General features: G+C 44.4%; 2 protein-coding genes and 1 long non-coding RNA gene across 3 annotated transcripts in view; 1 reads left to right on the top strand and 2 right to left on the bottom strand.

Moving 5' to 3' along the window:
• LOC120702234 overlaps window positions 1-1616 on the bottom strand; it is a 1941-nt gene extending 325 nt beyond the window's left edge. Inside the window, exons 1-5 of the mRNA XM_039985959.1 lie at window positions 1428-1616; window positions 850-1026; window positions 708-761; window positions 460-588; window positions 1-41 (exon numbers count right to left, since the gene is read on the bottom strand). The exon at window positions 1-41 is cut by the window's left edge and continues 325 nt beyond it. Of these exons, the coding sequence (XP_039841893.1) occupies window positions 1-41; window positions 460-588; window positions 708-761; window positions 850-1026; window positions 1428-1616 (590 nt within the window). The remainder of the gene's footprint in view (window positions 42-459; window positions 589-707; window positions 762-849; window positions 1027-1427) is intronic.
• A 20551-nt stretch (window positions 1617-22167) lies between these two features.
• LOC120704046 lies at window positions 22168-24090 on the top strand. Its single transcript, XR_005687369.1, has 2 exons — window positions 22168-23449; window positions 23885-24090. It is a non-coding gene; the product is annotated as an uncharacterized LOC120704046 (long non-coding RNA).
• Window positions 24091-30674: 6584 nt separating this feature from the next.
• LOC120702233 lies at window positions 30675-39775 on the bottom strand. The gene is made up of 7 exons (XM_039985958.1): window positions 39621-39775; window positions 38975-39036; window positions 32538-32674; window positions 31960-32136; window positions 31818-31871; window positions 31570-31698; window positions 30675-31151 (listed from the first exon to the last, which is right to left on the bottom strand). Exons 1-7 carry the CDS (start codon window positions 39773-39775, stop codon window positions 30786-30788), a joined length of 1080 nt encoding a protein of 359 aa, XP_039841892.1. The 3' UTR covers window positions 30675-30785.
• Window positions 39776-59923: the final 20148 nt, after the last annotated feature.

Below are 59923 nucleotides of genomic sequence, written 5' to 3'. Positions count from 1 at the left end.
TCATGACCAAAGTATAACCACCAATCTCCATCATCCTTTTTCTGCAAAATAAGTCGAAGCATTCCGATTCTTATATGAGACGAACTCCACAAGAAAATACTACGTCTCTGGTTCAAGTTCAATATCATACAGGGGTTGTTTGATTGTTTCCGACGTGATTGAAGCTCTATGCTGTCCCTCAATCATTATTACTAGCTAGTTATTAAGCCAGTCTACTAGTAGTAGTTAATCTTCTCATAAATAATTTTTAACTTTCTCACGAAATTATTGTTTCACCAGTTGTAAAGCAACATAAAAAATGATATTTTGAAATTTAAATGGATTTACAAGTACGGTGGGGGTTTATTATATAAATACTCCCTCCATTTTTAATATATGTTTAAAAACGGAGGGAGTAGTATTTGCATGATGAGATTTAGTATCTTGCTGACATAGTAGGCATTCACTTCTAATTTGTACCTTGAATATCTTGATTGATATCTTACTTTGCCCCTCCAAACTATCTCCTGGGGTAATTGGTGCATAGTTAACTGGCACGAATCCATCACATTTTAAGTCAATACACCCGGTTGATCTGTATCCATCGGCCTGGTTATGATAAAGTGGAAAAAAAAATCAAGTCCCCATATATTTTAGCCTTGAGAGGCTAAAGATCAGAAAACGCAAATACAAAATAAATTATCTTGTTGCCATGAGTGAGTACATACTGTCCATGTTATGATAAAATGAGTTTTGCTGTCACCGTAGAATGATGGCCGAATCTACATGAAGCAAAAATGTGCTTCACTACTCCATAAAAACTTCAAGTGTACATTGTATAACAGCATCTAAAGGATTTTGTTGACTTACTGCCCATCCAGCATGCACAGCATTAGTATATTCCGGATGGCCCTTTTGGAAATTCCAAACCTTAACAGTAGCCAATATATTTTGCCCCTTCTTGATGGCCGGGAACTCATGAACACTTAAAGTTGCCTTGGTACCGTATACTACGGAATCATAGCCAGTTGATTGGTAAATTGCATGCTGCCAAGAGAGAGCAAAACAATCAGTAGCAAGATTTTAAAAAGGTTGCCATGGTACCATATACTAAGGATGGGCTTGAACAAATGTAAACATGCACGGATAGATCGCTCTTTGGATATATGGAGCTCACTACTGCTGGACAAGAGATAGAAGAGATTATGGGCTTACAATGTACTAATTTAAAATGTTTATAACAAAATCTGAGGTCAATATATAATTTTTGTAAAAAAATCAATTAAATTAAGATAAATCAAATTCATTTCCCTTGTCATCCATATAGATCTGGTTTTGCTGGGAAAGATTGTCTGGGAAGATCAATTCATCGAGCCGTAAGGAACACATCCCTATACACATTAGTTGATTAAGATAAATCGAAGTCATTTCACCATGTGTCTACTTACATGGAATATATATGCTGAACTGTCGGATGCTTCTTCTTTGATCGGCACCGAGCTCCCATTAGATGATACCTCTTCTTTGAATAGCATGTCCATGCAAAGGTGCGGGTTCTTGCCGCGCAATGATGTTGTAGCAACTCCTTTCAAACAGAAGACAGAGAGTAGCATAACAAACTGGACGAATCTCCACATTTTTCCCACAAGAAGTGTAAATACTTCAAACAATACCTCGCCCTCCTTCACTAGAGATATGATGGGAGAAATTCGTTCCAGCACTTTATATAGATGAAATATTGGTGCTGGAATATTTTAATTAATATTATTGTAAATTTGGATACGATGCATCAATCACAGGTAGCAATTGATAATTCTGATGAACCAATATAATCCAAAGCAATTAATATTATTGTAAATTTGGATACGATGCATCAATCACAGGCAGCAATTGATAATTCTAATCAACGAATCCAAAGCAATTAATATTATTGTAAATTTGGATACGATGCATCATCAATCACAGGTAGCAATTGATAATTCTGATCAACCAATCCAAAGCAATTAATATTAGTGTAAATTTGGATACGATGCATCAATCACCAGTAGCAATTGATAATTCTCTAATAGATACATATGCATGGCTAAATGATTGCATTCTCCTGAATTAATGCATATAAGTAATTATTCCTATAAATTTGAATACGGTATATTATTCTTTTAATGAAACACGTGCTAAGGTACTTTCTAAAAAAATGATATATTATATTGTGGATATATACTGTGCACTAAATGAAATAAACTAGTATTGTTCTAAGAGATAGATATAGGGAAATTGGTGTTTCTACCCTAACTCTGAAAAGTTAACTGTGATTTTACCCCCACTTTCAGCAACTTTGTGATTTTACTCCTGTTTTACGAAAATAAAGACTCTGTTTGCCCCTTCTTTCAACTCTGTTATTAGTTGGATCTCGAATAAATGAATTAAAAAAAGAGAGAGAAAATCCCTTGGTAATAGGGTGGAAAGACATTGGTACCCCTTATCCGGTTCACCTCCTCCGTAGCCTCTCCCGAGCCCCCAACTTCCTCCCTCTTTCCCAGTCTCCGGTTTCCCCTTCTTTCTAGCTCTCATGGCGGCGCCTGGCAGGGGTGGCAGCGGGGTAGGTAACGTTCGACGTGTCCAAGTGGCGTTGGTAGCTCTAGGCGGTTCCAGAGGAGGGCGCTAGGGCCGGCACGGGCAGATCCAAGCCAAGGGCGCGCAGGCGGATCTACGCTAGGGGCGCACGAGCCTAGCCAGTGATGGCACGGGCGCAGGCGTGCTGCCCGGCTAGCGCGGCCGCCCAGCGCGCGACCCGGCCTAGGGCTTGCGGTCGCCTGGGAAATAGGAAGAGGAAGGGGAAGTGCAAGTGCGGCAGGGACAGAAGGTGCTGGATCATGAAGGGAAAGGGGAAGGGCGAGTGCAAGAGCCAGTGAAACGGGAACATGGATGCTAGATCAGGAAGGAGAAGGGCAACGGGGAGGGTGTAAGGAACATGGCTCGATTAGGCCATTGTTTGTGATTTTGATGATTGTGTGACAACATAATCAATGGGACTAACAAGTTTATGAGATCATATTTGTAGGATTTCTAGGTCCCATGGGTGTAATCCAATGTGTCCAAATGACCGCTGCGACGATTTGAATGAGTTCTGCATACAATAGAGGCACCGGTTAAATCGCTACCCTTGCAGCGGTTAAACCGACGGCGGTGTGTCGGTGCATTGGACCATGCAGGTGAAAGCCAAGTGTTGGCATGCTTTGGATCTCTGGTCAACATGATCAATTTCAGGGAAGTGTGTGACCTAGTCCAATCTATTTGCTTTGGCAAAATGGGGAATCAGTATCAAGCTTAATGTGACACCCTAGGTGTCTGCACAGTAGAACTGCATTTATTTTATGCATCATGTGCTTAATTTGTTTGAACAAGGGTCTTATTTTAAAAATATAAGGCTAATTGTGTAAATATGATTTGATGCAAGGACCTTTCTATAATTTAATTTGAATAAGATGGGTGAATATTGCTTTTGTGGAGAGTTTCTTTGTAAAATTCAGTGTGATCATTACATGGCAGGAAATTTTACTTTTTAGTCTAAAATTAAGGTGAATTTGCTTTGGAAAAGACAAAAGTCCATTAAATTCAAAATCCTTTCTATGTTTTCAAAATAACTCTTTAACCTTTGGTCAAATCAATTTTTGCACAACACCAAAGTTGTAGATCTTGAAAAATTGAACAACTTTCATGTTGGGCACTTTTTCATTTGAGCCCTAGTTTAGGAATTATTTTTGTTTTACAGTAGGACCCCTAAACTTTTTTTAAATTGCAAACAAGTCCAGCTGTCATCTTCCTCCTCTCTCCCTCTCTGCTTCCTCTGCCGCCGGCGCAGAGCGACGCCGCCGCCGCTCAGGGAGGCCGGGAGGCCACCTCCTGCTGCCCACCGCCACACGCGGCACCCCCGCACCCCGTGGCCCCACTCCCACCCGCGCTGGAGCCCTCCTCCCCTCGCCACGCTGCCCCAGTCCTGCTCCGCGGCCGCCACCTCGCCGTAGCCGTGGCAAGATCGCGGAAGAGCCCCGGCTCCCCTTCTCTCACGCGCTTCAGCACCAGGGGCACTCCCTCATCCCAATCCCCTCACTCTCTCGGTAGTTTCCCGCCCCAAACCCCTAGAACGCCGCCACCGCCCACCCGAACGCCGCACGAGCTCGAGCTCACCGTCGCCCCGCTCCTCCACGGCCGCTCCGCCTGCGCAGACCCCACCCCTAGCTCCACCTCGCTCTCGTGCAGCTCCCAGACCAGGCCATCCCACCCCTTCGCCGCCGGAAAGCCGCCGTCGTGGCGCAGAGCCGGCGGCGGCCATCCTCCTCCGTGGACCCGCCTCCTTCGGCCATCTCCCGTCGAGCCAAGCACACATACAGGTGCGGTTTAGCCCCCTCCTGCTTTTCCCCACCCTAGCCCTCGCCGCCGGTGACCCATCTCGCCAGAATCGGCGGTCAAACCCCTCCCTCTGCTCTGACTCCGGCCAAGGGCCTATCTGTTAGGATTCAAAAACTTCCATGGGTTAAACTGAGAAATGTACGTGAACTCTAGAATTCAAATCAGTGAACTTTGAAAATGCTTAGAAATTCGTAGAAAAATCAGAAAAATACAAATCCGGATGTTTTGGAATCCTTGTTACAAAACCTACAAGTTTTGTTACTTACACATCTTCAGTTCTAGTCTGCATGTTAATCCAAGAAAAAAGAATAGAATAAATAGGCTTTAATTGTTCTAGGAGTTGTACTCAGTAATTTCATGTGGTTTTTGGCTAGAATGTGTATTGAAGTGTTACTAGTACCTGGTAAAAATTTGAACCCTTTTTGTCATCATTAACTAGGTCAAAGTTTCAAGATTCGTAAATCTACTAGTTTTTTTCATGTATTTATGCTGGTAGAAATATTAAAGTTCTGAGTGTTAAAATTCTTTCGTGAATGCATGACACCAAAACCTTGCAGTTACACAAATTTGAGAAATTTTAGATCTATTTAGCTATATTTGTTATTTCATGCTTGCTAAGTAGGCTTTAATTATAATAAATAGATTCCTTGTTTAGAAAAATATGAGAATATTTGTGGAAATATTTTTTGGTCATATATTCATGTCTGTAATATTTAGAATCCAGAAACGCTATATAACTTTCTGGGTTAATTAGTTTTACCATATGTGGTCTAAATTTGTCAAAATTATTATTTCTGTTTTATGACTAGATAAATTCTGAAACATTTATAGGACATTCATAATCATATGAATCCTGTTCTGAGAAATTTTGAGCTTCATAAGTGTTGTAGTTTGTTCTATAGAATTTAATCTTGTTCTAGGTGCTGTCTAAATAAATATTTTATTCTGAATAATTGGCTGAATGAAATGGTATGAAATTTACAGGATAGATTGTTCTTTGTACTTCCTGTTTGAAGTAATTTTTCTAAATTTAAATGCTAGTTTTGTACTGAGTTACTTAATTCTTAGCAAACCATGATTTAAATGCTATGTGAACTAACTAAAACTTACTTTGTGAAGATAATTAAGTTGTCTTGTGAGGTTAATCATGTTGTTTTGTGTAGTAAGACATGTTAAATAACTACTCTATAAACGATTGCCTATATGCTAAGTTATGCTTGCAAATTTGTAGACTGCACTTTTATCGCGAAGTGTGTATGATTGTAATATCGTTTCTTGCACCACGTATAGATACGACTGTTCTAGCTGACGGGACATACGAGCTGATCCCGGAGTCCGAAGGAGGTGATCAAGAAGCACAGGTGAACGCCGCTACACTAACTGAAGACCCGGACCAAAGTCCGGAAGAGCCCAAGGCTAATCTAGCTAGTGACTACCGCGAAGGCAAGCCCCGGACATAAACCCAGTATTTCAAATTATGCACTTTATATACTACTTACTTGTGCATTTACAGTTCTTAGGATTTGAATGGAAACCCTAGATGCATGATCCTAGGAACCTATGTACTGAACACTAGATTCGAGTTCGAGTAATTGCAATGCTTATAGGACCGATAAAAGTCGAGTGATTGCCTGTCACTCGCGAGCTTATAGGAGTTGATTGTTTACTTTCTGCAATCATTATAAGGACGTCGGATGGGGTCATGTTCGATATCATGACCTTGGGTGAGACCCCGTCTGTGTTGATGAATTCTGCTAAGGTCGCGGTGTGTGGTAGCGGTGATTAAGTGTTTGACCGTACTAGCCACATGCCGTAAATATGGTACGCGGTAAGCCTAGTAGCTGATCGGACCGGTGAGTGGATATACCTTTCACTCTCTCTTAGAGATAGGTTTCTATTTATGTTTATGTTGCGCAACACCACGGGTGCAGGGAGGAAGTTGGTGCTCTGTAGTCGGGGAGATTGACCCTATCCACAAGCCGGAATGAAAGGTCAACGGTTGTTTAGGAATGACCCGACGGTGTTCCAAATGTGTGTGTTAGGTTTACCTTGCAAGGTTGGAAATCCGATTCGAATCGTCCGTCTCTCGCGGATATTGAGACTACTTGATCTCTTTGCCACACATAGAAATAAGAGTAATGTTATTATGATGAATCTTGATGTTTGACTAAAGTTCTACCATGGTTGATTAGAATTAGTTGCTTACATAGAATGGTTAATCAACTAGAATATTGAAAGCTAAAATGTGAAATTAAGGACCTACTATTTATTGCTTTTCAGCAAAAGGAAAACCAGAGCCTTACAGAACCCTGCATAGTCTAGCTAAGTGGACTAAGTATATCCATTGACGGTTAAATCTTGCTGAGTATTAGTATACTCAGCCTTGTTGTTGAATCATGTTTCAGGTATGAGTTTTGAGGACCAGACCGCTAGTCTGACTTGGCCCTGCTCTTTTCCCCCTGGCTGGTCCGTAGAGTGGGATCTGTCTCCGGCTGGCAATGACCCCGACGAGTGATACCTTGCTTGGGCTAGCTTGGTGTCCTTTTGCAACGTGTTGTAGCCGTCGTGTTTTCTTGTATAATGTTTTACTGAGTTTGGACATGTAATAATACTTTGAACTTGTTGTAATAACTACTATGCCTGTGTTGTAAGATATATGGTTGTAATATCTCTAGACTCGCCTTCGTGCGGGGTATGCTTGTTCGATTTGAGATCCGGTGGTTGTATCGGGACGTTACCCGACAAACCAAGAATTGTTCCGTTTGAAGTGCGTTTGAGTCGGAGTTGCCTTTATGGTGATGGCCAGCGCACTTGAGCCGGAATAATTCAGGTAGTTCTGCCACACTTAAGCAGCTAGTTTTCAATCATGGCACTTGAGCCGGAATCATTGTTAGGTTTCAAGGTACCGTCAATGACTTGTTACTGTGTTCCACGGCCAGACACTGATCCTGCCATCCCAGACGATCAAGTCTATCTAGCTAGTTCCGTCCCAGAGAATGTGAAAAACAGATTAAGTAGAAAATGAAACTATGGTCTCATCTTTACATAATCTTGATTCGCCGGAAATGTTGGTTCATCTGGATATATGATGCGCCTGTTCATCAGGCTAACTGGCCGGCGAAGCAATTTGAGTAATTGCACCATTTTGAGTTCCAAGGCCGACTCCTATCTTTATACTATCGGTTACAAAGTCTATACACTAAGCATTATCTTTAACATGAGTAACCATATAGTTTCCTGTGATGACCTTAATTACAATAGGAGCATTCTCATCATCATACAGGAAGTGCTAGAGATTGTCATAGTCATGGGCGACAGGATCGGAGCAAAATTAACTCAGTGTCAGCTGCAAAATGTCCATCCATCAACTATGCTTGCTCAGACAAATAGTTGATCATGCTTATAGGAAGTTGATCATGCCGATGCCGGACGAGAAAGAGCCGCCGCAGGCTGCGCGCGCGGTACGTTCACCGAAGCCGATGAGGGCCCAGGCGCCCAGCTGCCGACCCCGGCGCGTCAGCAGGTAGCGGAGTAAGCAACGCAACGCAAACTTGACACGCGAGGCTGGGAGGAAGGCGAGACTGATCGGGCGGTCTGTTGGGGATTGGGCCTTCGGGAAATCTCCCAAAGGTTAATTCCGGCCTCCAAAACATCTCCTAATCTGCCTGTAGGGCCCCGATGCCGGGTGATAAGTGCGCCCAAAGGATGATTGGCGCCTTCTAGGAACCTGCGAAGCGTCGAGGAGATCACCTTCGCGGGACCGAAGGTGACAAATCATCACTCAGGAGCACAAGCCTGAAGACCAGAACCTGCGAAGCGTAGAGGAGATCACCTTCGGGTGACCGAAGGTGACAAATCATCACTCAGGAGCACAAGCTCGAAGACCAGAGCCTGCGAAGCAGCAAGGTGGTCACCTTTGGGGGACCGAAGGCGACAACTCATCACTCAAGAGCACAAGCTTGAAGACCAGAGCCTGCGAAGGATCTCAACACCCGAAGGTTGTTAAATGCAGAGTGCAACCCGGACGAAGGTCTTTAGAACCTTCGTCGGGAGGAGGCGTGCATGTAGAACATGAATGCGTGAGAAGGTCAGATTTGTACACCTCTCACCCTGTAAATTTACCCAGAAACCGTCTGTAAATGAGCTGTACATAAGTTGGAGGGGGCAATTTGGGAATATTTGACCGAGGCCTAGGGGTATAAATAGCCCCCTCTCTCCACAGTGTAGGGGGTTGAATTTTCTGGTTATTACTGTAGAATTAAGTGTCTACTTTAATTGCCATTTTCATACTGTTCATGCTCCCTGTTTGGGCATCTAAGAAACAAAGATCCCAACAGCGGCGCCCACCGTTCCAGCTCGAAAAACAATCTTCGATGGCCCCAGCAAAGAGGAAAACCCCAGCCGGCACCACTAGCAACTCCACTCAGCCTGGCCCTGTCCTCGACGGCTCTCCACCGCAGCACAAAGAAGCCAACACATGAATTAAGACATCACCACCGAAGCTGGTCTTCATGGAGATCCGATTGAAGACAGGGAAGACACCGAAGCTCATCAAACCCAATCCGCGGAGCTCACAGAAGCAGCACTCCAGCTCAAGGCCCTTGAAATGAGAAAAAGAAACATCCAAGCTCAGCTCGCCACCAAAAAGAGGGCACTGGACCAGGCAAATAAGCTAGCCGAGGCCAGGCGCAAACTAGTAGAAATGGAGACAGAAGTTGAGAATCTGCAGAGGATATACCAAGAAATGCCCGAAGGTTCTGCCCAACAAGAAAACTGCGTCATCCACCAGACAACCTTCGCTCACAATGAAGACCGAAGGCCACCACCGGTCAACCTTCCACTTGACCCGACCTCGCCACTCTCAGTCGCTCTGCAGCAAACTTTATGGCCGCTCGGCTACAAGCCCACACAGCTCCCCAAGTATAATGCTACAACTAATCCAACCCAGTTCCTCATGGCCTACAAAGCAACCATTGCTTCGGCCGGAAGTGACGACTCAACCATGGCCAAGTCCTTCGTCATGGCTTGTGAAGGTTCTGTGGCCAACTGATACTCATACCTTCCCCAATAATCAATCAATAACTGGTACCAGCTGAAAGGAAGGCTCCTCCAGGACTTCTAGGGTTTCAGAAGGCTAAATACTAACACTGTGAAAGACTTCAAGTCCCACAGCATGACCGCGAGTCTCTCTATGACTATTTCCGGAGGTTCGTTCAGAAGAAGGCTCAAATCCCAAACTTCTCAGAGAAAGATGCAATTGAGAAATGCATCGAAGGTCTCCTGCCTAGCCAGCTTGCTTCTCATCTCACAAGAGAGCCCCCGAGGACCCTGGAGGAGCTCTATACAGAAGCAGAGAAGTACGCGAAGTCATATGCCGGCCACCGCAGAAGGGTAGAGCAAAGAAGAATTATGCGTCAGACAGAAAAATACAATCAACAAACATGGCAGCAAGAGTAGCAGCAAGATGATGAGAAACAGTTAACCTTTGATCCCTTCATGATACCATCAGAGTCGGAACCTCAACACACAAATGACAAGCAATCTTCGTCCGGAGCACGGCGTAGAGGTCGCGGCAGAGGAAGAGGCCGAGGTCGCGGACCTTCGCGTGAGCCCAAAAAATTCTTCTGTCACTTCCACGAGTCTGACTCTGATCATAGAACAAACCAGTGCCCGGAGAAAAAGAAGACCCTTAAGAGAATGGAGTCCGAGAAAAAAGTCAAGCTAGTTGGGCATACTACATGGCCTCAGACTCCACAAACTCAACCTCAACAAATACAGTACACACAACCTCCGTTCGTTTCACCCCCCCATTTACACAGGCATACAGCCCACCCACGTTCAACTACAACTACAACCACAACCACAACTGGCAGCCATAGCCAAACCCTCAAACGCAACCCAGTCAACCCACCACCCAAGCTCAGCCAACACAAGAGCAGTTCCCACCACCCCCAATCCACCCACCAAAACAAGAAAACCAAGCCACAAATAGCCAGCAAGCGGCACTACCAACTTTCGGGATGATCATGCCCATCTGCGGAGGTTCACCCTGGACTTCAAAAACAAGAGACAGCACAGAGACTACTTCAGGCAAGTCCACTGCATCGTCTCCGAAGGTCCAACCAAGAGAACCCAGTGGTCACACTCTCCAATCACCTTCTCCGAAGAAGATGTCAACCTCATCAGCTACCCACACAAAGATGCTCTGGTCATCGAGGCAAACATTCAGAGCTGGAGGATTGGCAAGATACTAGTTGACACTGGCAGTTCTACAGATATCATCTTTTCTGATACCTTCGACAAAATGGGCATTGATCGAAGCCTACTTCAACCTTCGGATGACCCTCTAATGGGATTAGGAGGAAAAAGAGTAAATGCCATCGGCAAGATATCACTCTCCGTGTCCTTCGAGGATACGGCTAACGCAAGAACAGAACACATCACCTTTGATGTAGTAGAGATGCCTTACCCCTACCAAGCAATCCTAGGAAGGGGGGCCATCAACAAATTTGAAGCTATCGTTCATTAATTGTACTTGTGCATGAAGATTCCAGCTCCTACGGGGTCATCACCGTCCGAGGGGATCAGCAGCTTACGAGAGATATAGAGCGGGGTTACACCCCAGGCCAGAAAAATGCCCACAACCTTCGGACTGAATCCAAGTCCGCTACCTTCGAAGAGCATCGGAGAGACAAAGAAAACACAACCTTCGAAGAAGACTGCAAAGTAAAGAAGGTCCCTCTAGATGAGCACCTTCCTGACAAAATGGTAACCATCAATGCAACCCTCGAACCCGAGGAAGAAAAAGAGCTTCTCGAGTTCCTACGCAAGAATCAATATATTTTTGCATGGTCCGCCAGTGACCTTCGAGGCGTCAGTAGAGATATCATTGAGCATCGCTTGGATATCAACCCCAACATCAAGCCAAAGAAGCAGGAGCTTCGCAAAATGGCAGATGAGAAAGTTGCGGCAGTCAAAGCCGAACTCCAGAGACTGTTAGATGCAAATGTTATTCGAGAAGTAAAGTACCCAACATGGCTGACAAACACCGTGACAGTTAAGAAGAAGAATGGCAAGTGGCGCATGTGCATCGATTTCACTGATCTCAATAAAGCCTGCCCGAAGGATGACTTCCCGCTGCCAAGAATCGATAGAGTCATTGATGATGAGGCAAACAGTCAACTGATGTCTCTGCTAGATTGTTTCTCCGGATACCATCAGATTTGGATGAGGAAAGAAGATGAAGAGAAAACAAGATACGCAGCACGTCTAAGCTTCGGCAACGTCAAATCATCAACCAACAACTCCACCGAATATGAAGCCTTGCTCCTGGGCCTTCGCAAAATGAAACCCTTGGCCATCAAAACGTCATAGTCAGAACAGATTCGAAGGTTGTCAGAGACCACATTGAAAAGACTCGGAAGCAAGAAAACCAGAGCTCATCGAGTACCTCGATGCCGTCAGAGTGATGGAGAAATATTTCAAGGGCTTCGATATCGTTCATATCCCAAGGCACATGAATGACGAAACTGACAAGCTGGCAAAGGCAGCATCAAGAAAGGAGCAATTACCTTCGGATGTATTCTTCGAAGAAATCACAGAACCTTCAGTCAAGCCGAAGAAAGAAAAACTGGTTTCAGTCATATCAGCTGAAGACTGGAGAACACCCATAATGGAATACCTTCGGGGAAACAATGAACTAGCAAATGAGAAAGAAGAGAAAAAATTGTTCCAAAGAGCAAGGGGCTACATAATCTCCGAGGGTGAGCTGTTCAAGTCAGGCGTCACCAACCCATGGCTAAAGTGCATCTCCATAGCCGAAGGCATTGAGCTTCTCAAGAAAATACACTCCGGGTTATGTGGATCCCACATTGGCTTCAGACAACTCGTCTCCAAAGCCTTCAGGCAAGGATTTTTCTGGCCCACGGCGCCAAAGGACGCCCAGCACATAGTCAAGACATGCTAAGCATGCCAAATGATGGGCCCGAAGTCCTCAAAACCTTCGGAGCCAACCCAGTTAATACCTCCGACCTGGCCCCTGCAAAGATAGGGAATTGACCTCGTGGGACCCCTACCCACCGCTCAAGGCAATTACAAGTACGCAGCAGTTGTTGTCGAGTACTTCACCAAGTGGATCGAAGCCAAGCCCCTAATCAACATCATATCAGAAACAATTAGAAAATTCTTCCGGCAGAACATCATCTGCAGGTTCGGGGTCCCGCGAGAAATCACCGTTGATAATGGCAAACAGTTTGATTCACAACTCTTCAGAGAGTTCTATTACAGTGTGGGCACGAAGGCAATCTTTGCTTCGGTTTACCACCCGCAATCTAATGGGGCCGTCGAAACAACCAACGACATCATCTTCGGCAGCATCAAAAAATGTCTGTTTGATCAGAAAAAGGGCAAATGGGCGGATGAACTACCGAAGGTCATCTGGTCCCACAACACTTCAGAATCAAGAACAACGAAGTTCACCCGATTCAGGCTACTCTATGGTGCCGAAGCAATAACACCAGAGGAGCTTAAAAACCGAAGCCTAAGGGTGACTCACCAAGTCGAGGCCATACCATCGAGCAACAAGGATCTTATGGAACTAGACATCCTTCAAGCTTCGGAGAACCTTGAGAAGTATCAACAAGAAACCACGAAGTGGAGAGACAAAAAAGTCATGAAAAAGAACATCATAGTCAGGGACTGAGTCCTAAAAAAAACCCAAACATCGAAACCTCAGGCAAACTCCACTCAAAGTGGGAAGGGCCATTCCTAGTGACCAAAAGCAACAGGCCAGGGTCTTACCACCTGTCTGACGCCGAAGGCAATGAGCTGCAGCATCCATGGAATGCTGACAGCCTCAAGAAGTACTACATATGAGCATGTAAAAAGGCCGCATCACAAAACTATAAGCGATTGCAGACCTTCGTAGCTGTTTTCATTTCTTTTTACGTTGTAAAGGGCCGTACTCTTTTCCTCACAGGGGGAACTCCACACCGGAGGTTAGGTTTTTAACGAGGCAGACCCGTTGTAAACTAATTTAATACAGTAAATTTCCCCCGAGTAAAGTATCACCTTCGCCTAAGCAGCCTAAACGGCAAGCTTCGGCCAGCATCTGTATGCTGCTTAAAACTATAAGTTAGCAAAGTATGTAGAATCCGCAAACTTTGCATACTTATCAAAATAAACGCCAAGGGACTTCGACCTCGATCCATTAAACTTAAGCGAATATAGATGATGGTTCTTTTGAAGAAGTATACAAGTGAATTGCTCATCTTTTTCAAGCTCGATCCAGTAAACAGCCGGTCACCGGCCTGGACATCCCAAACTATTCTTTCTGTCACTTGTCTACTTATGAATTTCAGACTAATTATAGTATCAGGGGTGTGGAAATGAAGCTATCGCGTCACATATGGGAGGAGCACATGAGCCCGAGAAGGCTTATGCATGTGCTGCTCTCCGAAGCTGGTTTATATATACAACAAAACTATCCATGTCTCTCCCAAAGATGAGCGCTCAGGTATGCAACTAGTTCGCCAGTTGTCTCCTTGTTGCATCTTTCAATATATAAACAAAAACAAAATGATAACATAATATACAGTTTGTTTCTTATTTTGGACATGGATCTTTTACTGATAGTGATCGATTCTAATTAATCAATGCAACCTCCCGGACCCCCGTAGAAGAACATGTTATTCGTAAACGGGCTCAGTTGATAACAGTTCTTATGGGTCACATCGGCATGAACACCCCAGAAGATAGTTTGGAGGGGCCATGCCGAATATTATATGGAGAGAAGTCCATCACTGGTCTCTAAACTTGTACCGTTGTGTCATCTCGATCCCTAAACTTGCAAATCGACCGTAGGTCCTCAAATTTATTTGTCTAGGTTATTTTGGTCCTCAAACTTGTTTGGCTTTGTCAACTCGGTCGTCCATTAACTTAAAAATCACCCGTTTAGATCCTTAAACTTGTTCAGTTGTGTCATTCCGGTTCCTAAGCTTAATTTTGAGTCTCATCTAGATCAAAATAATACGATCTAAAAATTCTATATCAAAAAATAATTTATAACTTTTTCATATAAACTCGAATGAAGACAAATTTTATATCAAAATTGTAGCCCTTGACACAATTTTTTATTTGAAGTCGTTTAGTGCCCCCAAAATTTATTTTTAAATTTTAAATTTCAAAATCTACAGACTTACAACAATATTTTTGGGACCCTAAATAATTTTAATTCAAAAACTGTTTTGGCCGGATTCGCGAGGCTTACCCACATTCCTCATTCCCGTTCCTCGATCCCATCCTTCCATGAACTTGGTGACTAAGGGCAAGACGCGTGGCGCCGACGAGGGAAGTGGCCGGGAGGGGCCAAGGCAGGGAGCGGGCATGCGCACGGGAAGGTGGACGGGTGGCGAGGCTTACCCACAGCACAGTCGGCGGAGCGGCGCAGTAGGGAGAGGCGGTGCGACTAGCAGATTCGGCGGCGGGCGGAACTCGACGCCGGGGAGCCTACGGGGGATGGGGAAAAGGGTTAATGCCTGGATGGGTCGTTGGGACGGTGAGAAAGCTTCGGTTGCAAGGAATTTGAGAGGGGCTCAATAGTGATGTGAGGAAGAAGAACAAGGAGGATGAAGCAGTAATGGAGGAGATGTGAAAAGAAGGGGCTAGGGTTTCGGGGCCGGCGGTTTGGGGTTAGAAAGAAGGGGAGGGTGCATGAGAGGAGGACAGGCGTCGGCGGCTCGGCTTCCGCGCGCTAAGGCCAGTCTTTGTGGGAGTGTCATCAACATAGTTATCAAGACAGTAAACTAGGTAATCGAGCTAGAGGAGTGTGATCAATCTCACATTCCATGACACTCATCCTCCTCTCTCTTCATAATGAGACTGCCATGTCATCAAAATTAATGGCCATGACACTCCCACTAAAATTGACCTAAAGGGATCCCGGCACGCCCTGCTGGCCAATCTAGCGACGAGGTGGCGCGGGAGAGGTGGGCGGCGACGCTGATAGGTGGGGCCCACTAACGGGTGGGCCTGGAAGAGAGGGGACGGGTGAAAACGCTGGTTCAACTTTGAATTTCAAAAACTAAGACTTCCCGGCCTCCAAAAATCGTTAAACTTTTACAAGACAAATATAAAATCATCAAGATCATTTTCAACAACAAACGCTCAAAAATCTTTCTATATTTCTCCCAGAAAAACAAACAAAATAACAGTTTTTAAAACTTCCAAGAATTTTATGCTCCAGGTTAGCTGTAGAAAAAATACGCAAAAAATATATAAAATAATAATTTTAGGTCTAGTATTTTTTTAAAAAAATAAGGCACAGTTGCATAACAAAAATTAAACCTCCTTCACAATCATACATTCAAACAAGGCACAATTAATAAACAAAATTACGCAAACATGTGCACATGATACTTCATTATGCTTTAATGATATTCATGATGCTATTATTTAAGTTTTAATCATGTTTAAAATTTTTGGTCATGACAAAATACTTGCACTTGGAGAAGAAATTATAATATTTTTAAAAAACTAATACATTTTTTGTTAGCCACCGGCTCTCCAACACGTGCATCCAAAGAAGAAGATCATACGCTTTCTGTCCTTTGCTGTGGCATGCACGATTTCCAGAAAAAATCACCCCTTCCAGTTGGGGCCACGAACACTGTTGAGTTGCTCGGCAGTTTGGATAATGACACAATTTCCAGAAAAAAAATCACCCACGCCAAATTTTCTGGCCAATAATTCTTATTTTTAGTTGCTCGGCAGTTTGGATGCTGACACGTCCATGCATATATAGCATCAACCATAGGAAAATTCTAATTTTCGGGGGCAGGTTAGTATTTAGTAGTCCTTCAACATCCGACACTGTCACTTTCATCTGTGTTATGATACAACTGCATTAACAATTTCTTCCTAGTCAAGCATTCTATCTTTGAAAATGTTATGATGCAACTGTGTTTACAGTATCTACAAGTTCTTCCTAGTCAAGCATTCTATCTTTGAAAAAGTTCTTCTGAAGGAAACATGTCCTTCAACCAGAACTCTTTCCACTGAGTCACTGACCAGTCCTTTTGAGTACAGTACTCATAATTTTTGTTGACTTTGAGGGGACCTATCCAGACATCTTGCCAGAACCTAGTTACCTTCCCATTTCCAAGCTCGTATATCAAGCCTCTGGCACACCAGTCCTGGATTTCATGGAAACCTCTCCAGAATAATTGTGACCCTCCATTTTCATTGCTACCAAAAAGAAAAACCACGTCCTCCTCGGTACTATTTCCTCAGCAGATTGCAGCATGAACTTTGGTCACCAGCAGATTATAATATGAAAATCCATTTTGCAAGTAGACTAATATTCATCACTGCTAAGAGTAACTCCATCAGACTCTCTAAACAACCTCATATTCTAAGTTTAGAGAGCTTAGCCAAAAAAATGCACTCCAACAAACCCTCTACTAGACCCTCTATTTTAGGGAGGCCTCTAAAATCCCTCCTCCACCCTTTTGCAAATCTCCCCTCTCACCTCTCTGCACCTCTTCCTTTGGATGTTGATCTGATGACCCAGATTGAAGTTTCCATAGTTTGCACGGAGAGATTGGTTTGCACCTGATATGTTCATCTATTTCTAGGGCTTCTCTAGGGAGTCCTCTATTATAAATTAAAATTAAAGACTATTGCTGGAGTAGAAGCAAATTTAGAACCTCGTATGAAATAGAGGCAACTCCCATTTAACATTTAGAGGGTCCGATTTAGAGACTATTGCTAGAGTTGCTCACCCATCTAAGGCCATATTTAGTCCCAAAATTTTTTCTATAGTACCCATTACATCGAATATTCGGACATATGCATGGAGCATTAAATGCAGTTGGAAAAAATAATTAATTACACAGTTTATCTGTAAATGACTAAACAAACCTTTTAAGTCTAATTAGTCCATGATTGAATATTAATTGCCAAATAACAACGAAAGTGCTAAAGTATCAAAACCTAAAAATTTTTGTGAACTAAACAAGCCCTAACTACTATATGTGGCTTTCTTTTTTCCTTCAACCCAGGCTGCTAGAAGAAATATGCTCTAGCTGTCATCTTATGGCGCACTCCTTCTTGAAATAGTCTGTATGAGCCTTCCAACCCAAAGCTCCATCAACTGACACTAATTTCAAGCTTTCCCTACAGTTTTGGCAAATTGCCAGCACCATAATGGCCTACAATTCATTAGTACCACAGTGTTGTGGTTAGTTATGGAAACCCCGTCCCATTTCTTGCAGAGTCTAATATTAGAGGATCGGAGGCGTATGGGAGATGTAAACACCCCAAAACGGCAACTCGTCATCTCACTCACCTCCAGTTCGTTCTCCTCTGAATCAGTTGTCACTTGCCAGCTTGAAGCCCGTTATCTTTCCCCGCATTCGATCAGGTAATGGGGTACGTAATGCTACAAATAGAGGTTTCCTGTCATCAGTCCATCGCAGAGAGAGATCAGGGAGAGGCCGAAGTCCTAGCTCGACGATTCCTCGTCCTGCTTCGTTCGTTCCTCACCGGCCAAGCGGTATGAGAAATCTAGCATTGCGCTCGTTCTTTATTGTACGTCTCGGTGATCTCTGGATCATAGACCTCCTGTTGTGCGCACATGATGATCTTTCATAAACCTCGCTCGCTTACGTTTCCTTGCACGGCAGCTTAAGGCATCTACTGCAGGGGATCGGATGGGTGGCGCAGTCGAGGCGCGCCCTGACGACGTCGATGACCGAGATGATGCCTGCAGCCCCATTGTGCGGGCGTTCGGCCCAGACTGGCGGTGGAAGTTCATGCTCATCATCGTTAGTGCGCTGGTCGCCGTGCTTCTGCTCATCTGGCTCGCCAAGCGCGGGGTGATGACGTGGTGGTGTCGCCGCCGGAGAGTGCCGCCGCAGCCGCAGCCCTCAATGCCGATGTGCACGGTGTGCCAGGATCACTGTTGGAGAATGGCTTATTAGTGCCGGTCACAGGGCGTATTAGTGCCGGTCCCTGTGGCCGGCACTAAATGGCCGGCACTAACGTGACAGACGTTAGTGCCGGTCCGAAATACCAGCCGGCACTAACGTGCCCGACCCCGCCCGAGTCCTCACTGCAACGTTAACGTGCCCGACCCCGCCCGAGTCCTCACTGCAACGTTAGTGCCGGCTGATATAACTAGCCGGCACTAAATGTTTTTTCTTCTTTATGTTTCTTTTCTTTTCGTTTTTATACGTATGGCTATGCGTATTTCTACCGTATGTGACTACATAGTCGTACTATTTGCATTGCACAGTATTATTAGAACAGCATATTACACTAACATTATTTATATATATATTTGTCATGTATGGAACACTTAGGAGTTCAAAAGTACATGAGATATTACAAATTATTAAGCACATCAACTATAGTAACGTATCAACTTTCTCGTCGTCGGATCTTCTTGGGCGACGCTTAGACGGAGATCGCCATGAAATTCGCCCTTAGGATTTATGACTTCATCGAGTAGAAATCCGCATATAGCTTCTTGAATTGCCCTGATCCGAGCGATTTCAATGAGTTCTTCTTTCATCCACCAACGCTGTCACATTTTTCGATAAAAACATGAGAATAAAAAATAATGAATTAAAATAATGAGCAGATGTGATTGTGCTCACGTACATTGAATGCCTCCACTGTCATTTGCCCTTTTTCACTTGCAAAAGAGTTGATCCACTCGCATACGTAGTATCCACATAAGTTGTTTCCTTGGCCCTGTCTCCAACATTATGGACAAATGTGGGTTAGGATATAGAATTTTTCTGATGTTTATTGCGAATGACATTAGTAGTGAGAGTATATTCATACCGGAAAATCAGTCACCCAATGAAGAGGCTCGATTTCACCTATGGGCAAGCCTATGTGTTTGTGGAGGTAGCGACTCCATGCAGTATTTACCACCTCGATGATATCTTGGTACTTTGATATATCTTGCCTTAACGAGTCGTACACCAAGACCTTGTGCTCCTCAATCTGAATACAAAGCAATATCCAATGAAAGCTGTGCATATACATAGGCATAACCAATTAATGTTGATCATAATAGTTATTAAATAGTATTATTAATATGAAGGGATTGAAAAAAAGAGGCTAACAAAGAACGACTCACTGATGGTTGTATGGCAAGAGAATGAAGGGACACATGCTATTTTTACGCAACCCCCTGTATATAACATTGACTATGTCTCTAGAATTTTGCGCTAACGATTTCTCGTGTATAATATCGGGGTCGAAGAACCCGACGTTATGGAAGTTCTTCTTTCGGCAAATTTGAATTTTTGACCTACGGGACACAAGAAAAACGGGGATCAGTCAACACACAAGGCTAAAAATAATGAAACGAGAGACAATACTTACATGCACCATACACTCATGAGGGACTTGTGAAGGGCATCTTGATGGTATAAATCGTAAAGTGCTGCAAACTCGATATATACATCATCTCCCCCCCGCCAGAAATGCTCATCTTTAATCCGAGCTGGGAACATCTCTAATTCATTAGCTTTAGATTGCACGGCATACCATTTGTGTAACTCGGCCATTCTCGTTGGTAGGAATGGTAGCAACTCTGGCCATATCAAAGGCTCACCAAGTACAAACTTTTTCTTGCCGCGTGCATTCTGTAGGGCCTCCCCAAGCAATTGAGCCCTTGTTAGATCAGTTTGCAATATCATCCCAGCCATGGTCAATGGATCTCTTGATTCATCGGGACATTCTTCACGCGGCACTATCAACGGAGGGATCGATTGTTTGGACTGCTCTCCGAGCTGGGGAACGGTCTTTGCATTAAGCCGCCGATTCTTGGGGTTACTGTAGCACTTTCTGATCTGACGATCATAATCCGACTCCCTTTCTTTCTCCTTGGTGGGATCTTTAATGAAGTGTTTAATGAAGTGTGCCTTTGCAACCGGATCTATTTCCGGCTTCTTGTTCGCAGCCTCCCTCAGTAGCTTGCGCTTTAGCAAGAAGGTTTGAAACGATTCTTCTGCCTCTTCCTCTTCTGTAGCCTTCGCTTTCTTCTTTCTTTGCTGCTTATGAGATGGTTGGACCGAAGGTACCGTGTATGCCTTCTGTCGCTGACTCTGATTCTGTTGTGCGGCTGGTGATGATGCCGGAATTGGCTCGCTTTGTGCGGCTGGTGATGGCGGATCCTGTGCGGCTGGTGATGGCGGATCCATGCTGGGGTCCCGTGCAGGCGGTGGAGAAGGTGGGCCAACACTAGGATTCCTGTCATCTAGCATTGGTGATCTTTGCCTTGAGCACCGAGCGGAATCTGTGGCTGCTTGCACCAATCTTATGTCGCGCTTTGGCCACGCGATCCATGTGTGTACGGCATGTTGTAGTTCTGTTTCTTCAGGACCTATAGGGATCGGGAGGTCCATGTCTTCCCAGCGTTCTTCAGTAATTCGGTCAACAAAGACTCTGGCGAATCCTTCAGGAATCGGCTGGCAATGTATTGTCCCGCCCTCTTCTTGGACTTCCACATAACCCTCAGCACAAACTTTGAGCTTTTTCCCATAAAGAACTAGAAGCTCACATTGGGTCCTAACGGTGATGTCGTCAATGGGGTCCCTCGGCCTGTCGGCACCCAAATTAGGGTGCTCTGTGGAAGCAACACTGCTACGACGTTGAGAAGGGGGGCTAACCTCCACATTGGCAGCTGGTTGGTCCGAGCGTTGCCCAACTGTTGCCTCAAGTGACATTATCCGATTTTCTAGGCTACGGATCTTCTCTGTCACTACTGCCTTGCTTCTGCATCGGCTTCGGTAGGTTTCGAGATCTCCGGAAAAGCCATATTTCCATGGAACTACGCCCATGCCTCGGGTCCGTCCAGTGTGTTCCGCATTCCCAAGAGCGTAAGTCAGCTCGTCATTCTCTCTGTTGGGCTGGAAGGTTCCTTCTTCCGTACGCCTCATTGCGTCGTCGAGTCTTTGGGCAGCCTCTCTTAGTACGTCGCTAGTCACAAACATTCCAGTGTCGGGGTCTAGTGTGCCTCCATGAGCATAGAAGTAATACCTTGCTCGTTTGGGCCAACTCAAGGTCTGCGGTACGATTCCTTTTACAATTAAATTATTTTCCATCTTTTCCCATTTCGGAACAGCAACCTTATAACCTCCAGGCCCAAGTCTATGGAAGTTTGTCTTTTTGCTAGCATTCATTTTGCCTTGAATCGAGGCTGCCATGCTATCAGCACTGTGCTTGTAATTCACGAATTCATTCCACCACTCTCGTTGCTTCTTCCAGACTTTATCAAAATCTGGTGTGAGGCCCTTGTTGACAAAGTTTGCGACCAATTTTTTCTTGAACGAGGCGAACTGAATTGCCATCTTCTTAAATGCCCATCCCTTTACTTTGTCAGCTTTGCTTGGGGGAAAGTTGAAGTGCAACGACACCTCTTTCCATAACAAATCTTTCTCTGAATCTGGCACGATATCTTCAGGTCGATCAGAGACTTTATTTTTCTTCCAAAGCTTATACTTTATGGGGACGCTTTCCCTAACAAGATATCCCAATTGATTTACAAATGTTGTCTTAATTTGACCAGGGGCTAGTGGCTCGCCGGTTGCTTCGTTGATCTCCTTGATGGTCGTACATCCTACCATCTTCCTCTTGGAGCCACGTTTCCGTTTAGGCTTCGTCGATCCTGATGCCTGAAAGAATCGCAAATTTATCAAGCGGGTTGCTAGCAACTAGTGGACGTTGCGGCAGGTATGCGTAACCTTCATAACCCGTAAGCAAGGGTTCCAGATCGAAAATTATCATGATATTAGGTAACTTATTGACTGAAACATTCATAAGAATTTATAGCTGGAGCACGACTCCTTACACAAGGACTGAAATCATCAACAAAGCTAGCAACATAACACAAATAGTTACCTAACATATCTTGCTCCTAACATATATATTGACAAAACGTTTATCCTGATGCCTGAAAGAATCACTAAACTTTTATACCTCGGCTTCCTCGACATTTCCTTCTTCCTCCCCACTAATATCTTGCTCCTCGTCGCCATGATAATGCAAGTTTAAAAATTGGCTGCCATCGTTCTCGTCCTCATCAAACTCTGGAGCTATGTGCCCAGTACTACCACGAATGAGCTCGTGCATTAACTCGTCTTGGTTGTCCGTAGGATCCATTTCCACTACCTGAAACAATAAAAAACAAAGAGAGTGCATAAGCCCCGAGCATAAAAAACAAAGAGAGTGCATTATTTTTCTCGGAAGAATAATTTTCCTCATTTATAAACCATGGATTAAGATATTCTCTATATATATTTCTTGATCTAATTTTGAGTCGGACTAATTTTGGATGTCAACACACACTACTAGCCTTAATCCATGATAAGATCCCAAACATTAACAAACATCTCTAGAAACTAAAAGCTCCGCAAAAATGAAAATCTTTTGGCGAAATCTTCGAAGAGGGGTAATAATCTTAACAAAAGACATTGCATCCTCATTAAGCAAATTGGCAGGGTAGTAAAAGTTCTCCTTTTATCGTACTGACAAAAGGAGACAGTTTTTTTCCAAGTGCCGCCTCACTCATTTGGTTTGGGCAGCTATCCATGTGACTTTAATTTGGGGCTCCAGCAACTTCGTAGTGGGACACACAGGTTTGGTAATTGTAGTAGCGACAATGTGTTAGTCTTTATGGTTGAGTAGAAATGATTTGATATTTGAAAACAAACAAATATCTTTTTTTTTGCAGGTTATCTTCGTAGTACCGCACTTGCTTTGTACATGGCTATTATCCAAACACTACTGTAAAAGGCCTAAGCTGGGCCGCATGTGTCACAAAAAATATACTTTACACCAATAAGCTTACTTTGAAATTATGCAATCATCTAATGTTGCCCCTGATACATTCACATGGTATGCACATTGTATGTTCATCCCTCATGGAAGCATTGAATAATGGAAGCCAACCTGAAAGGGTCCTACAGTTGATGAAATTCATGAAGCAAAAACAGATACCGTTGAACCAAAAGGCTTATTTTGAGATAATAGCTTCATGCAGCATGTATGTTTATCCACCATCTCTAGTTTCTGCCACATTAAATAGTATTATGCAGATGAACTTTTGTATTACAATTGTATTTATTATGATACCACTTGAGATAGCAGGATAAAACCTTGTGGTAGGTGAGATCTCTCTTATTTCTGTTAGATCAAATTTTTTTAATTCACAAACTGATGCTTGAGGCTATCAGGTCTGTTTGTTTGCTTACTCTGTTCAAATGTAGTTCAGTAATTCAGTGGCATCTCCTTTTTTTTGGACTTGTTGAGCATTTGCAGTTATAGAAAGTGAGCCTCTGCAGTCTGCACCTTTAGCTATTATCATCTAGATCATGTCATGCTTTTGTCTTGTTTTCATGCATCTTTGATGTTCTATTTCTTTTGAGAGGTTACTACTGTTGCTAGTTTAACTAGTGAGACCTTTGATGCTCTGCAACAGGCTACGGGAATGGAAAACAGCCAGTGAAATAATTGAGCAATTGGATTCCTCCCTCTCATCCATTTCTGTTGGCACACTAAACCATCTTTTGAATTTTCTTGGAACCGTGCAAGTGATTGTTTGTCTAAAAAAACAGTATAGTGATGACTGTTTTTGTATTTGCACTGAATTAAGGAATGCATATTCCTCTAATCTGTTCACTCAAATTTTAGAAAATATTTATGAGACAAGAAGCAAGAGCTTTACCTGGGATTGGGCGAAGAGGAGGCCGGCGCCGTTTCCGGTGAAGCGCAGGGCGTTGGGGCGGCGTCGGGGCGGCCCCGGGACGAGGTTGCGCCGGCGAGGCACCAGGCGGCGACGACGACGAGGCGGGCAGTGGCGCGGCCGAGGACGACGAGGTCGGGGCAGCGCGCGGGGCCGGGGCAGGGCGGCGTCGGGGCGGCGCCGGGGGACGAGCTCGCGCTGGCGCGGCGGGGGACGCGAGTGCTGCGCGGCCGGCACGGCGTGCCTGGCCGGGGAGGTCGACGACGACGCGCGGCGGCGCACGCGGGGGAGGGACGGCCGGGGACGGGGGCGGCGGCGAACGTCGATCTGAATTTTGTGAAGTGTGGGAGAGAAGGGATTTATGGGGGGAGTGCTCGGTTAGTGCCGGCTAACAATACCAGCCGGCACTAACGTGCCCTCTGTGACGTCATCTGGCCATGTTAGTGCCGGCTGGTAATTCTAGCCGGCACTAACGTTCGTACGTTAGTGCCGGCTAGAATTACCAGCCGGCACTAACCTGTCCCACCTGGCGCGAACCAAATTTTGCCCGCCCCAATTCTCTTTTACACAAAATTTTTAATATTAATAAATTTATTCGTAATAGGCTTAATAATTAGATTAACAAAACAAAAATTGTTGTCTTGATTTTTTAAGTATATTGTTAATTATATCTACACAATAAATAGTAATTGAAGTAAATGAATGAATATGCTTGCATTATCAATTATGTGTAGTTTATACGGTTTATATGTATATATGCTTCTGTTATTCATAATAAATCGAAAATATTTCATTTTTATCCATGCAAAAATATTCAAAAAACTTTTCAGTAATAGCTTATACAATGATGTAATCAATTCGCAAATTACTTGATTATTTATTTGTAATTTAATGTTTCAACGCTTCTAGTAATGCAAAATTAGTGAAAGTAAATAATATTTATACCATGCAAAAATATAATATTATCTGAAGATGATATTGTGTTCTAATTGCATGAATAGTATCGAGAATTGAGATAAATACGACACGATGTGTTACATTACATCACTTAATGAGAAAATACAATATATAATTTATATAAAACTACTACTCATTATCATTATCTACTGCAACATTGATGATCTTCTTTTTGACGAAAGTGCCTTGCGCGTGATCACGGCGTAAGTAAGGCATGTCCTCTTTGGATAAGAGGATGCTGGGGTCAACGTCAACTGAGAATGGAGGAAGGTCATCAATCTGGTCATAATCTTCCGAATTGTTCGAAATATCATCAACTCCAATAACTTTTCTTTTTCCTGGAAGAACTATGTGCCGTTTCGGCTCATTTCCAGCCTTGTCTGCTTCAGGCGTCTTATCCGACTTTTTCTTCGGTTTGCTCAACATATCCTTCACATAGAACACTTGTGTCACATCCTTGGCTAGAACGAATGGTTCATCTTTATATCCAATATTTTTAAAGTCAACTATGGTCATCCCATACCGGTCCTTCGTTACGCCTCCTCCAACCACCCATTCGCAACGAAACAGAGGGACAACTATGGGTCCATATTCAAGTTCCCATATCTCATCTATGACACCATAGTAATTGTTCTTTTCTCCATTACTGTTTACTATACACATACGGACACCACTGTTTTGGTTGGTGCTTTTTTTGTCTTGAGCTCTCGTGTAAAATGTATACCCATTGATTTCGTACCCTTGGTATTGCTGGACGGTGATTGATGGTCCCCTAGCAAGCCATTGAAGTTCTTGATCAACTGTGTTTTTGCCCAATAATTTTCGTCTGAACCAGCCGTCAAAAGTTTTTATATGTTGGCGTGTAATCCAAGCAAGATTCTTCTGTGGATTTTCAGACAGTATAATATTCATGTGCTCGTCAATATATGGAGCCACCTTGGATGAATTCTGAAGAACCGTGAAGTTCGCTTGGCTGAATTCACTACAAGGGATGTTCACATTACATTTCTTTCCTAGTGTGCCTTTTCCCTTTAGTCGCCCCTCATGGTGTGACACAAGGAGCCCAATCGGATTGAGATCAGGAAGATAGTCAACACAAAACTCAATGACCTCCTCTGTTCCATAGCCCTTAGCAATACATCCTTCTGGGCGAGAACATTTACGCACGTACTTCTTCAATACGGCCATGAACCTCTCGAAAGGGAACATATTGTGTAGAAAAACAGGACCCAGGATAGTTATTTCTGTCACAATATGAACTAGAAGGTGTGTCATAATGTTGAAGAAGGAAGGTGGGAAGACCATCTCGAAGCTGACAAGACATTCGATAATGTCTTTCTGCAGCTTTATTAGATTATTTGGATTAATTACTTTTTGCGAAATTTCATTCATGAACGCACAAAGCTTTACAACTGCCAATCTCACATTTTCCGGTAGAACACCCCTCAGTATAACCGGAAGTAATTGTGTCATCAGGACGTGGCAGTCATGGGACTTCAAATTTTGGAATTTCTTCTCTTTCACATTTATTATGCCTTGTATATTTGAGGAGTACCCAGACGGGACCTTGATACTGTTCAAGCAATCGAACATACTTTCCTTCTCCTCTTTGCTCAGATTATAGCTGGCAGGTTTTAAATAGTGGCATCCTTTGTCTCTCTTCTCGGGTTGCAAGCCTTGTCGCCCAGCTAGCTGCTGCATGTCGCGCCTTGCTTCCAAAGTGTCTTTTGACTTACCATACACTCCCAGAAAGCCTAGTAGGTTCACGCAAAGATTCTTCGACAGATGCATCACATCAATTGCGTTGCGAACTTGTAAGACTTGCCAATAAGGTAGGTTCCACAATATAGACTTCTTCTTCCACATTGGAACATGTCCCTGGTCATCCTTGGGAACAGGTTGGCTACCGGGACCCTTTCCAAATACTACCTTCACATTCTTGATCATCGAGAATACACGCTTTCCATTACGGAACAGAGGCTTAGGACGAGTTTCGGGTTCTCCTTTGAAATGCTTCCCTTCGGTTCTTAGGGGGTGATCGGTAGGAAGGAATCGGCGATGGCCCATGTATACGCACTTCTTACAGTGTTTCAAATAAATGCTATCGGTCTCATCATAACAGTGGGTGCAGGCCATGTATCCCATGTTTGACTGTCCCGAAAGTTTTGCAAGTGCAGGCCAATCATTGATGCATACAAAAAGCAAAGCTCGGAGGTTGAAGGACTCCTGTTTATACTCATCCCACACACGTACACCTTCTTCTTTCCAGAGTAGTAAGAGATCATCCATCAAGGGTTGCAAGAACACATCAATGTCGTTGCCAGGTTCTTTTGGCCCTTCTATAAGCACCGGCATCATGATGAACTTACGCTTCAGGCACAACCAAGGAGGAAGGTTGAACATACATAGGGTCACGGGCCATGTACTATGAGCGCTGCCAAACTCACCATACGGATTCATTCCATCCGCACTTAGAGCAAATCTTATATTCCTTGGGTCGTTGTCAAATTGAGGATACTCTCGGTTAAGATTTCTCCACTGGGACCCATCTGCTGGGTGTCTGATCATGTGATCCTCCTTACGGTCTTCTTTGTGCCACCGCATCAACTTAGCATTATCCTTATTTTTGAAAAAGCGTTTCAGACGTGGTATTATAGGGAAGTACCACACCAACTTTGCGGGAACTCTCTTCTTTACCGGCTGCCCATCAACATCACCTGGATCATCTCGCCTGATCTTATACCGCAATGCGCTGCAAACAGGACAAGCTTCCAAATTCTCGTATTCGCCGCGATACAGGATGCAGTCGTTAGGACATGCGTGAATCTTTTGCACGTCCAATCCAAGAGGGCAAACCATCTTTTTAGCTTCGTATGTTGTTGACGGCAGTTCATTACCTTCAGGAAGCATGTTCTTTACAATCTTTAATAGCTCACCAAATCCCTTATCGGTGACACCATTAGTTGCCTTCCATTTCAGCATCTCCAGCGTGGTACCCAACTTCTTCTGCTCCAGTTTGCAACTAGGGAACAACGGCTTTTTGTGATCCTCCAACATCTTCTCGAATTTTAATGCCTCCTTCATAGTCTCACTGTCTTTATGTGCATCAAGCAACGCCTGACCTAGCTCGTCAGGTGGCTCCTCTTGTGCAACATTTGCTTCACCCTCGTCCATTGGTTCATCTTGAAAGCCACCTGCTTCATGAACCCATGCCCAATCTGGAAGATTGTTATCACCATCGTCATCTTCTTCATTATCTTCCATCATAACTCCAACTTCGCCGTGCTTGGTCCAAAGGGTATAGTTACTCATGAATCCATTCAAGACCAGGTGATTCCATAGAGTATCTCTTTTTCGGAATTCCTTTTTATTTTCGCAAACACTGCATGGACAACACATTAAACCCTTTGGCGATCTATTTGCCATTGCCGCCTTGAGAAAAGAATCTAAACCCTGAATCCATGCCGAGGTGCTCCGGCTTCCGTGCATCCATTGCCGGTCCATCTGTACAAATTAAAAAAATCATGCTCATTATCCCTAAAAATAGGTTACTATGAAGTAATTCAAAAAAAATGTGTGTCATAGGCCACATATCTAGTAAATTTAAACTAAATAGCAAAATAAATTGGCACAATAACATATACACATGTCACCATAAAATAATTCAAAAAAATCATTCTAAATGTGTGATAGTCAAACTATATAGTAATCATTCTCTAAAAAGCAACAAATAAATTCTACCTTGCTCAAATTAATGAACAAATTAATAAATCATGCTCATTTTCCCTCATCCTTAAAATTCTTAAAATTTTGCATTATAACATGTACACATGTCCCCGTGAAATAATTCAAAAAAATTACTCTAAATGTGTCATAGTCAAACTATCTAGAAAACCTTCTCTAAAAAGTAACAAATCGATTCTATTTTGCTCAAATTAATGAACAAATCGGAAAATTATGCTCATTTTTCCTCAACCTTAAAATCACTATTTTCTTTATCTAGAAAGCATGAAACAAAGAATAAACACCGTGAAAGAAGAGTGGAAGAAGCTACTAACCTTTGGTGCACTTGGATGGGTGAAATCCTCACAAATTTGGAGGGAAATGGGCAGCACCTCCCCTCTAACACGCCATGAGAGAGAGGAGGAGCTCGGCCAAATGAAATGGTCGGGCTGGGGAAGAAGGAGTGCCTGATATACAGGGCAATTTAGTGCCGGCTGGTGGTTCTAGCCGGCACTAAGTGTGGACTTTTAGTGCCGGCTGGTAGTTCCAGCCGGCACTAACTTGCAATTGACCAAGTTAGTGCCGGCTAGACTTTCCAGCCGGCACTAACGTGTCTTATGACCGTTGTGGCATGCGAGCGGACCGTTGGGGGATGGCACGTTAGTGCCGGCTGGTGTTGCTAGCCGGCACTAACGTGCCCGCCTTGTACTGTACAGGCACGTTAGTGCCGGCTCCTATTGGACCGGCACTAACGTGCTGGTACCAATATGACATTCTCCAGCAGTGGATGACGTCGAGCAGGGTGAGGACGCGGTCGCGCTGCCCTGCGGGCACTCGTACCACCGGCGCTGCATCACTCAGGCCGTGGACCACGACCCCCGGTGCCCAGTTTGCAGGGCGCCTGTTTCGCCTGCGGACACAGCAGTCTGATCATGATCATGCCATTGTATGGTACAGTATATATTCACTCTCCTAGAATCCTAGCACCAATATAATCTCAAAGCAAATACTACTGTTTATGTGTTCATCAGCTAGTTAGACCGCTCGTGTGCATGCCATGGACCATGGATCATGCCCAGCGGCGGACCGGGCTCTATTGTCGTCCTAGCATCTCTTGTTTCTCTGACAAATTTTTACAGGAATATTATATTATTGCTCACTCTGCATGTGCATTGTCGCGCGCCACCTTTCTTGTGAACTGGTTCTTGTGTGAATGTGTGATGAACTGACCGATTAGTTGTTTCAGATTGCCAATGCTAGCTTTCGCTTGAGCTTCAGCTTCCTCGAGGGAAAGCGTTCGTTGCGTACATGTCAGCAAAGCGTTGATCGCCACCTGTGCATGCAGATTCAGGAAAGGAATGCTTAGCACGGGACTACTCCCTCCGTCCCTAAATAACTCTCTCTTTCCGAGAAATAACTTTGATTAATTTTATATAAAAATATATTAATATTTATAATACATAATTGATATCATTAGATATATCTTTTAATCTAGTTTTTTTTAACAAATTTACTTTGAGATATAAATATTGCACGTATTTTTTACAAATCGAGTTAAGGCTGTGGCACACACACCAAAAGCGACAAATAAAAAGGGACAGAAGGAGTATCAGTGTCTGCCTTCTGAATCGGAATATATTTTTCAGTGTCTATTAGCTTAGGTTTGCATGCAAGTGCGCGGTACACTCTATGAGTGTCGCCTTGTTGTGAAAAAAATGCAGAGTAAAATCTAAATTGTATGGATGCTACGTGAACTTGTTCGACTGTGCCATCTCGATCTTCAAACTTTTAAAACGTACATTCTAATTCTCAAACGCTAATCGTGCTATATATATGGATCCAAATCTTCACAACTTCCATTAAATTAATCGTCCAAGTGGCATGTTGACTCGGCAATGACATGGATCTTTAATTAATTTATTTTTATTGGACATGGATCTTTCAGTGAATAATGATTCTAATCACTACAACCTCCCGGACCCCCATAGTAGAACATGTTATTCGTAAACGGGCTCAGTTGATAACAGTTCTTATGGGTCACATCGGCATGAACACCACCGGGCCATGGAGGGGGAGCGTAGCCTTGGCCATCACCGCTAACATACTGGACATCTTGATATGTTGCAGAATTTGCTCCTGGCCACTTGCCATTCCCCATTGGGGGGCTGGAATCTCCTGAAAAAGATCCCGTGTAGCCTCCCCAAGTTATTATATTTGCATGGTCTGCCAAACTGGTGAAGATATTCTTTGGCCAAAATCCCACGGGAGCAAGGTTCTGACCATCATGACCAAAGTATAACCACCAATCTCCATCATCCTTTTTCTGCAAAATAAGTCGAAGCATTCCGATTCTTATATGAGATGAACTCCACAAGAAAATACAACGTCTCTGGTTCAAGTTCAATATCATACAGGGGTTGTTTGATTGTTTCCGACGTGTTTGAAGCTCTATGCTGTCCCTCAATCATTATTACTAGCTAGTTATTAAGCCAGTCTACTAGTAGTAGTTAATCTTCTCATAAATAATTTTTAACTTTCTCACGAAATTATTGTTTCACCAGTTGTAAAGCAACATAAAAAATGATATTTTGAAATTTAAATGGATTTACAAGTACGGTGGGGGTTTATTATATAAATACTCCCTCCATTTTTAATATATGTTTAAAAACGGAGGGAGTAGTATTTGCATGATGAGATTTAGTATCTTGCTGACATAGTAGGCATTCACTTCTAATTTGTACCTTGAATATCTTGATTGATATCTTACTTTGCCCCTCCAAACTATCTCCTGGGGTAATTGGTGCATAGTTAACTGGCACGAATCCATCACATTTTAAGTCAATACACCCGGTTGATCTGTATCCATCGGCCTGGTTATGATAAAGTGGAAAAAAAAATCAAGTCCCCATATATTTTAGCCTTGAGAGGCTAAAGATCAGAAAACGCAAATACAAAATAAATTATCTTGTTGCCATGAGTGAGTACATACTGTCCATGTTATGATAAAATGAGTTTTGCTGTCACCGTAGAATGATGGCCGAATCTACATGAAGCAAAAATGTGCTTCAATACTCCATAAAAACTTCAAGTGTACATTGTATAACAGCATCTAAAGGATTTTGTTGACTTACTGCCCATCCAGCATGCACAGCATTAGTATATTCCGGATGGCCCTTTTGGAAATTCCAAACCTTAACAGTAGCCAATATATTTTGCCCCTTCTTGATGGCCGGGAACTCATGAACACTTAAAGTTGCCTTGGTACCGTATACTACGGAATCATAGCCAGTTGATTGGTAAATTGCATGCTGCCAAGAGAGAGCAAAACAATCAGTAGCAAGATTTTAAAAAGGTTGCCATGGTACCATATACTAAGGATGGGCTTGAACAAATGTAAACATGCACGGATAGATCGCTCTTTGGATATATGGAGCTCACTACTGCTGGACAAGAGATAGAAGAGATTATGGGCTTACAATATACTAATTTAAAATGTTTATAACAAAATCTGAAGTCAATATATAATTTTTGTAAAAAAATCAATTAAACTAAGATAAATCAAATTCATTTCCCTTGTCATCCATATAGATCTGGTTTTGCTGGGAAAGATTGTCTGGGAAGATCAATTCATCGAGCCGTAAGGAACACATCCCTATACACATTAGTTGATTAAGATAAATCGAAGTCATTTCACCATGTGTCTACTTACATGGAATATATATGCTGAACTGTCGGATGCTTCTTCTTTGATCGGCACCGAGCTCCCATTAGATGATACCTCTTCTTTGAATAGCATGTCCATGCAAAGGTGCGGGTTCTTGCCGCACAATGATGTTGTAGCAACTCCTTTCAAACAGAAGACAGAGAGTAGCATAACAAACTGGACGAATCTCCACATTTTTCCCACAAGAAGTGTAAATACTTCAAACAATACCTCGCCCTCCTTCACTAGAGATATGATGGGAGAAGTTCGTTCCAGCACTTTATATAGATGAAATATTGGTGCTTGAATATTTTAATTAATATTATTGTAAATTTGGATACGATGCATCAATCACAGGTAGCAATTGATAATTCTGATGAACCAATATAATCCAAAGCAATTAATATTATTGTAAATTTGGATACGATGCATCAATCACAGGCAGCAATTGATAATTCTAATCAACGAATCCAAAGCAATTAATATTATTGTAAATTTGGATACGATGCATCATCAATCACAGGTAGCAATTGATAATTCTGATCAACCAATCCAAAGCAATTAATATTAGTGTAAATTTGGATACGATGCATCAATCACCAGTAGCAATTGATAATTCTCTAATAGATACATATGCATGGCTAAATGATTGCATTCTCCTGAATTAATGCATATAAGTAATTATTCCTATAAATTTGAATACGGTATATTATCCTTTTAATGAAACACGTGCTAAGGCACTTTCTAAAAAAATAATATATTATATTGTGGATATATACTGTGCACTAAATGAAATAAACTAGTATTGTTCTAAGAGATAGATATAGGGAAATTGGTGTTTCTACCCCAACTCTGAAAAGTTAACTGTGATTTTACCCCCACTTTCAGCAACTTTGTGATTTTACCCCTGTTTTACGAAAATAAAGACTCTGTTTGCCCCTTCTTTCAACTCTGTTATTAGTTGGATCTCGAATAAATGAATTAAAAAAAGAGAGAGAAAATCCCTTGGTAATAGGGTGGAAAGACATTGGTACCCCTTATCCGGTTCACCTCCTCCGTAGCCTCTCCCGAGCCCCCAACTTCCTCCCTCTTTCCCAGTCTCCGGTTTCCCCTTCTTTCTAGCTCTCATGGCGGCGCCTGGCAGGGGTGGCAGCAGGGCAGGTAACGTTCGACGTGTCCAAGTGGCGTTGGTAGCTCTAGGCGGTTCCAGAGGAGGGCGCTAGGGCCGGCACGGGTAGATCCAAGCCAAGGGCGCGCAGGCGGATCTATGCTAGGGGCGCACGAGCCTAGCCAGTGATGGCACGGGCACAGGCGTGCTGCCTGGCTAGCGCGGCCGCCGAGCGCGCGACCCGGCCTGGGTCTTGCAGTCGCCTGGGAAATAGGAAGAGGAAGGGGAAGTGCAAGTGCGGCAGGGACAGAAGGTGCTGGATCATGAAGGGAAAGGGGAAGGGCGAGTGCAAGAGCCAGTGAAACGGGAACATGGATGCTAGATCAGGAAGGAGAAGGGCAACGGGGAGGGTGTAAGGAACATGTCTCGATTAGGCCATTGTTTGTGATTTTGATGATTGTGTGACAACATAATCAATGGGACTAACAAGTTTATGAGATCATATTTGTAGGATTTCTAGGTCCCATGGGTGTAATCCAATGTGTCCAAATGACCGCTACGACGATTTGAATGAGTTCTGCATACAATAGAGGCACCGGTTAAATCGCTACCCTTGCAGCGGTTAAACCGACGGCGGTGTGTCGGTGCATTGGACCATGCAGGTGAAAGCCAAGTGTTGGCATGCTTGGGATCTCTGGTCAACAGGATCAATTTCAAGGAAGTGTGTGACCTAGTCCAATCTATTTGCTTTGGCAAAATGGGGAATCAGTATGAAGCTTAATGTGACACCCTAGGTGTCTGCACAGTAGAACTGCATTTATTTTATGCATCATGTGCTTAATTTGTTTGAACAAGGGTCTTATTTTAAAAATATAAGGCTAGTTGTGTAAATATGATTTGATGCAAGGACCTTTCTATAATTTAATTTGAATAAGATGGGTGAATATTGCTTTTGTGGAGAGTTTCTTTGTAAAATTCAGTGTGATCATTACATGGCAGGAAATTTTACTTTTTAGTCTAAAATTAAGGTGAATTTGCTTTGGAAAAGACAAAAGTCCATTAAATTCAAAATCCTTTCTATGTTTTCAAAATAACTCTTTAACCTTTGGTCAAATCAATTTTTGCACAACACCAAAGTTGTAGATCTTGAAAAGTTGAACAACTTTCATGTTGGGCACTTTTTCATTTGAGCCCTAGTTTAGGAATTATTTTTGTTTTACAGTAGGACACCTAAACTTTTCTGAAATTGCAAACAAGTCCAGCTGTCATCATCCTCCTCTCTCCCTCTCTGCTTCCTCTGCCGCCGGCGCAGAGCGCCGCCGCCGCCGCTCAGGGAGGCCGGGAGGCCACCTCCTGCTGCTCACCGCCACACACGGCACCCCCGCAACCCCGTGGCCCCACTCCCACCCGCGCTGGAGCCCTCCTCCCCTCGCCATGCTGCCCCAGTCGTGCTCTGCGGCCGCCACCTCGCCGTAGCCGTGGCAAGCTCGCGGAAGAGCCCCGGCTCCCCTTCTCTCACGCGCTTCAGCACCAGGGGCACTCCCTTATCCCAATCCCCTCACTCTCTCGGCAGTTTCCCGCCCCAAATCCCTAGAACGCCGCCACCGGCCACCCGAACGCCGCGCGAGCTCGAGCTCACCGTCGCCCCGCTCCTCCACGGCCGCTCCGCCTGCGCAGACCCCACCCCTAGCTCCACCTCACTCTCGCGCAGCTCCCAGACCAGGCCATCCCACCCCTTCGCCGCCGGAAAGCCGCCGTCATGGCGCAGAGCCGGCGGCGGCCATCCTCCTCCGTGGACCCGCCTCCTCCGGCCATCTCCCGTCGAGCCAAGCACACATACAGGTGCGGTTTAGCCCCCTCCTGCTTTTCCCCACCCTAGCCCTCGCCGCCGGTGACCCATCTCGCCAGAATCGGCGGTCAAACCCCTCCCTCTGCTCTGACTCCGGCCAAGGGCCTATCTGTTAGGATTCAAAAACTTCCATGGGTTAAACTGAGAAATGTACGTGAACTCTAGAATTCAAATCAGTGAACTTTGAAAATGCTTAGAAATTCGTAGAAAAATCAGAAAAATACAAATCCGGATGTTTTGGAATCCTTGTTACAAAACCTACAAGTTTTGTTACTTACACATCTTCAGTTCTAGTCTGCATGTTAATCCAAGAAAAAAGAATAGAATAAATAGGCTTTAATTGTTCTAGGAGTTGTACTCAGTAATTTCATGTGGTTTTTGGCTAGAATGTGTATTGAAGTGTTACTAGTACCTGGTAAAAATTTTAACCCTTTTTGTCATTATTAACTAGGTCAAAGTTTCAAGATTCCTAAATCTACTAGTTTTTTTCATGTATTTATGCTGGTAGAAATATTAAAGTTCTGAGTGTGAAACTTTTTTCGTGAATGCATGACACCAAAACCTTGCAGTTACACAAATTTGAGAAATTTTAGATCTATTTAGATATATTTGTTATTTCATGCTTGTTAAGTAGGCTTTAATTATGATAAATAGATTCCTTGTTTACAAAAATATGAGAATATTTGTGGAAATTTGTTTTGGTCATATATTCATGTCTGTAAAATTTAGAATCCAGAAACGTTATATAACTTTCTGGACTAATTAGTTGTACCACATGTGGTCTAAATTTGTCAAAATTATTATTTCTGTTTTATGACTAGATAAATTCTGAAACATTTATAGGACATTCATAATCATATGAATCCTGTTCTGAGAAATTTTGAGCTTCATAAGTGTTGTAGTTTGTTCTATAGAATTTAATCTTGTTCTAGGTGCTGTCTAAATAAATATTTTATTTTGAATAATTGGCTGAATGAAATGGTATGAAATTTACAGGATAGATTGTTCTTTGTACTTCCTGTTTGAAGTAATTTTTGTAAATTTAAATGCTAGTTTTGTACTGAGTTACTTAATTCTTAGCAAACCATGATTTAAATGCTATGTGAACTAACTAAAACTTACTTTGTGAAGATAATTAAGTTGTCTTGTGAGGTTAATCATGTTGTTTTGTGTAGTAAGACATGTTAAATAACTACTCTATAAACGATTGCCTATATGCTAAGTTATGCTTGCTAATTTGTAGACTGCACCTTTATCGCGAAGTGTGTATGATTGTAATATCGTTTTTTGCACCACGTATAGATACGACTGTTCTAGCTGACGGGACATACGAGCCGATCCCGGAGTCCGAAGGAGGTGATCAAGAAGCACAGGTGAACGCCACTACACTAACTGAAGACCCGGACCAAAGTCCGGAAGAGCCCAAGGCTAATCTAGCTAGTGACTACCGCGAAGGCAAGCCCCGGACATAAACCCAGTATTTCAAATTATGCACTTTATATACTACTTACTTGTGCATTTACAATTCTTAGGATTTGAATGGAAACCCTAGATGCATGATCCTAGGAACCTATGTACTGAACACTAGATTCGAGTTCGAGTAATTGCTATGCTTATAGGACCGATAAAAGTCGAGTGATTGCCTGTCACTCGCGAGCTTATAGGAGTTGATTGTTTACTTTCTGCAATCACTATAAGGACGTCGGACGGGGTCATGTTCGATATCATGACCTTGGGTGAGACCCCGTCTGTGTTGATGAATTCTGCTAAGGTCGCGGTGTGTGGTAGCGGTGATTAAGTGTTTGAACGTACTAGCCACATGCCGTAAATATGGTACGCGGTAAGCCTAGTAGCTGATCGGACCGGTGAGTGGATATACCTTTCACTCTCTCTTAGAGATAGGTTTCTATTTATGTTTATGTTGCGCAACACCACGGGTGCAGGGAGGAAGTTGGTGCTTTGTAGTCGGGGAGAGTGACCCTATCCACAAGCCGGAATGAAAGGTCAACGGTTGTTTAGGAATGACCCGACGGTGTTCCAAATGTGTGTGTTAGGTTTACCTTGCAAGGTTGGAAATCCGATTCGAATCGTCCGTCTCTCGTGGATATTGAGACTACTTGATCCCTTTGCCACACAGAGTAATAAGAGTAATGTTATTATGATCAATCTTGATGTTTGACTAAAGTTCTACCATGGTTGATTAGAATTAGTTGCTTACATAGAATGGTTAATCAACTAGAATATTGAAAGCTAAAATGTGAAATTAAGGACATACTCTTTATTGCTTTTCAGCAAAAGGAAAACCAGAGCCTTACAGAACCCTGCATAGTCTAGCTAAGTGGACTAAGTATATCCATTGACGGTTAAGTCTTGCTGAGTATTAGTATACTCAGCCTTGTTGTTGAATCATGTTTCAGGTATGAGTTTTGAGGACCAGACCGCTAGTCTGACTTGGCCCTGCTCTTTTCCCCCTGGCTGGTCCGTAGAGTGGGATCCGTCTCCGGCTGGCAATGACCCCGACGAGTGATACCTTGCTTGGGCTAGCTTGGTGTCCTTTTGCGACGTGTTGTAGCCGTCGTGTTTTCTTTCCGCTGCTTAAACTCTGAACTTTAAACTTATGTCTTGTATAATGTTTTACTGAGTTTGGACCTGTAATAATACTTTGAACTTGTTGTAATAACTACTATGCCTGTGTTGTAAGATATATGGTTGTAATATCTCTGGACTCGCCTTCGTGCGGGGTATGCTTGTTCGATCTGAGATCCGGTGGTTGTATCGGGACGTTACCCGACAAACCAAGAATTGTTCCGTTTGAAGTGCGTTTGAGTCGGAGTTGCCTTTATGGTGATGGCCAGCGCACTTGAGCCGGAATAATTCAGGTAGTTCTGCCACACTTAAGCAGCTAGTTTTCAATCATGGGCTTCCACATTGTTAGGTTTCAAGGTACCATCAATGACTTGTTACCGTGTTCCATGGCCAGACACTGATCCTGCCATCCCAGACGATCAAGTCTATCTAGCTAGTTCCGTCCCAGAGAATGTGAAAAACAGATTAAGTAGAAAATGAAACTATGGTCTCATCTTTACATAATCTTGATTCGCCGGAAATGTTGGTTCATCTGGATATATGATGCGCCTGTTCATCAGGCTAACTGGCCGGCGAAGCAATTTGAGTAATTGCACCATTTTGAGTTCCAAGGCCGACTCCTATCTTTATACTATCGGTTACAAAGCCTATACACTAAGCATTATCTTTAACATGAGTAACCATATAGTTTCCTGTGATGACCTTAATTACAATAGGAGCATTCTCATCATCATACAGGAAGTGCTAGAGATTGTCATAGTCATGGGCGACAGGATCGGAGCAAAATTAACTCAGTGTCAGCTGCAAAATGTCCATCCATCAACTATGCTTGCTCAGACAAATAGTTGATCATGCCGATGCCGGACGAGAAAGAGCCGCCGCAGGCTGCGCGCGCGGTACGTTCACCGAAGCCGATGAGGGCCCAGGCGCCCAGCTGCCGACCCCGGCGCGTCAGCAGGCAGCTGTGACATCCCAGAATTTTAAAATGCTACGCAAGAAAAACTAAATATGATTTCATGCTTAATAAACAAGAAAAACTCAAATTATGTATTTCGTTTGGAAAATAATATATGTGTATGTATGAATAAGCATGTGTATGTATGTGTGTTTGTGTGTATATGAAGTTTTGCACATAAAATGACAGGTCAAATGAACCATAGTATTCGAGGTTTTAAACAATCTTTCAAATTTTAAACAAATATGCTTTGAAAATAATTTCTAAAATATAGCTCAAATGAATTTTTGTCCAAAACCAAAGTTGTAGGTTTTCAAAAGACGAACAACTTTCGTGTTCAAGGTTTTTCGAGTTGCTACACAAAAATGGGAGAAAAATGTGATGTCCGAAGCGTATACGATGTTTTCAAATGTACTCAAGTTTCAATTTTTATCTTTCAAACCAGTGTGCAAATGAAAGAGTTCCTAAAACGAAAGTTGTAGATCTCGAAATTTTGAACAACTTTGGTATTCAAAAGTTTTTCATTTGAGGCCATATAGAAGGAGAAAAATTGAGTTTGCAAAACGAATTTTGGAATTTCGAGTTAATTACGAGACTGCCATCAACTCCATCTCTTCTCTGCTCACGGCGTTCATCGCCGTTCGCCGCTGGACGTCGAGGCCGCCGGCCACGCGCCGCGCCCCAGCCCTCTCCGCGCCCCTAGTGCCTTCCTGGAGCTTCTCGAATCGCCACGCGTCGCCGTCCATTTGCGCGCACGCCGAGGATCGACGCTGAGCCGCCACGACGAAGCCGTGACGACCCGACCGACTGCGCCTCGCCTCCTTCCTTGCCCGTTTCCTCCCCTTTGGCCCGTGCAGCAGACGTGCTCGACCCCCTCTCCACTCCTTTCCCTTTCTCCAGAGCCTAGCCGAGATTTTTCCCTGCGCCAGGGCGCTCGCCGTCGCGTCCATGGCGCCGCCGCCCACGGCCTCCACGCGGAGCCCCCTCCTTTGTCCTCCCTCGACTCGAGCCACCCCCGAGAACGCGTCCCTCTCAGCTCATGGGTCCCTCCCAGCCCGCTCACCGTCGCCCAGAGCTTCCGGAACACTGCCGCCGCGACACCCCATGGCCGCCGGCGCCCTGCTCCCGCGGAGCTCCCACCTCCGGTCTCCCTTCGTCCAAACTGAGCCCGGGAATCGCTCCACGACCTCCCCCTGAAGCTCACCGATCCCTCCACTGCTCGCCCTCGCCCACCGGAGCGCCGCCGCGCCGGAACAGACCACCGCCGGCCGCCGCTCTCCGCGGTGCCGCCGATTCCGAGCACCCCAGCCACCACCGAGACCTTCTACGGGTGCGGCTCGACCTCCTCTCCCTTTTCCCCAACTTTTCCCCCACCTCTGGTGCCTCCCCTCGCCGGAAAACGGCGCCGGAGACACTCCCCTGTTCTGTTCCCTCCGCCAAGGGCCTCCCGTGAGAAGAAATAGAAATCCAGGGGCCTAGATGCAAAAGTTCGTTTCCTTTTTCTTTTGTTTTCAAAAACAGCAAACTTGTAAATTCCATATAAAATCGTAGAAAAATCAGAAAAATGCAAACTAAAATGTTTTGGAATCCTTAGATCAAAACCTACAACTTTTGTTACAGTTACATGTTCATTTTATGCTTCTATTTTAATCTAGGAAAAAGATTAGATTTCATAGGCTATAATTATTCTAGGAGTTCTACTTAGCATCTATGGGTCATTTTTGTCTGGTAGCTAATCCATGCCATGCCTAGTGTTGTGTAAAATTTTGAGCACCAGTTAACACATATAACTAGATGAAACCCTAGTCTTGGCTAGATCTAGTAGAATAATATATTCTTTTATTTCTGGTTGTTCTGATTTAGATATATGTATGAAACTTTTTATGTGTACTTACAATACTAAATTAACACCACTGTCCAAGTTTCATAATTCTTAGATTTGTGTAGCTATTTATTTTATTTAATGCTTGTTTAGTAGACTTTAATTATGGTAAATAGTTTCTGTTCATGATAAATCATGAAAATATTTATGAATGTTATTTTTGAATAGTTTAGCTTTTCCATGAAGTTTGAGCAGCAGTTCATGACTAGAACAGAAGTTAAAAATGAATCTTGTTAGATTGATGTCTGTTTTGTTTAATTCCTCAGAATTAATTCTCTGCAGAATAAATTCTGAAAAATTTATGAGGTGTCAAGAATCATATGATGTCTGTTCTGAAAAACTTTAAGCTTCATAAGTGTTGTGGTTTGTTCTGTAGAATTTAATCTTTCTCTAGGTGTAGTCTGAATATCTGAATTGTTCCGAGTAAGTGGCTGTATGAAATAGCTTGATTTTTACGGGATAGATTACTCTGTTTACCTTCTGTTTAATGTAATTTTTGCTGAATCTACTACTGTATGTGTGCTGAGTTGTTATTTATTTAGCAAACCATGATTTACTTGCTTTTGGGAACAACTACCACTTGTTTATGAAGTTAGTGAGCTTCTTTTGTGCCGTTGATCATGATGCCTTGTGTAGTTAGAAATATTAGATAATACTCTATAAACGACTGCCCAGGAAATATTAATTTAGAAGTATCGTGTCCAAACTCACTTAGGTGGACTACAACTTTATCGTGAAGGAAAAATAATAACATCTACATTGTTGAGCAACTCGGAACTTTGCATTCATACATATGCATTGTCGCATTTCATTTAGGTACGATAGAAGAACCACATGAATGACGTGATGTCGCAGACGAGCCGAAAGACAATGAATGGTGGACATGTCTAGAAGATGGACGGATGGATTCCGATGTGCATGACCAAAGGAAGATGCTCGTCGAGCAGTTGTTCTCTAACTAACACTGACCTAGTGTTAATCCTAGGCAAGCCTCGGAGCATATCCTATCTATTTTAAATTTATGCAACTTATTGTTATTTTATCTACTTGCGCATTTAAGTTTACAGGAGTTGCTTGGAACCTTAGCTGCATGATCCTAGGTACCTATGCTTGAACACTAGTATGTGTAGGTCGCTAGATGGCTAGGCTAATGGTTCGGTAGAAGTCGGGTGATTTCCGGTCACTCGCGAGAATTATAGGAGTTGTATGTTTACTACCTGCTGCAACTATAAGGCCTACGGGCGGGGTTGTGGTACTTGTGATACCCCGTCTGTTTAGTGAAAATGGATAAGGCCGCAGTGTGTGGTAGTGGTGGTTAAGCGTTTGAACGTACTAATCACATGCCGAGAATATGGTAATCGGTAAGCTTAAGTACTGGATTGAACCGCAGCCGGAACATACTCCCCACCATCTTGAACTCGTTCACATCTAGCTAATGGCGAGTACAGGGTCGTCGTACTGCTGTACTTGAGGGCGGTGGGCCTGTTCCGTGAAGCGGGAATTGAAGGGAACTGTTGCGTGGGTGACTCTATTCCCATGCGTGTGTTTAGGTTTGCCTGGCCAGGTTAATAAATTCGATTCGAATCGTCCGCTTCTCACGGTTTGGGACTGCTTAACCCTTCTGCTACATAGAGTAAGAAGTGAAAGATGATGATGATGAATTTGACTGGTTGGTTGATGAAAGATAATTGTTTCCACCATGTGTGATATTGGATAGATGCTCACTTAGAGTGGTAATTGAACTAGAATCTGGAAGCTAAAACCTGAAATTAAGGATCTACTCTTTATTGCTTTTCGGCAAACAAACCCCTCAAGCCAAAAGCCTTGCATGTCTAGATAAAGGGCTAAGTATACCCTTAGTCGGGTAAGCCTTGCTGAGTATTAGTATACTCAGCCTTGCTTGTGGCTTTGTTTTTCAGGTGGTACATCTGAGGATGTGATTGACGTCATGTACGAGCTTCATCATGACGTCGGGTTTCGTCGCTAGTCGATCATTCGTTTTTCGTCAAACTGGAACTCTGATATACTTTTATAAATTCAAACTTGGTTTGTAATAATAATTCAATTTCATACTCTGTGCTGTAAAATTTGTGGAATGTCGCATTCTCTGGACTGCTTTGTCGATCCTGCTTCAAGTGGTTTAATCGGGATTTTACCCGACAGCACTGCCGAATTACTCCGTTTTAAGTGTGTGTTAACCCTAGTTACTGTTTCGGTGATGGTTAGCGCACTTAAGCCAGATTAATTTAGGTGGGGCTGCCACAGCAGCGGAGTAAGCAACGCAACGCAAACTTGACACGCGAGGCTGGGAGGAAGGCGAGACTGATCGGGCGGTCTGTTGGGGATTGGGCCTTCGGGAAATCTCCCGAAGGTTAATTCCGGCCTCCAAAACATCTCCTAATCTGCCTGTAGGGCCCCGATGCCTGGGTGATAAGTGCGCCCAAAGGATGATTGGCGCCTTCTAGGAACCTGCGAAGCGTCGAGGAGATCACCTTCGGGGGACCGAAGGTGACAAATCATCACTCAGGAGCACAAGCCTGAAGACCAGAACCTGCGAAGCGTAGAGGAGATCACCTTCGGGTGACCGAAGGTGACAAATCATCACTCAGGAGCACAAGCTCGAAGACCAGAGCCTGCGAAGCAGCGAGGTGGTCACCTTTGGGGGACCGAAGGCGACAACTCATCACTCAAGAGCACAAGCTTGAAGACCAGAGCCTGCGAAGGATCTCAACACCCGAAGGTTGTTAAATGCAGAGTGCAACCCGGACGAAGGTCTTTAGAACCTTCGTCGGGAGGAGGCGTGCATGTAGAACATGAATGCGTGAGAAGGTCAGATTTGTACACCTCTCACCCTGTAAATTTACCCAAAAACCGTCTGTAAATGAGCTGTACATAAGTTGGAGGGGGCAATTTGGGAATATTTGACCGAGGCCTAGGGGTATAAATAGCCCCCTCTCTCAACAGTGTAGGGGGTTGAATTTTCTGGTTATTACTGTAGAATTAAGTGTCTACTTTCATTGCCATTTTCATACTGTTCATGCTCCTTGTTTGGGCATATAAGAAACAAAAATCCCAACAGCGGCGCCCACCGTTCCAGCTCGAAAAACAATCTTCGATGGCCCCAGCAAAGAGGAAAACCCCAGCCGGCACCACTAGCAACTCCACTCAGCCTGGCCCTGTCCTCGACGGCTCTCCACCGCAGCACGAAGAAGCCAACACACGAATTGAAGACATCACCACCGAAGCTGGTCTTCATGGAGATCCGGTTGAAGACAGGGAAGACACCGAAGCTCATCAAACCCAATCCGCGGAGCTCACAGAAGCAGCACTCCAGCTCAAGGCCCTTGAAATGAGAAAAAGAAACATCCAAGCTCAGCTCGCCACCAAAAAGAGGGCACTGGACCAGGCAAATAAGCTAGCCGAGGCCAGGCGCAAACTAGTAGAAATGGAGGCAGAAGTTGAGAATCTGCAGAGGATATACCAAGAAATGCCCGAAGGTTCTGCCCAACAAGAAAACCGCGTCATCCACCAGACAACCTTCGCTCACAATGAAGACCGAAGGCCACCACCGGTCAACCTCCCACTTGACCCGACCTCGCCACTCTCAGTCGCTCTGCAGCAAACTTTATGGCCGCTCGGCTACAAGCCCACACAGCTCCCCAAGTATAATGCTACAACTGATCCAACCCAGTTCCTCATGGCCTACGAAGCAACCATTGCTTCGGCCGGAGGTGACAACTCAACCATGGCCAAGTCCTTCGTCATGGCTTGTGAAGGTTCTGTGGCCAACTGATACTCATACCTTCCCCAATAATCAATCAATAACTGGCACCAGCTGAAAGGAAGGCTCATCCAGGACTTCTAGGGTTTCAGAAGGCTAAATACTAACACTGTGAAAGACTTCAAGTCCCACAGCATGACCGTGAGTCTCTCTATGACTATTTCCGGAGGTTCGTTCAGAAGAAGGCTCAAATCCCAAACTTCTCAGAGAAAGATGCAATTGAGAAATGCATCGAAGGTCTCCTGCCTGGCCAGCTTGCTTCTCATCTCACAAGATGCCGGCCACCACAGAAGGGTAGAGCAAAGAAGAATTATGCGTCAGACAGAAAAATACAATCAACAAACATGGCAGCAAGAGTAGCAGCAAGATGATGAGGAACAGTTAACCTTTGATCCCTTCATGATACCATCAGAGTCGGAACCTCAACACACAAATGACAAGCAATCTTCGTCCGGAGCACGGCGTAGAGGTCGCAGCAGAGGAAGAGGCCGAGGTCGCGGACCTTCGCGTGAGCCCAAAAAATTCTTCTATCACTTCCACGAGTCTGACTCTGATCATAGAACAAACCAGTGCCCGGAGAAAAAGAAGACCCTTAAGAGAATGGAGTCCGAGAAAAAAGTCAAGCTAGTTGGGCATACTACATGGCCTCAGACTCCACAAACTCAACCTCAACAAATACAGTACACACAACCTCCGTTCGTTTCACCCCCCCATTTACACAGGCATACCGTCCACCCATGTTCAACTACAACTACAACCACAACCACAACTGGCAGCCATAGCCAAACCCTCAAACGCAACCCTGTCAACCCACCACCCAAGCTCAGCCAACACAAGAGCAGCTACCACCACCCCCAATCCACCCACCAAAACAAGAAAACCAAGCCACAAATAGCCAGCAAGCGGCACTACCAACTTTCGGGATGATCATGCCCATCTCCGGAGGTTCAACCTGGACTTCAAAAACAAGAGACAGCACCGAGACTACTTCAGGCAAGTCCACTGCATCGTCTCCGAAGGTCCAACCAAGAGAACCCAGTGGTCACACTCTCCAATCACCTTCTCCGAAGAAGATGTCAACCTCATCAGCTACCCACACAAAGACGCTCTGGTCATCGAGGCAAACATTCAGAGTTGGAGGATTGGCAAGATACTAGTTGACACCGGCAGTTCTGCAGATATCATCTTTTCTGATACCTTCGACAAAATGGGCATTGATCGAAGCCTACTTCAACCTTAGGATGTCCCTCTAATGGGATTCGGAGGAAAAAGAGTAAATGCCATCGGCAAGATATCACTCTCCGTGTCCTTCGGGGATACGGCTAACGCAAGAACAGAACACATCACCTTTGATGTAGTAGAGATGCCTTACCCCTACCAAGCAATCCTAGGAAGGGGGGCCATCAACAAATTTGAAGCTATCGTTCATTAATTGTACTTGTGCATGAAGATTCCAGCTCCTACGGGGTCATCACCGTCCGAGGGGATCAGCAGCTTACGAGAGATATAGAGCGGGGTTACACCCCAGGCCAGAAAAATGCCCACAACCTTCGGACTGAATCCAAGTCCGCTACCTTCGAAGAGCATCGGAGAGACAAAGAAAACACAACCTTCGAAGAAGACTGCAAAGTAAAGAAGGTCCCTCTAGATGAGCACCTTCCTGACAAAATGGTAACCATCAATGCAACCCTCGAACCCGAGGAAGAAAAAGAGCTTCTCGAGTTCCTACGCAAGAATCAAGATATTTTTGCATGGTCCGCCAGTGACCTTCGAGGCGTCAGTAGAGATATCATTGAGCATCGCTTGGATATCAACCCCAACATCAAGCCAAAGAAGCAGGAGCTTCGCAAAATGGCAGATGAGAAAGTTGCGGCAGTCAAAGCCGAACTCCAGAGACTGTTAGATGCAAATGTTATTCGAGAAGTAAAGTACCCAACATGGCTGACAAACACCGTGACAGTTAAGAAGAAGAATGGCAAGTGGCGCATGTGCATCGATTTCACTGATCTCAATAAAGCCTGCCCGAAGGATGACTTCCCGCTGCCAAGAATCGACAGAGTCGTTGATGATGAGGCAAACAGTCAACTGATGTCTCTGCTAGATTGTTTCTCCGGATACCATCAGATTTGGATGAGGAAAGAAGATGAAGAGAAAACAAGCTTCATAACCCCCTTCGGCACCTACTGCTTCGTAAGGATGCCCGAAGGATTAAAAAATACAGGACGGTCTTTTTCAAGAATGTCTTCGGTGGTCCTGGAGCACCAACTCAGAAGAAATGTCCTGGCTTATGTTGATGATATTGTACTAACCTGTTCAATAAGAGGTAACCATGTGACAGACCTGGCCGAAACCTTCGCAAGCCTAAGAAAAGCAGGATTGTCCTTGAACCCCAACAAGTGTATCTTTGGAGTTCACAAAGGAAAGGTGCTAGGATGCCTAGTATCCACCAAAGGCATCGAAGCAAATCCTGACAAAGTAAAAGCTCTCTGGAACATGGAGGAGCTCAAGTCCATCAGGGACGTACAGAAGCTCATAGGGCGGATACCAGCCCTAAACAGATTTATCCCTCGCTCTGCTGACCGAAGCCTACCATTCTTCAAGGTCCTTCGCAACGCAAATAAATTCGAGTGGGGCCTCGAGCAAAGCGAAGCCCTTCAGGCACTCAAAAAACACCTTCAAAACATGGTCAAAATGACCTCACCTGACCCGAAGGGTATGTTGCTCCTGTACATCGCAGCATCCTACTCTGCTGTCAGTGCAGCGCTCGTGCTCAAGAGAGAAGTTGAGGGAAAGAAGAAGCAGCTACCTGTCTACTTCGTATCCGAAGCTCTTGCATGCTTGAAGCTCCTGTACTCAGAGCTAGAGAAAATTGCATATGTAGTAGTCATGTCTGCTCGGAAGCTTCGACACTATTTCGAAGCTCACAAGATAATCGTAGTCACAGTTCAACCTCTGCATGATTTGTTCAGTAACAGAGAGGCCTCAGTCAGAATTGCCAAATGGGCTTCGGAACTCTCTGAGTTTTACATAGACTTCGAGAGAAAAACAACCATCAAGTCACAAGTATTGGTAGACTTCATTGCCGATTGGACATCCCCAACCTTCAAGGAGGAACCTTCGACTGAAACCTGGATCGTGCACTGCGACAGGGCCTGGTGCAACGAAGGAGCGGGTATTGTTGCAATCATAGAGTCTCCTTCGGGAGCAAAAACAAGATACGCAGCACGTCTAAGCTTCGGCAACGTCGAATCATCAACCAACAACTCCACCGAATATGAAGCCTTGCTCCTGGGCCTTCGCAAAATGAAAGCCCTTGGCCATCAAAACGTCATAGTCAGAACAGATTCGAAGGTTGTCAGAGACCACATTGAAAAGACTCGGAAGCAAGAAAACAGAGCTCATCGAGTACCTCGATGCCGTCAGAGTGATGGAGAAATATTTCAAGGGCTTCGATATCGTTCATATCCCAAGGCACATGAATGACGAAACTGACAAGCTGGCAAAGGCAGCATCAAGAAAGGAGCAATTACCTTCGGATGTATTCTTCGAAGAAATCACAGAACCTTCGGTCAAGCCGAAGAAAGAAAAACTGGTTTCAGTCATATCAGCTGAAGACTGGAGAACACCCATAATGGAATACCTTCGGGGAAACAATGAACTAGCAAATGAGAAAGAAGAGAAAAAAATGTTCCAAAGAGCAAGGGGCTACATAATCTCCGAGGGTGAGCTGTTCAAGTCAGGCGTCACCAACCCATGGCTAAAGTGCATCTCCATAGCCGAAGGCATTGAGCTTCTCAAGGAAATACACTCCGGGTTATGTGGATCCCACATTGGCTTCAGACAACTCGTCTCCAAAGCCTTCAGGCAAGGATTTTTCTGGCCCACGGCGCCAAAGGACGCCCAGCACATAGTCAAGACATGCTAAGCATGCCAAATGATGGGCCTGAAGTCCTCAAAACCTTCGGAGCCAACCCAGTTAATACCTCCGACCTGGCCCCTGCAAAGATAGGGAATTGACCTCGTGGGACCCCTACCCACCGCTCAAGGCAATTACAAGTACGCAGTAGTTGTTGTCGAGTACTTCACCAAGTGGATCGAAGCCAAGCCCCTAATCAACATCATATCAGAAACAATTAGAAAATTCTTCCGGCAGAACATCATCTGCAGGTTCGGTGTCTCGCGAGAAATCACCGTTGATAATGGCAAACAGTTTGATTCACAACTCTTCAGAGAGTTCTATTACAGTGTGGGCACGAAGGCAATCTTTGCTTCGGTTTACCACCCGCAATCTAATGGGGCCGTCGAAACAGCCAACGACATCATCTTCGGCAGCATCAAAAAATGCCTATTTGATCAGAAAAAGGGCAAATGGGCGGATGAACTACCGAAGGTCATCTGGTCCCACAACACTTCAGAATCAAGAACAACGAAGTTCACCCCATTCAGGCTACTCTATGGTGCCGAAGCAATAACACCAGAGGAGCTTAAAAACCGAAGCCTAAGGGTGACTCACCAAGTCGAGGCCATACCATCGGGCAACAAGGATCTTATGGAACTAGACATCCTTCAAGCTTCGGAGAACCTTGAGAAGTATCAACAAGAAACCACGAAGTGGAGAGACAAAAAAGTCATGAAAAAGAACATCATAGTCAAGGACTGAGTCCTAAAAAAAAACCCAAACATCGAAACCTCAGGCAAACTCCACTCAAAGTGGGAAGGGCCATTCCTAGTGACCAAAAGCAACAGGCCAGGGTCTTACCACCTGTCTGACGCCGAAGGCAACGAGCTGCAGCATCCATGGAATGCTGACAGTCTCAAGAAGTACTACATATGAGCATGTAAAAAGGCCGCATCACAAAACTATAAGCGATTGCAGACCTTCGTAGCTGTTTTCATTTCTTTTTACGTTGTAAAGGGCCGTACTCTTTTCCTCACAGGGGGGAACTCCACACCGGAGGTTAGGTTTTTAACGAGGCAGACCGGTTGTAAACTAATTTAATACAGTAAATTTCCCCCGAGTAAAGTATCACCTTCGCCTAAGCAGCCTAAACGGCAAGCTTCGGCCAGCATCTGTATGCTGCTTAAAACTATAAGTTAGCAAAGTATGTAGAGTCCGCAAACTTTGCATACTTATCAAAATAAATGCCAAGGGACTTCGACCTCGATCCATTAAACTTAAGCGAATATAGATGATGGTTCTTTTGAAGAAGTATACAAGTGAATTGCTCATCTTTTTCAAGCTCGATCCAGTAAACAGCCGGTCACCGGCCTGGACATCCCAAACTATTCTTTCTGTCACTTGTCTACTTATGAATTGCAGACTAATTATAGTATCAGGGGTGTGGAAATGAAGCTATCGCGTCACATATGGGAGGAGCACATGAGCCCGAGAAGGCTTATGCATGTGCTGCTCTCCGAAGCTGGTTTATATATACAACAAAACTATCCATGTCTCTCCCAAAGATGAGCGCTCAGGTATGCAACTAGTTCGCCAGTTGTCTCCTTGTTGCATCTTTCAATATATAAACAAAAACAAAATGATAACATAATATACAGTTTGTTTCTTATTTTGGACAGGGATCTTTTACTGATAGTGATCGATTCTAATTAATCAATGCAACCTCCCGGACCCCCGTAGAAGAACATGTTATTCGTAAACGGGCTCAGTTGATAACAGTTCTTATGGGTCACATCGGCATGAACACCCCAGAAGATAGTTTGGAGGGGCCATGCCGAATATTATATGGAGAGAAGTCCATCACTGGTCCCTAAACTTGTACCGTTGTGTCATTTCGATCCCTAAACTTGCAAATCGACCGTAGGTCCTCAAATTTATTCGTCTAGGTTATTTTGGTCCTCAAACTTGTTTGGCTTTGTCAACTCGGTCGTCCCTTAACTTAAAAATCACCCGTTTAGATCCTTAAACTTGTTCAGTTGTGTCATTCCGGTTCCTAAGCTTAATTTTGAGTCTCATCTAGATCAAAATAATACGATCTAAAAATTCTATATCAAAAAATAATTTATAACTTTTTTATATAAACTCGAATGAAGACAAATTTTATATCAAAATTGTAGCCCTTGACACAATTTTTTATTTGAAGTCGTTTAGTGCCCCCAAAATTTATTTTTAAATTTCAAAATCTACAGACTTACAACAATATTTTTGGGACCCTAAATAATTTTAATTCAAAAACTGTTTTGGCCGGATTCGCGAGGCTTACCCACATTCCTCATTCCCGTTCCTCGATCCCATCCTTCCATGAACTTGGTGACTAAGGGCACGACGCGTGGCGCCGACGAGGGAAGTGGCCGGGAGGGGCCAAGGCAGGGAGCGGGCATGCGCACGGGAAGGTGGACGGGTGGCGAGGCTTACCCACAGCACAGTCGGCGGAGCGGCGCAGTAGGGAGAGGCGGTGCGACTAGCAGATTCGGCGGCGGGCGGAACTCGACGCCGGGGAGCCTACGGGGGATGGGGAAAAGGGTTAATGCCTGGATGGGTCGTTGGGACGGTGAGAAAGCTTCGGTTGCAAGGAATTTGAGAGGGGCTCAATAGTGATGTGAGGAAGAAGAACAAGGAGGATGAAGCAGTAATGGAGGAGATGTGAAAAGAAGGGGCTAGGGTTTCGGGGCCGGCGGTTTGGGGTTAGAAAGAAGGGAAGGGTGCATGAGAGGAGGACAGGCGCCGGCGGCTCGGCTTCCGCGCGCTAAGGCCAGTCTTTGTGGGAGTGTCATCAACACAGTTATCAAGACAGTAAACTAGGTAATCGAGCTAGAGGAGTGTGATCAATCTCACATTCCATGACACTCATCCTCCTCTCTCTTCATAATGAGACTGCCATGTCATCAAAATTAATGGCCATGACACTCCCACTGAAATTGACCTAAAGGGATCCCGGCGCGCCCTGCTGGCCAATCTAGCGACGAGGTGGCGCGGGAGAGGTGGGCGGCGACGCTGATAGGTGGGGCCCACTAACGGGTGGGCCTGGAAGAGAGGGGACGGGTGAAAACGCTGGTTCAACTTTGAATTTCAAAAACTAAGACTTCCCGGCCTCCAAAAATCGTTAAACTTTTACAAGACAAATATAAAATCATCAAGATCATTTTCAACAACAAACGCTCAAAAATCTTTCTATATTTCTCCCAGAAAAACAAACAAAATAGCAGTTTTTAAAACTTCCAAGAATTTTATGCTCCAGGTTAGCTGTAGAAAAAATACGCAAAATATATAAAATAATAATTTTAGGTCTAGTATTTTTTTTAAAAAATAGGGCACAGTTGCATAACAAAAATTAAACCTCCTTCACAATCATACATTCAAACAAGGCACAATTAATAAACAAAATTACGCAAACATGTGCACATGATACTTCATTATGCTTTAATGATATTCATGATGCTATTATTTAAGTTTTAATCATGTTTAAAATTTTTGGTCATGACAAAATACTTGCACTTGGAGAAGAAATTATAATATTTTTAAAAAACTAATACATTTTTTGTTAGCCACCGGCTCTCCAACACGTGCATCCAAAGAAGAAGATCATACGCTTTCTGTCCTTTGCTGTGGCATGCACGATTTCCAGAAAAAACCACCCCTTCCAGTTGGGGCCACGAACACTGTTGAGTTGCTCGGCAGTTTGGATAATGACACAATTTCCAGAAAAAAAAATCACCCACGCCAAATTTTCTGGCCAATAATTCTTATTTTTAGTTGCTCGGCAGTTTGGATGCTGACACGTCCATTCATATATAGCATCAACCATAGGAAAATTCTAATTTTCGGGGGCAGGTTAGTATTTAGTAGTCCTTCAACATCCGACACTGTCACTTTCATCTGTGTTATGATACAACTGCATTAACAATTTCTTCCTAGTCAAGCATTCTATCTTTGAAAATGTTATGATGCAACTGTGTTTACAGTATCTACAAGTTCTTCCACAAGCATTCTATCTTTGAAAAAGTTCTTCTGAAGGAAACATGTCCTTCAACCAGAACTCTTTCCACTGAGTCACTGACCAGTCCTTTTGAGTACAGTACTCATAAATTTTGTTGACTTTGAGGGGACGATCATCTATCCAGACATCTTGCCAGAACCTAGTTACCTTCCCATTTCCAAGCTCGTATATCAAGCCTCTGGCACACCAGTCCTGGATTTCATGGAAACCTCTCCAGAATAATTGTGACCCTCCATTTTCATTGCTACCAAAAAGAAAAACCACGTCCTCCTCGGTACTATTTCCTCAGCAGATTGCAGCATGAACTTTGGTCACCAGCAGATTATAATATGAAAATCCATTTTGCAAGTAGACTAATATTCATCACTGCTAAGAGCAACTCCATCAGACTCTCTAAACAACCTCATATTCTAAGTTTAGAGAGCTTAGCCAAAAAAATGCACTCCAACAAACCCTCTACTAGACCCTCTATTTTGGGGAGGCCTCTAAAATCCCTCATCCACCCTTTTGCAAATCTCCCCTCCCACCTCTCTGCACCTCTTCCTTTGGATGTTGATCTGATGACCCAGATTGAAGTTTCCATAGTTTGCACGGAGAGATTGGTTTGCACCTGATATGTTCATCTATTTCTAGGGGTTCTCTAGAGAGTCCTCTATTATAAATTAAAATTAAAGACTATTGCTGGAGTAGAAGCAAATTTAGAAGCTCGTATGAAATAGAGGCAACTCCCATTTAACATTTAGAGGGTCCGATTTAGAGACTATTGCTAGAGTTGCTCACCCATCTAAGGCCATATTTAGTCCCAAAATTTTTTCTATAGTACCCATTACATCGAATATTCGGACATATGCATGGAGCATTAAATGCAGTTGGAAAAAATAATTAATTACACAGTTTATCTGTAAATGACTAGACAAACCTTTTAAGTCTAATTAGTCCATGATTGAATATTAATTACCAAATAACAACGAAAGTGTTAAAGTATCAAAACCTAAAAATTTTTGTGAACTAAACAAGCCCTAACTACTATATGTGGCTTTCTTTTTTCCTTCAACCCAGGCTGCTAGAAGAAATATGCTCTAGCTGTCATCTTATGGCGCACTCCTTCTTGAAATAGTCTGTATGAGCCTTCCAACCCAAAGCTCCATCAACTGACACTAATTTCAAGCTTTCCCTACAGTTTTGGCAAATTGCCAGCACCATAATGGCCTACAATTCATTAGTACCACAGTGTTGTGGTTAGTTATGGAAACCCCGTCCCATTTCTTGCAGAGTCTAATATTAGAGGATCGGAGGCGTATGGGAGATGTAAACACCCCAAAACGGCAACTCGTCATCTCACTCACCTCCAGTTCGTTCTCCTCTGAATCAGTTGTCACTTGCCAGCTTGAAGCCCGTTATCTTTCCCCGCATTCGATCAGGTAATGGGGTACGTAATGCTACAAATAGAGGTTTCCTGTCATCAGTCCATCGCAGAGAGAGATCAGGGAGAGGCCGAAGTCCTAGCTCGACGATTCCTCGTCCTCCTTCGTTCGTTCCTCACCGGCCAAGAGGTATGAGAAATCTAGCATTGCGCTCGTTCTTTATTGTACGTCTCGGTGATCTCTGGATCATAGACCTCCTGTTGTGCGCACATGATGATCTTTCATAAACCTCGCTCGCTTACGTTTCCTTGCACGGCAGCTTAAGGCATCTACTGCAGGGGATCGGATGGGTGGCGCAGTCGAGGCGAGCCCTGACGACGTCGATGACCCAGATGATGCCTGCAGCCCCATTGTGCGGGCGTTCGGCCCAGACTGGCGGTGGAAGTTCATGCTCATCATCGTTAGTGCGCTGGTCGCCGTGCTTCTGCTCATCTGGCTCGCCAAGCGCGGGGTGATGACGTGGTGGTGTCGCCGCCGGAGAGTGCCGCCGCAGCCGCAGCCCTCGATGCCGATGTGCACGGTGTGCCAGGATGACGTCGAGCAGGGTGAGGACGCGGTCGCACTGCCCTGCGGGCACTCGTACCACCGGCGCTGCATCACTCAGGCCGTGGACCACGACCCCCGGTGCCCAGTTTGCAGGGCGCCTGTTTCGCCTGCGGACACAGCAGTCTGATCATGATCATGCCATTGTATGGTACAGTATATATTCACTCTCCTAGAATCCTAGCACCAATATAATCTCAAAGCAAATACTACTGTTTATGTGTTCATCAGCTAGTTAGACCGCTCGTGTGCATGCCATGGACCATGGATCATGCCCAGCGGCGGACCGGGCTCTATTGTCGTCCTAGCATCTCTTGTTTCTCTGACAAATTTTTACAGGAATATTATATTATTGCTCACTCTGCATGTGCATTGTCGCGCGCCACCTTTCTTGTGAACTGGTTCTTGTGTGAATGTGTGATGAACTGACCGATTAGTTGTTTCAGATTGCCAATGCTAGCTTTCGCTTGAGCTTCAGCTTCCTCGAGGGAAAGCGTTCGTTGCGTACGTCAGCAAAGCGTTGATCGCCACCTGTGCATGCAGATTCAGGAAAGGAATGTTTAGCACGGACTACTCCCTCTGTCCCTAAATAACTCTCTCTTTCCGAGAAATAACTTTGATTAATTTTATATAAAAATATATTAATATTTATAATACATAATTGATATCAATAGATATATCTTTTAATCTAGTTTTTTTAACAAATTTACTTTGAGATATAAATATTGCACGCATTTTTTACAAATCGAGTCAAGGCTGTGGCACACACACCAAAAGCGACAAATAAAAAGGGACAGAAGGAGTATCAGTGTCTGCCTTCTGAATCGGAATATATTTTTCAGTGTCTATTAGCTTAGGTTTGCAAGCAAGTGCGCGGTTGTTGTCGACCGAAACCCACCGGCGAGCAACGACGGGCAACACGAAGAGCCGGGAGGTCGCTAGGGCGCTAGAGGCACTGCTCCCTCGTCGACGGCCCGCAAATTCCGTCACGCGCCCGGAGGAGGTGTGAAAACCGGGCGTGCCACCTGACCTATACCCGCAAATTCCGTCACGCGCCCGGAGGAGGTGTGAGAATGGCAGTTGCGGTCTAGAATGCAGTGCAGCTTCCTCTGTGTGACTCCCCAGGGTTGGCCCTGATGGAGAGTACTGGTTCTTGATTATCTCCTGGATGACGCGGTGCGCCATGCGCTCAAGCTCGTTCATCAGGCTCTGGGAGTGCCGATGAAGCGCATGGGCCACCATGTAGTTCATCTCCTGACGCAGGGCTCTGGTGCGTTCTTCAGATGGTACAGACAGATCCACATTGTCCAGAGCGCCTTCTGGTGAGAACCCCTTCCATTTGATGCCATGGTTGCGAGTCCTCTCAAAAGAGCCGATGAGATCGGCTTCCAGCAGAGCTTTGATCTCGTCATACTTCTTCTTGTGTTCAGGAGGAAGCTCTTCATATGTGACGGGCTTGGAAGCGGGTTCTTGGTCTTGAGCTCCGGTCATCATTGCGATGGATGTTGTTGCCGAGAGTCCCACCAGGCGTGCCAGAAAGTGTTGTCGACCGAAACCCACCGGCGAGCAACGACGGGCAACACGAAGAGCCGGGAGGTCGCTAGGGCGCTAGAGGCACTGCTCCCTCGTCGACGGCCCACAAATTCCGTCACGCGCCCGGAGGAGGTGTGAAAACCGGGCGTGCCACCTGACCTATACCCGATCAGGAGGGTGCAGACGTGCTCCGGACAGTTTCCTGCATACAAAGACACGTGTAAACGTAAGTCCGAGCCGTGGTCGGCTCCCCGGGACGACTCTTGCATCGGCTTTGAAGAGCCGATCGAGTCCCGGTGTCAGACGGGATCTGATTGTATCCGGATATGATAAATAGAGCAAATTACTGTAAAACTGCTTCAGTCAAATCTAGCTAATCTAATCCACGATGGTAACAGCTTCACTGCTAGATCGGAACATCCTACACGTGACTAGGCCTAGCGAACGTAACAAATAACTAAACCACAACCTAAAACAGAGACCTAAGAACTAGCAAAAGCCGATTCCCGGAACAATCCCTATCAAGGCTAAGATAAAGCATCTACTACGCCACCGGATCATCCAATCCGTTTGCAAGGACTAACCTAGCTGATATTACGCCAACTCTTAAGATAAGAGCAAACCATAATAGATCGGATCTACTAAACATGAAAGAAGCAGGGTGTTGTCCCCGTGCGACTAATTCTATGCGATAAGAACTAGCATGAGATTGGAACGTGACTGCACAGAGACAACATGATATTCGTAGATGATAAGCAACAAAACACAATGGATCTACTAATAGCCACGCTACGAACATCAAGATAACTAGTACTACTCGCCATCAAAAACGCTTCAGTACGAGTAATACCAAGGTAAAAGTAAGAACAATACTGCCCTGATCGCAAGAAGCGATCAGGGCAGCATGGCACTTACTTGGATGAAACCCTAGGGTTAGGGATGGCGATGCGCCGAGAGTTGTTGTTTGCGAGTCGTGATGACGCTCTCTTCATGAATAACAAAGGGTACATATTTATAGTCCGGAGACTTGGGAAACAATCTAAACTAATCTTGTCCCGATTGGACTCTATCTCTAATCTTAAACTAAATCTAAGGATACACGGCCAATGTGGCCCAAACGCTCACGCAGGAGCCGATTTACAAGCCTTCCTCATCTTTTGCTTTAAGCCCATCTTGATTTCGGCCCATAGATTAACCCTGTTAATTTATGGCGATAACACATGCCCCCCTGGTTTTGGCAATGATAATTCCAAAACCAATCCGTCGCTTCATCTTCCCGTTAATGTTCAATAACCACATTGCAACCACCAAGAAAGACGCAACGTCTCTGCAACTGGCTCCTCGTAGAACGTGAAAACTGCCGATCCATCTTCCACCTTTTCACTATTTAATCTCACCCGAATCGGCTCTTCTCCATAGCAAACTCCTTCTTCTTCCCAAAACCAGTAGCGCAGAAACCCCAATCCTTCACCACCAGCAATGACGATTTCTTCTTCTTCCGGCTCCAACTCTTTTGGAGACTCCTCTTCTTCTTCCTCCTCTCCCCCTTCTTCTTCTTCCCTCTCGGCCTCCTCCATCGACTCTATCCCAGAGAGCCGAGAGCCGACCCCCGAGTGGGACCCGACAGCAGCCTATGAGGCGCTGGCTCCTCTGCACTGGGATGCAGAGGAGTTCGATTTCGGGGTCGCCTCCGAGGAGGACGAGCCCATGACTGAAGGAGAGGAAGACCTCCAGTTCCTCTTTCAAGAGGAACTGGAGAACAGTGAAGATGACGCCTTCTCCTGGGAAGAAGCCGACTCCTCCGAAGAGATCGGCTCTTCTTCCAGCGACGATACGGCGGCAGGGGGAAACCCCCATCAGTTCCTCAAGGCCCCCATGGAGGGGAGCGAAGAGGAAAGCAGCAGCAGCACCGAGGACGACGGTAGCAGCAGTGGCGATGACGACGACGATGATGGTGGAGACACACCGTCGCAAAGCCCGAAGCGCCGTAGGTGTTCAGACACCTACGACTGGTAGATGTAGGCAGCATCGTAGGAGTAGGATCAAAAAGCCGAAGGATTAATTCCTTTTGTAAAATCGGCTTTCTCTGTAATGAATTTCCTTTTAATGAAATCAAATTCCCCTTAACTCCATGTGCCTTCGTTTATTTTCCAAAAAGCCGATGGCAACGCATCAGGCTTCCATAAATATCCAAGAGCCGACGAAATTCAAACTAGAAGCAACCCGCAGAAGAATAACACTTCCAGTCTGAACCGAACTCGACGAACCCTCAAACTCGAGTGTAATTCGAAAACCAAGCTCTGCAAATCTGAGCAAGAATTATCCAGGCAGCCGGAATTCGAACCAGAATCTCCAGCAATCAAACCCTAAGTCAACAAATCTGACCATGGCAGATTCTACAACTCAAACGACAAGCTCAGCAGTCTACGATGCGGCAATCCACGGCCTGAAGGTAATCTACGGCCTAATCTTTCAGTTTTCTTCAGCTTACCAAGTTTCTAAAACTGAAACTCTGAAACATGACACCATACGCATATTTCTGAACTTCTGAACTTCAGGTATCAGACATCCTTTTGCCGCATCCTTCTAATCCAAAATCTTTCTGTCTTGGCCCACAAACCCATGAAACCCCCACAGATTTGATCTCTTGTGAAGCAAATAGGATTCCTTTTGTGAGTCAAGACATCGATTTGAACCTCTGGGCCGACTGCTTAAGAGCCTGGCCTAATCCACCTGAGAGCTGGATTACATGGTACAGCAGAGTAGCAAAAGCTCACATGCCCTTGTGGCAAGATTTAAACATAGCCGATGCACTTAGCTTATCACTGTCACCCCTTGACAAAGATGAAAATCTTCTGAAAACCATCGGCTATTTCTGGTCTGATGCTCTGAATTGTTTCCTTTTTGGCCATGGACCCATGACTCCCACTCTGCTAGATGTTGTCATGATCACCGGACTACACATTAATTCCCCCAATCCTGCTGCTCATAAACTGGCAGAAGTTCCCTTCAAGCTTTCTTCCAAAGTCAACTGCACAAATTGGGGTACTTACATGAATCAGCACATGAAAACAAAAGGTCCAGTGACTGAGAAGGAACACACAGCCTTCTTAAATCTTTGGCTAGAGCACTTCATCTTCTGTGGCCCTTCCCTAGCTCCAACCAAGAACTATCTCCCTTTGGCCTACCACCTGGCCCATGGTAATCACACTGGCCTAAGCAAACTTTTTCTTGGAGAAACATACAGATATCTCCATCTGATGACATCTAACTTGCTCAACCACAAGAAACTGAGAACTGGAGGCCCTTGGTGGTTTATCCAGTTGTGGGCACAGCTGTACTTCCAGCACCATATCCCCAACTTCCAAAGTCTAACCAAGAACTCCTTTCCTGGTGAAAATGGCAATCCAATCAGATGTACTAGTTATGGCCAAGCTTTATTCAGTCTCCCAGGCAGTAAACTGAATTCGGCAGATGCAGCGAATTGGTTCAGGGTCTTCTACAAAGGACTAGATAATCCTCTCTACTCCCCATTTACTGAATCTGAATCCTTCGAGAACCCATCTGACTTCAGATTAGATAACTTTGCCAATGACGACAGCACTCGGCATCTATATTCGCTAATGATTCGACCTAGCTTCCTTCCTGTTGGCATCAGCACTTCTAACAGAATTATCAAGCCAGGCTATGAATCTTACCAGCCAGTCATAGCAGCTCGGCAATTTGGTCTAGGACAGGTCCCTCCCCACTTCCATATTTACCACTTGGTGGAGAGC

This window comes from Panicum virgatum, chromosome 4K (genome assembly GCF_016808335.1).
Source record: "Panicum virgatum strain AP13 chromosome 4K, P.virgatum_v5, whole genome shotgun sequence".
Taxonomy (NCBI): domain Eukaryota; kingdom Viridiplantae; phylum Streptophyta; class Magnoliopsida; order Poales; family Poaceae; genus Panicum; species Panicum virgatum.
Note: the sequence above shows the minus strand (reverse complement) of the source record. Positions and strands in the feature narration are given on the sequence as shown.

Coding starts and splice junctions, on each gene's coding strand:
- LOC120702233 (XM_039985958.1), bottom strand. CDS start 39,775: ATGGACGGCGACGCGTGGCGATTCGAGAAGCTCCAGGAAGGCACTAGG. Junction 32,137..32,537: donor GTTCAGCATATATATTCCAT/GTAAGTAGACAC, acceptor CTCTCTTGGCAG/CATGCAATTTACCAATCAAC. Junction 31,152..31,569: donor TATCAATCAAGATATTCAAG/GTACAAATTAGA, acceptor CTTATTTTGCAG/AAAAAGGATGATGGAGATTG.